The following is a 72,089-nucleotide window of genomic DNA, read 5'->3' as shown; positions in this document are numbered from 1 at the left end:
AATTTTGTTACCAGTATATTATATCTACTATAATATTTGATGAGTAAAACAAAAGAAATTTTTTGAGAATGCGTTAAAATTTTAAATTCAAACAAACGTTTTCGCACAAAAAATGTTAGACTTCCAAATATGACCGACTGGCACATACTCCCCGGACTCAAGATCGATATACTCATCGCATGTAGTCGTCCGTCAGTGAGCCTAATTGTGCGAAACGTTTTCGCACAAATTTTAATCATCAGCTTACAAAGCGGAAATTCAGGGTGCAGGTGTATGCAGATTTTGATTGCTGTTTAGCGATATGGTGACAATTTTGCATGGTTGTGAATTTTGAGGTTTAGATAAAGTTAAATCTGCTGCATATTTCTGTAAATGACTACTGGCACTGTATCTTGAGACGCACTGAACATTCTGAAGGCTCATTGACGGACGACTACATGCGATGAGTACATCGATCTTGAGTCCGGGGAGTATGTGCCAGTCGGTCATATTTGGAAGTCTGACATTGAGAAAGCGTTTAGTCCTGATTTTGAGGTGAAGAGCAATTTTTCAAAAATTCGAATTGAGCATATCATGCTCAAGTTTCTCGCGACAACTGAAAATACCAGAAAAATAAGATCAGAAGATTCGAACTACAAACGCGGAGAAGTAGTCAAAAATAGCAGCGGGAAATTGCTATTCGCATTTTCCAATACATAATTCGAACTAGAGTTGATCTGTCTTCTTGTTGGCTGAAGACGGAAAGTGATTGCGAGTGGAGAAGAAATAAATTAGAGTGAACCAGAGTGATCCTTTGGTGGAAAGGGGGACAGCTGAAGGTACCTGATGGTCCAGACCAAAAACTTGTTTCTCGAGTTAAACTTAATTACCCATCATTTCTAGAGTTGCTTTTTAAATTAGTTAATCAGTTCTAGAGGTCGTCGGAATGTGAGCTAATTAACTTTCTTGAGTGTGTTTTATATTGTTATGTTGAGTTAGGTAGAGTTTTTAGGTTGATCCATCTGAAATTGATCAAAGTTCCACTGTCTAATTAAAAGTAACTATACATAGGGTTTCGACGGCGTTTTAACGGCGTTCGTGTATTTTGGGTATTTTGAGACCTGAGTATGGGGGCGTTCTTACTTTCTAGAGTGGGGGGGGGGGTATTTTTTTGGTTGTGGCCTTTAAGCTGTAACGCGGGTTTTAGTCGCAAGTGAACCGAATTGGCTCCGACCGCTTGAGGTAGAAAAACACAAGAGATAGTGTCCCTGACTCTTGAGCCAATGGTTATAGGGCCTATATTTCTTTAACCTCATATGTTACGTAGACTTAAGTAGGCGACTGTTACAATTCAAGAATCCTGAAGGGTCTTGGAAAGAGACAAACTGGTTTTTAAACAATATTTAGCTTCTCGATATGTCTTGAACTGAATTTAATGCACATCTAATTCATTTTCCGGAATATGAGGAGCTAGGATTTGAGGGAAAGGATTGATCCATCTCGGATGTATATGATGATTTTTATCTACTGAACAAAAACAGTACTAATATGATAATGAATAGTAGCCCTGTTTTTAGAGTGACCTCGTGGTCAGGGGATACTGAGACCCAGCCATGAGCTCTTCATTCGACAGGGCGCAAAGTGGACAAAAGAGAAGCTTCCCGTGGCGGACGAATGACTAGCAGCTTTCATGAATATACTAACTTACAATGTGAGAAGTATATTTGAATACCAACGCCGAACAAATTTCTCCAATGCCGTTCAAGTGAAAAATATTTATCAAATTATCTGCCTAACAGAAACGTGGCTCACAGAGAGCATTAGGGATATAGGTCTGTTTCTACCCAACTATGCGATACATCGAAAAGACAGACTATCTGATAAAGGGTTGACAAAGCATGGCGGTGTACTGATAGCAGTAAGCAAAAACATTCCAAGCTCTCAAATTGACTCAATTTTTCAAGACTGTGTGATAATTCGTATAAGCTTAAATAAAACATTCCTAATATGTTGTCCTTACAGCGCCCCGTCAAACAGTGCGTACACATGGACTCTTCCGGACATCGTTGAGCTCCTAAAATTCATTAGGCGAAAACAGTTCGAATACAGTGCTGTTTGCTCATGTATAGCTGGCGACATCAATCTTTCATCTACACACTGGCCCTCAATGACGTCAACATCTCTCTTCGATTAAACAATCCTCAATGAACTATGTGAATCAAATTTTCAGCAACTCATAAAAACCCAGGACGGAAGGTCACTGGATGTTCTCTTATGCAATAAACCCCAGTATGTGACAAGCATAGTCATTGATAACCATCTGAGAAGTCTCTCCAATTCTGATCACAAACCTTATCAAGCTAAAGTCTCGTTTGACATCTGACCTGTACATATCTCTTCACCGTCTCCCAAACAAAAGCTAGACTTCGGTATATTTGCATACAAGAAAGCTAACTGGAAAGAAATTAATGAGTTCATTCTCCAACATCCCTTCCGACCATACTGCATGAGCAATGTGGATTTGATGGTTGAACTTTGGTATAAGTGGCTACATGAAATATTAAAGGATCTTCTTCCAATAACCACGAAACATAGGTCCGAACTGGCTCCATGGGTAAGTGGCAACTCTTCAAACCTCATCAAGAAGTTAAAAACACTTCAATTGAAACAACAACGGCAGCCCACGCCGTCAAACAAAATCAAAATCAAATGTCTACAAACTGAGCTCACCTTGTCGCTTCAAAATGACCAGCATCTACATGAGAAGACGCTCTTCAAGGAAGGCAAATTCAGCGACATACAGAGACACTTGAAGTCGATCACCAAGTCGAACACTATCCCTAACGAAATTTTTTTTGATCAAAGAACTGCCAATACAGATATTGAAAAAGTAATATTATTCAACGAATACTTTCAATCAGTGTTCACTCAAAACACCTACTATACGAAAATAGGCGAACAAAATAGCACCCTACTAAATCAGATTCACTTTACGACCGATGAAATAGAAAACGCTCTGCAACTACTGGACGTAAATAAAGCCATAGGACCGGATAAGATCGGGAACTTACTTCTGAAGAGTCTCTCCAAGTCACTGCCGAAATCACTGCACTTACTGTTTAACCTCATCGCAAATAAAACCCGATTTCCGGAAAAATGGAAAACAGTGAAATTGCACGAATACTCAAAGACGGAGATAAAAAAGATGTGAGTAATTACAGGCCTATCAGCCTGCTTTCAACAGTCTCAAAACTGCTAGAGAAACTGATTTTCGAGAAGCTGACTCCAATTGTTTACCCAACTCTGGCATCAGCCCAACATGGTTTCAGACCCAAACGTTCAACTATAACGAACCTTATAGAATATCTGCATGAAATCTATAGCTGCTTAGAGTCTGAAAACTGCTCCTATCTGAATATCTTCTATATAGACTTCGAGAAAGCGTTTGCAAAGTCACGCATGATTTTCTCATACAAAAGTTGGCTGCTCTGGGGATTGGTGGAAACTGTTTTAATCTGTTAAGAAGCTACCTCTATAAACGGAAGCAAACTGTGAGACTAAATGACACTGTTTCAGATGAATTAGAAGTATTCAGTGGCGTACCACAAGGCTCCATCCTCGGACCGCTCTTCTTCTTGGTTTTCATAAACGATCTTCCATCATGTGTCATGTCCAAATCGTTCGGTTATGCTGATGACTACAAAATTGTAGGCGACAACCCTTTAAGATTGAATATAGACGTTAGAAAACTGTGGCGGTGGTGTGACGAAAATTTCATGTCAATGAACTTAGGAAAAAGTAAAGTGCTCTGCATTAAAGGTACAGCTCCTATTGCACTGCCAAACCATGAATTTGAAACAACTGAATGTATGAAAGATCTGGGAATTCTCGTAAATGACACACTCTCGTGGACTCTGCATGCAAAGAAAAGGACCGAAAAAGCCTTGAAAGCTCTCTTCATCCTAAAACGGAATCTTTCAAAAGGGACGTTTTGGACCAGAAAGAACGCATATATCTGTTATATTGTGCCCATTTTAAACTACGGATCAGCCCTTTGGAAACCATCAAAAGGCGACTTGGGTACTCTTGAAAGTATCCAGCGAAAACCATATATTCATTTTGATAAACGAATCGGCCTCAAGACGAGAATTTTAAACACGATGTGGAAATTTGTAAACGAGAGATTTTCAGAAATGACAACGTGCACGTGGCAATTATTCTGTGATTGTATCACGTGCAGAAACAAGTGGACATTGTTTTAGAGAAGACGCCGGGACCAAGAATCCCAACAGCAGTGCTGTGAATCCCCAACAACAACAACAAAAAAGCAGTATCATGGATCTTCATCACAAACAACATATCCTATAAGGATAAGCTCGTGAAATTCGATGTCCTTCCAATCTCCTTATATCAAGAACTTCATGTTATTCTCTGGTTTGCTAAAATACTAACCGGAAAAGTTGACAGACTGGCGTAGTCAAGTAACCATCACAGACATCCGTACTCGAAGAACACAAGCAACACGAAATTTTGCCTGCCAACAAATACGTCTGAAGAAGTGTGAATCAGATTACTGATTTCGAGCTTGCCGTCTGGCCAACCTTTTTAACGATTACTTCAAATTTGACATAATCTTTGATCCAGGATGCAAAATTAAACTGCTGGAAGTTTATACGAATTTCTTCAAAACCCGCTACAACGAGTCAGATTCATGCACTTGGCGGATATTATGTGGCTGCAACAACTGTAGAGATTTGAAGAAACTTAACTTTAACTACTGAAACACGAACGTTGAACCTCCCAATTACTGGGTTTTATGCGAACCCTTGGATTAGTCCTAATCCTAAATCCTTTGTTATTATTATTATTATATATTTAAGTTAATTTGCGCGATCTGGCGGATAGTCTTAAATAGTAACGACTTTCTCGACCCGATGTTGATGGACCACACATTGAACTGGCTTTGGTTGAGATCGCTTCAAGAGGTTGTTGTTTTCAGTTGCCGCGCAGATGATAGCAAGTAATAGTCTATGTTGTAAATTGAAGCATGCAGCCAGTTGTGAACTATCGTGGCTGCATGTCCCTCATTGCACAAATTGTGAAGACCATGACAGATGAGTCATGCCTTACGATCAAACTGACCAAAAAGAGGGAAAATTTCATCTTGGAGACAACACATCACTCTGCATCGCCCTCTTCAACGAACTTAAGTGCAAAAGAAAACCAATTGTCGTCTGAAAAGAAACACAAAGAAACTTTTGCTATTTCAGAAAAAGATACTTCAGATGTGTGCAAAACGCCTTCGATAACTATCGAAGGTAGGTGGTGCAATGTTTAATACTTTCCTCCGTTTTCTAATTTTTTTGAGAGCAAGTTTCTTATAATCGTGAGCAAGACGTTTGATGAAATTAATTTCTTCGGGAAAAGCAGTCGGTCGATTTTTTTGCTTGTCTGCTTAGTTTTCTAAGTGTGTAGTTTTTTTTCTGATTTAAACAATTCTGTTATTATTTGATTCAAAATCGGATTTTGAATTCAAAAATTTTCAATTACAATGTTTTCAGCTCATGTGATATCGGGTTATGTGAATTTACTTTGTGTCATTTGAAGGGTACAACACAAATTGATTATTTGGTCAAAAATGAACCAGACAAGTTGTTGGCCAAATAAACGGAATTTTGTTGTCGGCTCAATGGGCGTTCACCAATGTATTATCGGTTTATTGGCCGATTAAATACTAAGTGCTTATGAAGAGTAATGAAAGTAGTGAAAACTCTTATATATAGGTTTTGCTGATTTTTTTGTTTTTTTTTTCAGGAAGAAGTTTTAAAATATTAATGCATTTAGGAATATATGCTTTTTTTGAGTTCAATTGAAATTCATCTGCTTGAAAGTGACGTAAATAGTCTTCTCCAAATACAAACATCCAAATGGCGCAAAAGTTCGTGAAGGATTTCTAGTTAGGAAAGTGAATTTAATTTTTAGATTTTCAGCGGAATAAAAACTTTTACCGGTTTTTTACCCGTCATAAATCGTTCCAAGAACTAGACGAACTTAAAGGGCATCTATTTTTTTCTTTGAAATTTGAAAGTTGAGATTTTTTCATTAAAGTCAGTGTTTTTTTAATGTTTACTTGTGTTCATTACTCTTTTCCAATCTTCGATTGGGTGTGTTTGAATGCTGGTGCTTCTGTTTCTGGACTGTTTTTTAGCTTGTGATTAGCAGGAATTATCAAATTGGAATAGAGTCTTTTCAGTTTAACAAAATATGTAACAAAATCTATCTCCATCTATTATTTAATAGAGCGAGACATTTTCAGCCATGTTTAAGAAGTCCCTATGTTGACATGTTTAAGCATGTCACGCTTTCTCTTTATGTTTTAGCTACATTCTGTTTTGAATAGCTATGCTGTGCAAATAGGTTTAAACGTTACTGCTAACCTGCGGATTCTCGTCAATAATCGGTTTTCTGCGTAATTGCATTGTTTTTATTTAAGCATGCATGTTTGAACTAAATGATGCTTTGCAAGGATGGTTTATTTCACTAATTTATCTCTTTTTGTAAAACCTAAATCCGGGTTATTTTGAGCATTTATTTTGATGCTTGGTGGTACTTTTTCGATTACCTGATTCTTTTCAGACTCTACGTTCTACTAATCCTTCTCTTCGTTTTGGGCTTAAGTTTCCTATTTGAAAGCTGAATCCGCCTTGAACTTGTTCATTGGATACTGCCGCATGGGCTCAGTTAGGTGTCTACTGTCTGAAAAGCCTCCGTCCTGCTCTGCAGGTGTTATGGAGGCTATAGGGACATTGCACAATTAGTAGAAGCAGTAAACGTGAAGTGAACAAGTTCTAGAAAGATAAATGAACTGGCTACGAGGGACTACGACTAGCGAGTTTCCGGGTCAAGTTTATTTCGGCAGAGAGTTTTGGCTGAAAAATAGTCCATTTTACCAGTTGAGATGTGTATGGTTGACAGCGCAGGATAACGAAAAGATGTGTATTGTCAGATTTGTTGTTGGCAGCCTTCTGTTAAACGCGTTTAATTGATTTTTCATAATTTAGTTTTTCGCTTCCAATTCATTTATTTTTCTTCAAAAAACCTATTTTTCCTAATTGAATGTTCATTTTGTCACATGCTCGATAATATAGGATTGAGAAAAAACGTTACTCAATCGATTTGTTGGTTGTTTTTATGTTTGCAAAAAAAGCTTAGCAATGATTCGTTCATTAGTGTTCAAAAGGAGTTAACAGCTGTTTGTTTTTTTTTGTTAAATTGTTTTCCCTTTTGTTATTTTTATCTAGTTAAGAAGCTGCTATGCAGTGTTTTGTTCTTTTTGATTTTGTAATTTGAATAAAGTTTTTTACTGGATACTTCTTTCTTTTCTAATGCGTTGCATTGATTTCTTATTTAATTTCAGTTTTGTGTTTCTTCAGGTTTTTCACAAAAACTCTGCAACTATTCTTTTTCTTCTTGTAAGAAGTTTTTTTTCTTTTTATAATTTAGATATAATCATTTAGAATGCAGGAGTATCTGCACTGGATCGCTAGTCAGTCGAATCCCTTGACTTCTTTCGCTTCCACACTTTTCACTCAATTTCATGAATTACCGGTCCTACTGCTTCTACATTGTAGAAATAATATCAGCATGCTGGATATTAGCAATAAATTCAAATCTCTTGGCGTCTCCCGCAAACTTAGCCTTAAGATAGCACCTATAAATGGGACTGCTAAGGTCCTGGGCTTTAATGGGGTTAGAACCCGTTTTTTTAACTGAATTTTTTGCATTCTAAAAAATTGCCGCGTATCGTTTGTCTGACTTTGTTTTGACAGCTTATTTGCAGCATCACTGAGTTTTCGTTTCTAAACAAATTCAGTTGAAATATCTTTTTAAAAATTCAGGTAAACCATTGGATACCTATTTCATTTTTTTTGGCTTTGCATGAAAACGCGATCTATTGGTAAAGATTACGGCTGGGTTGGCAAATGTGCTAGACTTATTCCAAAAGGAAAAATTCTGTTTCTAAAAAATTGTCGGCCTAATGTTTGTCTGCTCATGTTTGTTCCTGTGTTACCTCGTCATGGATGTTTCTTGTGATAACAGCATTTTTTATTGTGATTGAAAGTGTTTTGGCTTGTTCCTATAATTTCTATACTTCAAAATCTAATTTATTTGTATTTTTTTTCGCTTAAAAGTTTAAATTGGCCTCAATGTTTCGGCCTATGTTTTATAGGCTTTGTGGTCTAATTTTGCCACGTTTGAAGGCATAAATAGGTTTATATGCGTTTGTGTGTTTGTTTTTTGCCTCTGTGTCGGAAATTGAAGTTTTTATTTGAAAAAAAATCCCATTTTACGAATATTGCTTTTTTGACTTCCGTATTTCCATCTCATTTTCTATTTGCTTGCTGACAATGGCATGCTTATAAGAGACCGTGGAGCAGATTAGTTAGCATATGCAGCTGCTTTTTTTGTGACTAGTGTTTGCCGGTTGTTAAGCGTTCGTGGTCGAGAGGGAAGGACGTGATACTCCAAATCTCGAGGTCGCAGGTTCAAATCCGACTCAAGCAAAAATTTTACTAATTCGAGACTTTTTTTTAACCTTTTTTATTTCATTCCTTAGAGCTATTTTTGTTCGTTTTCTTGTCTGTGTTTGCGAAGTGCAGCTTCTCTGTGTTAATTATTATTTATCTGCATGAGTTTTGACTTGGTTACTCTCTTGAACTCCCTCTGGGTCTAAAGTTTTTTTGAATTAGGTGCAATTTTATTCTGATAAGTTTTGTTTTAAGCATCATCGCAGGAAAGTGAATACACACCTCATTTAGAAATGACTCCTAGTACATCTCGATACAACAACAAGGAAGTCATTCAAGTCGAAGATGATGACGAAGATGAAATTGTCATCTGCAGAAGTAGCGCCAAAAAAGAAACCAAAAATTCCAGGCGCTCATCGAGGATCAAAACACGAGAAGAAATAGAGGAAGAAAAAGAAAAGAAAATTGAAGAATTACAGAACAAACTGAGGAAAACGCCAAAAGAGAAAAGAAAACCAGTCATTGATGAAGATTCCGAAAGTGAGAAAGAGTCGAACAATCAGAAGGATCCGCAAGTTAATGGTAAAGATAGTGGGAGTAGTGATGATGAACAAATAGTAATATCGCGCAGTGCTTCCAAGAGAACTCCAAGTAGACGAATTTCAAAGTTAGAAAACAAGAAAGTCGAAAAACAGGAATTGATTAACACCACCCTTGGGAAAACTCCGACAAGCGCTGAAAAACGTCCTAAAAACGTCATTGATTCTGACGATAGCGATGAAGATACACATAGAAATTCGAGTAGTAAGAAAAAGAAACGACCCATTGTTGATGATGCATCACAAGATGCAAGTTTAGTTACGGTTCCTAGTTCTGCTAGCAAATCAAAATCTAAGCATGATAAAAACGACAGCAAATGTTATGAAAGTTCAGATAGTGAACTTCTGGTTTTGGAAGATAGTGACGTGGACGAACTGGGATCCGAGTCAGACGCCCCTGGTCTACCTGAAGATGATGTTGAGGATGAAAGTGAAAATGCTGATTGGAGGAAAGCACTGCACCAAGTCATGGATTCGGATATGCGAATGAAGAGAAACTCGGAGACCCAGACATCGGCATTTCTGAAGGTGATCTACCTCTACCTCAACGCGGCCTCTTTCCCGGGAAAAGGTTATCCTTTGCATGTTACAGACTCTTTCAAACTATATCCGCCGGAATCGGGACCCAATTTGCGCAAATGTCTTCAAACAGTGACGGATAGAGTGAACGCAATGTTGGGAAAGTTCTCCAGGGCTACCTCTTGGCAAACTAATTTTCAGTTTTTGGTTGACCGCTGCTCTGAGATATCCATGGGGTACACCCAAGACAGAATGACATGTGAGGCGTGCGGTCGCAGCAACACTGTGAGCAGTCAATCTATTGAGTTCAAAGGGACCGCCTATGACCGGAAGACATACACATTGCAGAAAATAAGCAGTTTGAGTTACAAGGGACCCATCTTTTTCTGTGTTGGCTCACATTGCGTTGTTAGGATTGAAATGTACCACATGTTACGGCACTACTTGTTCTGTGTGTTTCTACAGTGTAAAAGGTATGCGGAGAAAAATCTTCTGTTGGACCATAGGCGCATCAGAAGAAAGAGTACAGATATAGAGAGAGATCTGAAACGGATAGCCTCGGAAGGCAATGAGTGGGCGTTAGATTTGTGTGAAATGTTCGCAAGGGACATGAACAGAGCTGCTAATCAACGGAAAGGACTTGACTGGAGTTTCGAAAGATGAAGCATATTAATCTAAACTTGACAGGTTACTGATGATTTGTCTGACAAAAACTGATGATTATTTATTTTTGCAGTGCTAGTTTTAATTTTGCAGTATTTAAATTTCACTCAATTTCATGAATTACCGGTCCTACTGCTTCTACATTGTAGAAATAATATCAGCATGCTGGATATTAGCAATAAATTCAAATCTCTTGGCGTCTCCCGCAAACTTAGCCTTAAGATAGCACCTATAAATGGGACTGCTAAGGTCCTGGGCTTTAATGGGGTTAGAACCCGTTTTTTTAACTGAATTTTTTGCATTCTAAAAAATTGCCGCGTATCGTTTGTCTGACTTTGTTTTGACAGCTTATTTGCAGCATCACTGAGTTTTCGTTTCTAAACAAATTCAGTTGAAATATCTTTTTAAAAATTCAGGTAAACCATTGGATACCTATTTCATTTTTTTTGGCTTTGCATGAAAACGCGATCTATTGGTAAAGATTACGGCTGGGTTGGCAAATGTGCTAGACTTATTCCAAAAGGAAAAATTCTGTTTCTAAAAAATTGTCGGCCTAATGTTTGTCTGCTCATGTTTGTTCCTGTGTTACCTCGTCATGGATGTTTCTTGTGATAACAGCATTTTTTATTGTGATTGAAAGTGTTTTGGCTTGTTCCTATAATTTCTATACTTCAAAATCTAATTTATTTGTATTTTTTTTCGCTTAAAAGTTTAAATTGGCCTCAATGTTTCGGCCTATGTTTTATAGGCTTTGTGGTCTAATTTTGCCACGTTTGAAGGCATAAATAGGTTTATATGCGTTTGTGTGTTTGTTTTTTGCCTCTGTGTCGGAAATTGAAGTTTTTATTTGAAAAAAAATCCCATTTTACGAATATTGCTTTTTTGACTTCCGTATTTCCATCTCATTTTCTATTTGCTTGCTGACAATGGCATGCTTATAAGAGACCGTGGAGCAGATTAGTTAGCATATGCAGCTGCTTTTTTTGTGACTAGTGTTTGCCGGTTGTTAAGCGTTCGTGGTCGAGAGGGAAGGACGTGATACTCCAAATCTCGAGGTCGCAGGTTCAAATCCGACTCAAGCAAAAATTTTACTAATTCGAGACTTTTTTTTAACCTTTTTTTATTTCATTCCTTAGAGCTATTTTTGTTCGTTTTCTTGTCTGTGTTTGCGAAGTGCAGCTTCTCTGTGTTAATTATTATTTATCTGCATGAGTTTTGACTTGGTTACTCTCTTGAACTCCCTCTGGGTCTAAAGTTTTTTTGAATTAGGTGCAATTTTATTCTGATAAGTTTTGTTTTAAGCATCATCGCAGGAAAGTGAATACACACCTCATTTAGAAATGACTCCTAGTACATCTCGATACAACAACAAGGAAGTCATTCAAGTCGAAGATGATGACGAAGATGAAATTGTCATCTGCAGAAGTAGCGCCAAAAAAGAAACCAAAAATTCCAGGCGCTCATCGAGGATCAAAACACGAGAAGAAATAGAGGAAGAAAAAGAAAAGAAAATTGAAGAATTACAGAACAAACTGAGGAAAACGCCAAAAGAGAAAAGAAAACCAGTCATTGATGAAGATTCCGAAAGTGAGAAAGAGTCGAACAATCAGAAGGATCCGCAAGTTAATGGTAAAGATAGTGGGAGTAGTGATGATGAACAAATAGTAATATCGCGCAGTGCTTCCAAGAGAACTCCAAGTAGACGAATTTCAAAGTTAGAAAACAAGAAAGTCGAAAAACAGGAATTGATTAACACCACCCTTGGGAAAACTCCGACAAGCGCTGAAAAACGTCCTAAAAACGTCATTGATTCTGACGATAGCGATGAAGATACACATAGAAATTCGAGTAGTAAGAAAAAGAAACGACCCATTGTTGATGATGCATCACAAGATGCAAGTTTAGTTACGGTTCCTAGTTCTGCTAGCAAATCAAAATCTAAGCATGATAAAAACGACAGCAAATGTTATGAAAGTTCAGATAGTGAACTTCTGGTTTTGGAAGATAGTGACGTGGACGAACTGGGATCCGAGTCAGACGCCCCTGGTCTACCTGAAGATGATGTTGAGGATGAAAGTGAAAATGCTGATTGGAGGAAAGCACTGCACCAAGTCATGGATTCGGATATGCGAATGAAGAGAAACTCGGAGACCCAGACATCGGCATTTCTGAAGGTGATCTACCTCTACCTCAACGCGGCCTCTTTCCCGGGAAAAGGTTATCCTTTGCATGTTACAGACTCTTTCAAACTATATCCGCCGGAATCGGGACCCAATTTGCGCAAATGTCTTCAAACAGTGACGGATAGAGTGAACGCAATGTTGGGAAAGTTCTCCAGGGCTACCTCTTGGCAAACTAATTTTCAGTTTTTGGTTGACCGCTGCTCTGAGATATCCATGGGGTACACCCAAGACAGAATGACATGTGAGGCGTGCGGTCGCAGCAACACTGTGAGCAGTCAATCTATTGAGTTCAAAGGGACCGCCTATGACCGGAAGACATACACATTGCAGAAAATAAGCAGTTTGAGTTACAAGGGACCCATCTGTTTCTGTGTTGGCTCACATTGCGTTGTTAGGATTGAAATGTACCACATGTTACGGCACTACTTGTTCTGTGTGTTTCTACAGTGTAAAAGGTATGCGGAGAAAAATCTTCTGTTGGACCATAGGCGCATCAGAAGAAAGAGTACAGATATAGAGAGAGATCTGAAACGGATAGCCTCGGAAGGCAATGAGTGGGCGTTAGATTTGTGTGAAATGTTCGCAAGGGACATGAACAGAGCTGCTAATCAACGGAAAGGACTTGACTGGAGTTTCGAAAGATGAAGCATATTAATCTAAACTTGACAGGTTACTGATGATTTGTCTGACAAAAACTGATGATTATTTATTTTTGCAGTGCTAGTTTTAATTTTGCAGTATTTAAATTTCACTCAATTTCATGAATTACCGGTCCTACTGCTTCTACATTGTAGAAATAATATCAGCATGCTGGATATTAGCAATAAATTCAAATCTCTTGGCGTCTCCCGCAAACTTAGCCTTAAGATAGCACCTATAAATGGGACTGCTAAGGTCCTGGGCTTTAATGGGGTTAGAACCCGTTTTTTTAACTGAATTTTTTGCATTCTAAAAAATTGCCGCGTATCGTTTGTCTGACTTTGTTTTGACAGCTTATTTGCAGCATCACTGAGTTTTCGTTTCTAAACAAATTCAGTTGAAATATCTTTTTAAAAATTCAGGTAAACCATTGGATACCTATTTCATTTTTTTTGGCTTTGCATGAAAACGCGATCTATTGGTAAAGATTACGGCTGGGTTGGCAAATGTGCTAGACTTATTCCAAAAGGAAAAATTCTGTTTCTAAAAAATTGTCGGCCTAATGTTTGTCTGCTCATGTTTGTTCCTGTGTTACCTCGTCATGGATGTTTCTTGTGATAACAGCATTTTTTATTGTGATTGAAAGTGTTTTGGCTTGTTCCTATAATTTCTATACTTCAAAATCTAATTTATTTGTATTTTTTTTCGCTTAAAAGTTTAAATTGGCCTCAATGTTTCGGCCTATGTTTTATAGGCTTTGTGGTCTAATTTTGCCACGTTTGAAGGCATAAATAGGTTTATATGCGTTTGTGTGTTTGTTTTTTGCCTCTGTGTCGGAAATTGAAGTTTTTATTTGAAAAAAAATCCCATTTTACGAATATTGCTTTTTTGACTTCCGTATTTCCATCTCATTTTCTATTTGCTTGCTGACAATGGCATGCTTATAAGAGACCGTGGAGCAGATTAGTTAGCATATGCAGCTGCTTTTTTTGTGACTAGTGTTTGCCGGTTGTTAAGCGTTCGTGGTCGAGAGGGAAGGACGTGATACTCCAAATCTGTGTTCGTTTCAGAAAAATTGTCGGCTTATTGATTGTCTGCCTATGTTTTGTCAGCTTCAGTCTCATACGTGATTTTTCGCCGTTTGATTTATGATTTCTGTTAAAGTTCAGTTCTTTTTCTGTTTTGAAAGGAAGCCAACTCTACTATTGAACAGCAAAAGTGTAAAGTCACAAAAAACGTGATCGACTTCTAGTCAGCAGAGTGTCATTCACAAATTTTTCAAGAAATTCTAAAACCTTTAAGGCCATCTAATTTTCTTTGAAATATGAAAGTTTTTCAATAAAGAAGCCGTTAGTTTTTTGCTTGCTTGTGTTCATTGACTCTTTTCTAGCTGACTACTGGTTTTTGTTTTAATTTCTTAGCGATATAATATAATGAGCTAATGGCTATTTTGTGGGAGACATTATTACACCTGGGAAAAGAATTTTCAATTTGGAGTTAGGGCTTTTGCGTAGATAAATTGTTACTCAACGAAACTGGTACAACGCTCAGTTTCTTCATCTCATTTTCCCCACAACTTATATTGCCATTTCACTGTAAGTGCAAAAGATATCATTTTTTAAAAAAAATCCTTGCTATCAGCAAGGGTATTGCAATCGGGTACCAGAGTTTTTCCGGAACCAACTTTGTTCACAGGTGGTCAAAAATAAGAATGAGTAAATTTAGGTTCAGTTCATGACGACTTCTAATTTTCCTGAGGCACTTTTGGTCTGGAGGTATGGAATCCTGGGTTCGAATCTGACAGGACCTTAGATTTTCCGTTTCAGAAAAATTGTCGGCTTATTGATTGTCTGCCTATGTTTTGTCAGCTTCAGTCTCATACGTGATTTTTCGCCGTTTGATTTATGATTTCTGTTAAAGTTCAGTTCTTTTTCTGTTTTGAAAGGAAGCCAACTCTACTATTGAACAGCAAAAGTGTAAAGTCACAAAAAACGTGATCGACTTCTAGTCAGCAGAGTGTCATTCACAAATTTTTCAAGAAATTCTAAAACCTTTAAGGCCATCTAATTTTCTTTGAAATATGAAAGTTTTTCAATAAAGAAGCCGTTAGTTTTTTGCTTGCTTGTGTTCATTGACTCTTTTCTAGCTGACTACTGGTTTTTGTTTTAATTTCTTAGCGATATAATATAATGAGCTAATGGCTATTTTGTGGGAGACATTATTACACCTGGGAAAAGAATTTTCAATTTGGAGTTAGGGCTTTTGCGTAGATAAATTGTTACTCAACGAAACTGGTACAACGCTCAGTTTCTTCATCTCATTTTCCCCACAACTTATTTTGCACTTTCACTGTAATTTGAAAAGATATGAAAGTTTTGTTTTTATAATTTTATCGTTGCGATTAGCAAGGGTATTGCAATCGGGTACCAGTGTTTTTTCCGTAAACAACTTTGTTCACAGATGGTCAAAAATAAGAATTAGTAAGTTGATGTTCAGTTCACGATGAATTCTAATTTTCCTGAGGCACTTTTGGTCTGGAGGTATGGAATCCTGGGTTCGAATCTGACAGGACCTTAGATTTTCCGTTTCAGAAAAATTGTCGGCTTATTGATTGTCTGCCTATGTTTTGTCAGCTTCAGTCTCATACGTGATTTTTCGCCGTTTGATTTATGATTTCTGTTAAAGTTCAGTTCTTTTTCTGTTTTGAAAGGAAGCCAACTCTACTATTGAACAGCAAAAGTGTAAAGTCACAAAAAACGTGATCGACTTCTAGTCAGCAGAGTGTCATTCACAAATTTTTCAAGAAATTCTAAAACCTTTAAGGCCATCTAATTTTCTTTGAAATATGAAAGTTTTTCAATAAAGAAGCCGTTAGTTTTTTGCTTGCTTGTGTTCATTGACTCTTTTCTAGCTGACTACTGGTTTTTGTTTTAATTTCTTAGCGATATAATATAATGAGCTAATGGCTATTTTGTGGGAGACATTATTACACCTGGGAAAAGAATTTTCAATTTGGAGTTAGGGCTTTTGCGTAGATAAATTGTTACTCAACGAAACTGGTACAACGCTCAGTTTCTTCATCTCATTTTCCCCACAACTTATATTGCCATTTCACTGTAAGTGCAAAAGATATCATTTTTTAAAAAAAATCCTTGCTATCAGCAAGGGTATTGCAATCGGGTACCAGAGTTTTTCCGGAACCAACTTTGTTCACAGGTGGTCAAAAATAAGAATGAGTAAATTTAGGTTCAGTTCATGACGACTTCTAATTTTCCTGAGGCACTTTTGGTCTGGAGGTATGGAATCCTGGGTTCGAATCTGACAGGACCTTAGATTTTCCGTTTCAAAAAAGGTGTCGGCTTATTGATTGTCTGCTTAGGTTTTGTCAGCTTCAGTCTCATACTTGATTTTTCGCCGTTTGATTTATGATTTCTGTTTAAGTTCAGTTCTTTTTCTTTTTTGAAAGGAAGGCAACTCTACTATTGAACAGCAAAAGTGTAAAGTCACAAAAAACGTGATCGACTTCTAGTCAGCAGAGTGTCATTCACAACTTTTTCAAGAAATTCTAAAACCTTTAAGGCCATCTAATTTTCTTTGAAATATGAAAGTTTTTCAATAAAGAAGCCGTTAGTTTTTTGCTTGCTTGTGTTCATTGACTCTTTTCTAGCTGACTACTGGTTTTTGTTTTAATTTCTTAGCGATATAATATAATGAGCTAATGGCTATTTCGTGGGAGACATTATTACACCTGGGAAAAGAATTTTCAATTTGGAGTTAGGGCTTTTGCGTAGATAAATTGTTACTCAACGAAACTGGTACAACGCTCAGTTTCTTCATCTCATTTTCCCCACAACTTATATTGCCATTTCACTGTAAGTGCAAAAGATATCATTTTTTTAAAAAAATCCTTGCTATCAGCAAGGGTATTGCAATCGGGTACCAGAGTTTTTCCGGAACCAACTTTGTTCACAGGTGGTCAAAAATAAGAATGAGTAAATTTAGGTTCAGTTCATGACGACTTCTAATTTTCCTGAGGCACTTTTGGTCTGGAGGTATGGAATCCTGGGTTCGAATCTGACAGGACCTTAGATTTTCCGTTTCAAAAAAGTTGTCGGCTTATTGATTGTCTGCTTAGGTTTTGTCAGCTTCAGTCTCATACTTGATTTTTCGCCGTTTGATTTATGATTTCTGTTTAAGTTCAGTTCTTTTTCTTTTTTGAAAGGAAGGCAACTCTACTATTGAACAGCAAAAGTGTAAAGTCCCAAAAAACGTGATCGACTTCTAGTCAGCAGAGTGTCATTCACAACTTTTTCAAGAAATTCTAAAACCTTTAAGGCCATCTAATTTTCTTTGAAATATGAAAGTTTTTCAATGAAGAAGCCGTTAGTTTTTTGCTTGCTTGTGTTCATTGACTCTTTTCTAGCTGACTACTGGTTTTTGTTTTAATTTCTTAGCGATATAATATAATGAGCTAATGGCTATTTCGTGGGAGACATTATTACACCTGGGAAAAGAATTTTCAATTTGGAGTTCGGGCTTTTGCGTAGATAAATTGTTACTCAACGAAACTGGTACAACGCTCAGTTTCTTCATCTCATTTTCCCCACAACTTATATTGCCATTTCACTGTAAGTGCAAAAGATATCATTTTTTTTAAAAAATCCTTGCTATCAGCAAGGGTATTGCAATCGGGTACCAGAGTTTTTCCGGAACCAACTTTGTTCACAGGTGGTCAAAAATAAGAATGAGTAAATTTAGGTTCAGTTCATGACGACTTCTAATTTTCCTGAGGCACTTTTGGTCTAGAGCTATGGAATCCTGGGTTCGAATCTGACAGGACCTTAGATTTTCCGTTTCAAAAAAGTTGTCGGCTTATTGATTGTCTGCTTAGGTTTTGTCAGCTTCAGTCTCATACTTGATTTTTCGCCGTTTGATTTATGATTTCTGTTTAAGTTCAGTTCTTTTTCTTTTTTGAAAGGAAGGCAACTCTACTATTGAACAGCAAAAGTGTAAAGTCACAAAAAACGTGATCGACTTCTAGTCAGCAGAGTGTCATTCACAACTTTTTCAAGAAATTCTAAAACCTTTAAGGCCATCTAATTTTCTTCGAAATATGAAAGTGTTTCAATAAAGAAGCCGTTAGTTTTTTGCAGGCTTGCGTTCATTGACTCTTTTCTAGCTGACTACTGGTTTTGTTTTAATTTCTTAGTGATATAATATAATGAGCTAATGGCTATTTCGTGGGAGACATTATTACACCTGGGAAAAGAATTTTCAATTTGGAGTTCGGGTTTTTGCGTAGATAAATTGTCAACGAAGCTGGTACAACGCTCAATTTCTTCATCTCATTTTCCCCACAACTTATTTTGCCATTTCACTGTAATTTGAAAAGATATCAAAGTTTTGTTTTTATAATTTTATCGTTGCGATCAGCAAGGGTATTGCAATCGGGTACCAGTGTTTTTTCCGTAAACAACTTTGTTCACAGATGGTCAAAAATAAGAATTAGTAAGTTGATGTTCAGTTCACGGTGAATTCTAATTTCCCTGTGAATGAAAAATTGGAGGTATTGAATCCTGTGTTCGAATCTGACTGGACCTGAGATATTCCGTTTCAAAAAATTTGGCGGCTTATTGGTTGTCTGCGCATGTTTTGTCAGCTTAGTTGCCACACCGTAGATTGTTTTTCTTCTTGCTTTATGCGGTTTGCAATTTATACCGTAGTTTTATTTAGTGTTGTTATGTATTTTTAAAAGCCTAAAGTATTTTTTTTTGGTTTTTATAAAAAAAACTTAATGTTGCTTGAATGATTTCAGTTTATATTTCATCTGCCTTTGGACCTAATTTTGAGTTATTTCAAAGGAAACATACTTTCATGCTCCTCTCTGGATCGCACAAAATGCTAGAAATCTAGAATAGAAATTATAGTTGAAATTTTTTCATGACAAGACTTTTGCTTTCGGTTTCCAAGTTTTGTCGGCTCAGTAGCTCGACCAATATTTATGGCTTTTCTTTAGATGCCGTAGATTGTTTTTCTGGCCAAGTTTATCGCAAATAGAACATCATTACAAACAAAATCTTGAAAATTTAATTGTGTTTTTTTTATTTTTTAGACTTACTTTACATCCTTTTCTTTCCTTTTTAAGAGTAATGAACGTTGTTAATATGCACTAGAAATTCAAAGAGCTTAAAGGGTATCTTTTTTTTCCGAAAGTCGAGAGATTTTTACAACGAAGTTTGTGTGTTTTTTGTTTACTTGCGTTCATTAATCTTTTCCAATTGTCAGTTGGCTATCTTTATGTGGTATCGCAACTGGTGCGAAGCTCAGCTTCGCCTCTGTGTGTTAAATTGTTGCCTTAAATTGTTACATTACTTAATTCCGACTTTTCGCTTAATATATAGCGCTCTTCTTATCTGCGACGTTTTAAAACTCAAAATGTACTTGTTCGTCTTTTTTCTCATCTTTATTTTTATCGGCTTCGTTTCCCGACTGTTTTTTTTTCATTGTCAATTTAATACATGGTTTTCCCTTATATTTGTAAGAATCGATATTCTTTCGCTTCTTGCGACAGCTCTTACTTCCTACATGAACTGACCTGGCACGTGCCAGACAAATAGATGAGAATTTTGAGCAAGTCTGGATTTTGAAATTATATTCGATTTCAACCAGGAGTCAATTTTGTTAAACTGAAGTTTTTTTTTGACAAGTTTAATTGTCGGGCTATCATTTGTCTGCTGATTTTATGTCTGCTTAGTTGCATTTTATTGCGTCATTTGAAAGTTGAAAATAGATATTCTATGATATAGGGTGCTTTAGGAAGGGTGGAGCGTATGATTTCTTAATAGTTTTGAAAATTTTTGGCTCGAAATTTTTTTTTCACAATGTTCTCAGCTGAACGGGATTCTAGCCAAGTGTTGTAGGATTAGTTGCCCCTCGATAAACCGCTTTGAATGTTTATTTACTTTTGGGTGTTGTGTTTCTTTTCCTGTACGTGCTCCATAAACAAGCTAAACTCCATAAACTTGCTCAGTTTTAAATTAAGTGGACTTGTCCTTTTACAGCACTTAAAAAGTTCCGTGCAGTACACTAAAAAACTTTCGGCCTAATATTTGTCTGATTAAGCTTCTTTCTTCTTAGTTGCCACGTCACGCAATTTTCTTGTTTCAAAAGCATTTTGTAACTGCAAATGTTTTTGATTTCTTCCTGTGAATTCTAAATTTACTGACCCTCACTTATGTTTCTTGTTTTTTTTTCGCTTTTGTTTAGCTTACATTTTCCATTCTGCCTAAATTATTTTAGATTATCTTTAATCGTCTTAATTGCAATATTTCGTGTCGTTTGAAGGGGAAAATAGTTTAAACGCTCCCTCTCCGGAAACGACAAAAATATAAAATTCGTGAAACTTCAAAGCTTTATAGTTTGAAGTCTACGATGAAAACAATTTCTGCGCAAAGGGTCGGTTTTGTTGCAGCTCGATAAATCGCTCTGAAAGCTTTTTTGACGCTGGATGTCGTTTCTGTTCCTGAACGTGCTCCATAAACAAGCTAAACTCCATAAACTTGCTCAAATTTAATTTATACTACTAGACTAATGGACTTTTCCTTTTACAGCACACTTAGGAAGTTCCTTGCAGTACACTAAAAAATCTTCGGCCTATCGTTGGTCTGATTAGGTTTTTTTGGTCTTAGTTGCCACGTCACGCATTTTTCTTGTTTTGAAAGCATTTCTATTTGTAAATGCAATAGATTTTGCTTTCTTCCTGTAAATTCTAAATTTACTGGCCCTGACGTTGTTTCTTTTTGCTTGCTTTTGCTGAGCTTAAAATTTCTATTCTGCCTGAATTATTTCTATTTATCTTTAACCGTCTTAATTAGAATATTTCGTGTCGTTTGAAGGGGAAAATAGTTTAAACGCTCCCTCTCCGGAAACGACAAAAATAGCAAAATCTTGAAACTTCAAAGCTTTATAGTTTGAAGTCTACCATGAAAACAATTTCTACGCAGCGGGAGTTTACCCAAGTTTGCCGGTTTTGTTGCAGCTCGATAAATCACTCTGATGGCTTTTTTAACGCTAGCTGTTGTGTTTCTGTTCCTGAACGTGTTCCATAAACAAGCTAAACTCCATAAACTTGCTCAAATTTAATTTATTTGAGACAAAATTATGAAGTTTTTTTGAATGAGGTTTTTCCGTCATTTTTTTGGTATTTTTTAAAAATTGTTTTGTTTTGTTTTTGTCACCTTTTGCGTGGAATCGCAAATGTTGCGAAGATCTGCTTTGCCTCTGTGTAAAAACTTAAGTATATAATCATGGAGACCAATTATTCAAGAGTAAAACCGTTGCTAATTATAATTGCAAGGAGTGCAAACCGAAGACCATATTCACTTCCAGGCAGCACCTGTTTTCCAAAAAACCGTTGAAGTAGTATCAAAAGAAGAAATTGATTTGATTCAGTACAAGAGTACTGAAGTAGAAGAGTGTCGAAAATTAACATGTGCTATTTGTTTTGAAAACAAGGTTTTACAAATGTACGATTTGAAAAAGCTGTAGAAACTAAAATTAGTCACAAGCAAAAAATAGTTTAACAATCGGTATTGTAGTTACTGAATTAATTTCAAAATGCAACAAACAATGCAACGACGCAGGCAAGGAATGCCAATCGTGGTGGGCCTCAGACCACTGATCTGTCGTTTCTCACCTTTACGTAACTTCTCCTCCCTAAAATTAAAGCCGTTGAAATGCTAATAAAAGTTGTGAGTTAATTCATGGTGTAAATTTTTCCGTAAAATTTTTGTTGAAAAGGAGAGTATCTAAGTTCATTTTTAATATGGGAACAAAGACAAGGGGTAAAGCTCTAAAATCGAAGTCGCAGGCATAAAAACTACTCTACTAATTTGACGTGATAGGTTTCTGCAAACAAGCATTTACTACAGCATCAAATAAAATTGAATTTCTATTTTGGCTCTAGAAGTATCCAAAAAGGCATCATTTGGTAAGGGTAAATGAAGCTTAACAGGAGTGCGAAACAAATTTTTGCTCACGTTGCAATAGAAAAGCGAATGCAGAAGTTCTGAAACACAATTCTGTGAAGTAATTTGAAATAAAGGACATATTGTGAAAAATTAATTCAACTGAAGCGAGTTAATTACGATATGGAGAAACTGTTGCATTAAAAAGTTTATATCTGAGACTCATTTGGTGTATTTGAACCAAAAGCTCCCTGCATGGCTTTTTATAAGAAAAATGAAAAAAGCATTAAATCAAATTCTTATGGAGTACCATAAGTTTCAACATTTGGAACTACACGAACTATCATGAAACCACGAAAAAATGCATGACTAAGGATGAAAAACCAAGAAAGGAAATGGTAAGACATGTTAAATGTTCGGTAAGTCGTAGCTCAAAAACTACCAAACCACAAGGCGAATTTGCAAAAATTATTAGAAACAAAAAAACTACGAACATCAAGAACTTCCTGAATTCATTTTTTCCATGTACCTATTAGAAACTTACCATAAAAATTGTACAAACTCCGGAGAGTTATGAAATCAATCGAATCATAGCACTCATAATTTTTTCGAAGTTTCTATACAAAGGTAGGATAAATAGATTGCAATCATTGAAGAATATAAAAAGATTCCTGATGAAAAAAAAAACAATTTTGTCATATAGTTTAAGCCAGAGAAATAACACTATCGAATCGCGGTCCGGTGACTCCCTTAAATCATTTTGTAAATAGAAAATGGCCTGGTCAAAATTGAAAAAAAAAAATTTTAAATCCAATTCATTTTTTAAAACACTTAGAAATACCATTACTTAGAATCGATTTGCTATGAAAACGCTTAATTTTAACTACAAATGAGGCGTTTAGTTAGCAAACGAAAAAATTAAACCGGAATGTTTTCAGCAGAAAGCAAATTCAGACGAAATCCAAACGATCAACAAAATATTACTTTGAAACAGTTATATAAAGAAACCGCTGCAATCTACAGTACAATTAATTGTTAAAAGAATATCATAAGTTGAAGATGACTTCAATTATCCTATGAACAAAGTTCTTTATGGGAGAAATCGAGTCCTCCTTTTGAGTCCCTTACTTTTTGCAAGATTAATAATTCAAAAAAAAACATTTTCGTGTTTGGTAGTGTTGTTGGTTTTTTCCAAAACATGAAGCTTCTGCTACTTGCACATCAAGCTCCTGTTTCTACTTTTACCTTTTGGCGATGAGGTAACGCATATGCTTGGAACGACAACGATCTTTTAAGCTTCTGAAAATTTTCTGCTTTCAAATCTGAGTTTTCGGGCTTTCGTTTATATGCTGATTTTTTTTCGGCAAAATGCGTGACATTTATTTAGGTGTTCAGGTGGTGATTTTGTGTGATTTGGCAGATGTTTTCCTTTTCGATTCAAATAATGCCCTTAAAAAAACTGGTAAAGGCGAAAAAAGCTGTGTTTGTTAAAAAAATTATTATTTTAACGTATGCAATTTCATGTTTTGGAAAAAAAAAGTTTTCTTATTGCAAAAGTTTTCCTTTTTCTCAAAAATCGAAGTTCCAATTTTCATCAAAGTGGTACCAATGAGAAGACCAACTGCTCTCACTTTCAGCTAGTATCTTTTTCACTTTGCCCCACTCTCTACAGCCATGAAAAATTTCAAAGAAGGAGGGAATTTAGCTTTTCATTTTCTGAAAAACTACACAACCAAATCTAAGTTTAAGAGTTCAGCCGAAAAACAGGCGCAAAGAAAGGGAGCGTTTCTCTGCGCCCTGTTTCTCGGCTGAACTCTTAAACTCAGATTTGGTTGTGTAGTTTTTCAGAAAATGAAAGGCAGAAGCGGCTACGCCCAATTTTCGGTCCAAAAAAGGTTATGGATTTGAGGAAAAACCAGTTTTGAACATTTTTCCACTTTCTGAAAAACAAGCCATGATGATATTGAGATTTGTCGAAATTGCCAAATCTGAGACGAAGTCGCAGGAATTTTAAGTACAGAGAAATGGCTAGAACCTAAACTTTCTAGAAAAACCGTAATGGTCTTTAGAAAATATCCAATTTTTAAAACAGTCCTTTTTCTTGAATTTTTTCAATTTTCTCGAAGTTTACCTGCGAATTTCAATCCTAAAGCCGGCTCAGGATCAAAGTGGTTTTTCGAGAAGTGATGTTTTTCTGATACGCGTTTTCTCAATTTTAGTGACCTAGTTTAACGGCTGGTCGCTGTGAGCATCATCTCTGGTATAGTTTTTCAAAATGGGCTCTGGAAAAATTTATTTCGAAAACAACGATTGTCTCCTCTAAGTAAGCAGTTTTACAAATCTGAGTGGTTGATTTGAGAAATTTTGATCTGTTTTAATTGAATTGATAATTTAGTCTTCTAAGTAGAATAGAAATCTCCGTTAGTAGAAACGCGCATCCAGTTCGATCTGATTTAATTAACACTCCTTCAGTTGTCATTCATTGGGATTGAGGGGATTTGTAGGAAAAGGAGAGGCGGGGGATAAGGCTGATGTGAGTTTTCGGGCAAAGTTGATGATAGCGGAGGCTGGCTGGTCTTCCTCGTACTCAGCGAACAGCCAGCACTGGTTCGTCTTGGCTGACATCTGGCCATCTTTCCGAGTGACCAGTCCAAAAACCCTGCAGTATATAGATACAATAAACCCAATAGAAATGAGAATATCATATTGCATTGCAAATTTTACAGAATGTTTCAACAATGGTCATCAATTTTTTGGGTGGAAAGGCGAAAGCAACAATTCCGAGTGCGTTTTGTAAATCAATTCAAATGCTGCGAATAAGATTTTGACAGAGCATGATTATCTCGAATGAAAGTAGCTGAGAACTTATGTATGATTCAATAGCAAACAAACATGCTTTTCCGAAATTTAGAGCCTTTAAGTCATTTGTTTTCAAAAAAAACATTAGGTGAAAATGTTCTGAAATAGTGCTGCTCACTTTTTGACCTGTCCCTTGCCCTGCTCGTTGTTGACCTTGACCGATCCCCAGTTGGAGGAGGCAGGGATGCCGCAGTAGAGCAGGGCCTGCAGGGAGATGCACTTGCGGAAGAACACCCTGAGAACAAACAACGCCAATCAAGCACAACGACAATCTGACCAGCCATTTGCATACGCGGTCGTGGCAATGAGATAAACAGTGGTACGCCCCAGTGAGCGGAACATCTCGCTTTTTGTTCTTTTCCTTGGGGAAAAATGTGCTGGTAAAAAGAAAAGGCATATTGTTTGCAGAGAAATGATATATTGCGGCATGCACTACAAAAGAACAAAGTGAAGGAGTCTTGTTTTGCTCAAATATCTTATTGTTATCGATCGATCACAACATTTTATTAAGTTTCGTGGGACAGAAGTTCAACGTCAACTAGTTACAAGCGGGTAGAAAACTTGCTAACTTATTATTAACTTATTAACCATATCGCAGGCAAATGAATCAATTAGTCGCGCGAAGTTGAATGGTGAAGATCACATTTTAAATCCTCTTACTTTCTGGACATGTCGGTGACTGTGACTGACTTCTGGTCCATTCTGAAGTGCACAGGTGAAGGCTCTGACGTCATCACCACCTGTCTGCTGTTCAGCTGCTGCTGCTGTTGCTGCACAGTAGTAGGAGTGTAAGGAGAGTTGGGCTGGGGCTGGTGTTCGCTCTGTTCTCTCATGTCTCGTTCCAGCTGGCGTTCGTCTTCTGCTAGACAGAACATGGCTCTGTTCACAGCCGAGGCACCAGACAGAGACTCAACATCGTAACAGCCCAGATAGAGCACCATGCAAGCTGAAATTGAGTTCAATTAGACCCGTATTGGAACATGGAGTACTTTTGAGTATACATAAAGGAAGCGTTTGTTTATTTCATTCAACAGATTTGTTTCCGAAGCAAGTTAATGAGGCGGAAAGATAGTGCACTGATTTAGCCATTTAATTAAAATACAGGGTGAGCTTAAAATAGCCTGAAATAGAAAAAGGGTAAACTCTGAAGGAGGTATCAGGTTTGAATAGGGAAGACTCTGACCTGATTGGTTGACAGATGCTACAAAATTATTCGAAAAGCTTGCGACATTACTTGGCATGATGTAATCCAAGGTTCAGAACGTCAGTAATACCGCTGATCAACTGTTAACTGCTTCAAATTTTCTTATCGGCATAGAACTATATACATTTTTTCAGATTCATTTTTTTCAGATCCGCAACTAAAAACTAAATATTTCATTAAAAAACTTAATATAAGTTAAGTATGAGCTTTTCGCGTCACTTACTCACTTTACTCGCTCCAATTAGATTAAAAAGCTGAAAAGTCTGTAATATTCATATAGCTCGACTCATTAGGATGAATTTTTTTGGTACCTGATTGATTTTGCGTGGGAACAACTTTTGTTTTTTTTAAAAAAAGGTCGGAACATAAACTAAAAATTGCTGACTGGAAAATAGATTTTGGAATTTACCTGCTGATATCTGTGCAGACCCATTGAACGATGCATTCGTATTGGTTAAACTTGTGTTCACACTGCTCGTCGTATGCTGACTGTTCAGCGAGGTGTTCGAGTTGGCTCTGTCTGGTTTGAAGTTCGCACTCAACTGATGAAGTGCCATCGAGTCTCCTCTGTTCGGCGATTTCATCCGTCGGCTGACTGAACTGATGATGCTGCCGTCTTTCATATCGTCATCGAAGGGTAATTGAACTGTGGGTATTGTTACTGCTACATGATTTGGTGATTTTGGTCCCATTGAAAAACCCCCCATATGTTGCCTGTTGTTATTATTATTGTTGCTACCGCTGCGACCAATAGTGCTTGAGTTGAAGTTAAGCGACTCCATCGATTGCTGTGATTGGTTGTATTGTTGTTGTTTGTTGTTGGTGTTGTGATTGTTTTGGGACTGACTTTGAGATGGTATATGGGGTAAGACTAGTTTGCAAGGGAGTGATATTGCTGTTCGCGCGTGCTGTTCCACTAAATCGGCCAGCGATTCTGAAATTGAATGGCATAAACAGTGTGATCGTTTTAGGAAAATAATTTTTTTTTCAAAGCAGTATCATAAAATTGCTAGTAAAAGATAAGTTTTACTTACTGGTTTATCTGCTATTATGAAATTAATCGAGGAACATTTTTTACGAACAAACATTACAACTTATTTGAATTAGAAAGCAAGTGACTTGAAACCGGGAATTATACTTTTTCCCGTAAACAACTTTTCTTACCTCTGAAGATGAACTTGAAGTTGCTTTATTAGTGAACCTTAGCAACGGCGAGACTGCTTCGCATTTGGCTTAGGATTTTTGCGGTTGTCTCTGTACCCTTAAGTCTGGGGTTGGAGTCCCGGGCGGATCTTGCTTTTTTTTCAGTATGTATGAAAATATGAAAAAATAATTCCGGGAAAAGTTGAATTGTCGGAATTTTGTTTGTCTGCTTATGTTTTGTCGGCTTTATTGTAGAGTTTTCTTGTGTGTTCAGCAATTTTTGTCGTAGATGCAATTGCTTTTGATGTATTTTAGTAAATTTAATAGCCCTGACTTAGTGTATTTTCTTTTTTGTTGTTGTTTTTGTTTCGTTTAGAAGCTTCATTTTGCCTTAACGTTTTCGGCTTATGTTTTTTTGGCTTAGTTGCCTCGATTTATATCGCTTCAAGGGCAAAAATTTATAATAATAAAAAATCCGGTAATTTGTCTTGCAACAGTTCAAAGTTTTAAAACCTAAGTTTTTTAACGTCAACAATTTTTATGGCATTTTTATTAGTTTTTAGGTCAATAAACGGCTTAGAGTAGCCGTTTTTGGCCTAGTGTACGCATAACTAGCTTAGCTTTCGCTTGTTAAAAGTTAAAAGATTTGCAAATGCTGTTAGTTCTGTTTCTTGACTATATTTTTTTAAGTTTTTTATTTTATTATTTCCGTCCTAATTTCTATTCCTTAGCTTGCAATGCTGCGCTTGCGTTGTATTGCAAGTGATGCGAAGTTCTTCTTTGCCTTTGATTTAAATGTGTGTTTTTTAGTTTTATCTCTCCACTCATACTTTGACATATTTTGCACCTGATAAAGTATCAACAAGATTGTTTGTATACTCGGGCAAGCCCTGAATGTTCAGGCTGCCCTTTGCTAGGTCTTAAATATGTTTTCCTTTGCAAGTTTTGATCAGCTATATTTTTTGGACTGTCAATGTCAAATTTTATGTGTTAAAACCTGAGCTTGATTTCAATTAGGAACAATTTTGTGTTTGGGCTAATATTTCGTGAAATGTATCAGTTCCTACTGGAATGATTCTAATTTGCCGCTTTTGCTTTGATAGGAAAAAAATATTGCGCGTTACTTATTTCAAAAGGAAATTTAGGCTATATATCAATCCCCATGAGTTTACAAAAAAATAGCGAAACAAAAGTTAATTTTTTTTTCAATTTTGAGCTTAAGGCGGTAATATTTTTCAGGCTGTTAAAAAAGTTGTCGAAAACTCTCAAAGCCGAAACTTGTCGGGAAGAATAAACTACATCCAGCACACACATACTGTCACTTTCTTCGAAAGTCGGAACAATTAGACTGCTCGTATGAAGGCGAGGCTTTTAGTTTTATAACCGCTCTTTATAACATTTGAAGAAATTTTTTCAGTTTTTTAAATACCTCTTTTCGTTATGAAAAGTACAAAAAGCTGTATATGGCTTCTAGTAATGTATTTTTAGACCGAATAGATAACATCGTTTCAATTTGGAATGATTTCTCAGCCGGATCAATTAGCGTTGATAGCATGAAAATATCGTGCGTTTAATCTCAAAGTGGCAATTTTAAAACCATTACAGCTGTACAAAACATATTTTGTTCAGCAGTATTAAGAAAAAAATGTAATTTATGTTTTTGACATTAATTTATATTTTTGATCTGATTTTCAAAAAAAGTGACGGAATAGTTGTGGAATTCCGTCAAGAGTTAGTCTTTTTATAGACACTTTTTTATCATCGGAAAATTATCAATCTCTTGAGCTCAAAGCTTTAACGGTATTTATCCTGCGAAAGTTTTCCGCAAAGTAATCGGGGCGTGAAAATAGCAAATTTGACAAGTTTGGAATAATTAAGGGGCAATGTATTTCGTGCTATCAAAGAGTGAGCCTCGAACTAAATCATTCTTCATTGATTTTAAGCAGGTTATTCGACTTTTCAATACGTTACTAGACACAGAATTTATCACTTTGTGTTTTAGTTAGCGTGTGGGGAGACAAAATGGACAAAACAACTTTTTAACTTCAAATGTGCAAGATTCAGAGTTTCGCCCTGATACGAGAAATCTTGATAGATTTTATCTTTCAAGAGAAAAAAACACCGAGCATAAATATTTCAGCCTTTCTTTGAATTTCTAAACAATGATAGAGAATCTTGTAAGTACGCCCTTCATGTCATTGGATAAAAAAATTGTACAAAACTGAAAGCCGGCCTTACTGTAATGTGGTTCAGCAGGGCTCCCTTTGATCCTGGCTCCTCTGACCGAGGTCTCAATTAAAAAATGTCGGATCGAATCGCTGGAACTAGAGATCGCTGTCCCATTGACCCCAGACATGTCTGTCTTAATGGCAAGTCCATAGTAGCCGGGGTAAGAGGTGCTGTCCCGGATGATGAAGCTGCCAACCGGTTGACGACAGAGTGCGGCCATGATGTCGTCTCGGGACATCTTGGGTCGATACCATAGCTTCGAAGTTTTCTCACACGTGGCAGCCAGATTGTACGAAGTCTCTGCCACAAAAAAAAGATAATTTTTAATCAGTTCTTGCTATAATTACATAACTAGCCATCATTAAATTAATGTTTTGCAAAAATAGCATTATCATTCATCCTTATATAGTCGGTACAGTGCTGATTTAAATTATCCGGAAAAAAAACGAACAAAACTTTAACTTCTAAGGCGTTTTTCTCAAATTGGGTTAGGATTAGACAAAAAGGGAGATTAAAAGTTGCTTAGAATTTCACCAAAATTAATATAGTGCAATTTTTCTCCAAAATTCTCATCCAAAGTTTTCCCCAAAAATGGTTCTTCTTGACTGTTTTTGTTAAAATTTAATTACGCTAAAACTATCAAGTTAATTGATAGAATAAGTTATATCAAAAGAAGCCTCTTACACGGCCCAACAAATTTCTAGCAAGGTTAAATCTCCAAAAACCTGTATAACAGCAAAAAATTTTGCTTGATAGTCAATAAATGTGGTTTTTACTATATAAAACTCAAAATCTTTGCTTGAAAACATTTTAAAATAATTTGCTCAATTTTAACCCTGCTAGAAATTTGTTGGGCCGTGTAAGAAGCTTCTTTTGATATAACTTATTCTATCAATTAAATTAATTTTGGTTAAATTCTAAGTAACTTATGTTCTCACTTTTTGTCTAATCTTAACCCGATTTGAGATAAATGCGTTTGAAAATTCAACTATTGTTCGTTTTGTCAGTTTAATTTAAATCAGCACTATTCAGCGCGTGCAAACCTCTATTGGGTCTCGAAAGCTCTCAATTTTTCAGAATTGTTTTCAAAACTTTCATCAAATTGCATTGATGAATTTGATTCTATTAGATAGCACACCGTTATCTCTTGCGTGTCTAGCAGAACTTCAAAAAAATTTTAGTAAAAAATTGAAAATATCCTGGATTTACCTGGTGAAGAAGGCACGCAGTAAAGATTTTCCGTGTGAACAGGTGAAGTTGGTCTGAAACATACAATATCCTTTCAGGTTTCGAGGCAATTTTTGGTGAAATTAGAGCGTCTCAACTCACATGAAATGAGTCGGAGGTGATTTTGCATCGCCAGAGTTTCCTCCAACATTGTGATAATTGATGTTCACTGTTCGCATTGATGAGTTCTGAACATATGCAACTTTTTACTTTTTGTCATGATTCCTCCAATAATAATATTTTAAGCTTTAATTTTATAATTATTTTTTAAATTTAAAAAATTCTTTGAAAATTGATCGAATATCTTTCAAACAAATGTTAAAATTGTCCAACATAGTTATTACTAAACTAACATTTGAATTCTGAGAAAGCGTACCAAAAATATTGATTAGTTTTGTACAAACTGACTTATTCGTGAGCAGACTTGAATAATGGTAGCTTACTTTGTGTGGCAGCGTATCGTTGATGTAATCGGCGTCACTTTTCACCGAAGCTGTACTTCGAAATCTGAAGCTACTGTCCATTGAAGCCAAACTCTGGTTGTCAGGGTGGTGCCCAAAATGATGCATGACGTCATTACTAGTAATGATTGACAGTTCGTTCAGATTGCCGCCCATTTTACTGGGACTTCCGGGCCAAGCAGAATCATTAGCATCAGCCGGAAATGTAAACTGATTTGGGAACGGCAAGTTATCGAATCTAGCGGGGTTTGAAAGGGGAGAAATTACAGTCGGTTCCTCTGATCCCGATCTCTTGAAAGGCATGTTTCCAAAATTTTCTGGCCTCGTGCTACGTAGGAAGCTACGACTTCGAGCAGGGATGGAGCCGTTGTTTGTCACTTCATTTTGTCGAGGTATTTGTGACCTTTTAGAAGATGCAAACTCGTTGAAAGCATTTGCTAAGCTCCCATTTTTTGCGTAGGAAGAACCCGTGCGACTGGAGTCAGGGGTCCCGGGGTCTCTCTCGGGTGAAAATGCTCTCCGCCCGTCGCCCCAGTGAGATGGGAACTGTGGGTAGTTGGTCGAGATTCGAGCAGATGGTACGAATGATGACAGGCCAGTGCGTGTTGTGGTCGGAAAAGCGGGCTCCTGACTCTTGCCGAAGGACTTCATGCTTGGCGGAGGCCCTAAACCCGAACGTGTAGTGTGTTTCTGTTTCATTTCCGACTTCTCTACAAAGTAGTTGATAAAAAAACTAAGAAATAGCAGCCCATATAAAAATCACAGGAAAGTTTGACCGAAAACTCATAGAAATAAAATAGGAAACAATAAGCAAGTTTGACAACCTGAAGCTTAAGGACAATAGATTTATGAGTTTTAAGTAAGAAACGCTAATAAGGTTAATTTTAAGAATTCTAGTGAAGTTCGAAATTAATTAAAATAACTACTGGCCTTAATCATTTAGCGGTTTTTTGATTGAGATCTTATAAAAGTGTTCCAGAAATAGTTTTTATAGGAGTCTGTTATACATGGTACACAAGGGAGCAAAAGCTTACTTGAACGCAGTCAAGAGATCAATTTATAAAAGAAAAGTTTTGCAGAAAATTTGAGTAAAATTAAAACACTTCACGCAAGAAAGCAAGAATCACAAAATGCCATCTGCTTTACAGACCGGAAAAGTAGTATGTAATCAATCATATATTTTGGTGATTTAAAAAAGTTTTGTAAACCCTAAAAATTATGTTCTTGGATTGTAATGAAACTTTTGTTTGAAGGCCTTCCTAAGCTTTTGCAGGTGTAAGTTAGTAAAATTTAATGGCATGTTTAGAATTAAGTCTTTTGTTGTTCATAAATACAGATAAATTTCTCGGTTTTATATCGAGTTATTACTTGAGGTAAAACCGAATGCAGCTGGGTGAATTCCAAAAATTCAGTCGCACCCCAACCGGCAAAAGCCTTGTTTTGGGGGAACTCGGAACAAAACAGGGCGCTTACCAACAGTGCTGTTTGTAAACAACCCCAATTCAATGAAGAAAAGGTAGCCAAAGCGTGAAACGACGCCAGCCCAAATTTTGCCCGAATAAAACTATTTGAGACCTATTTACCAATCGGACAAATTCAGAATTAAACTAAACACTTACACCTATTAGTGGATTGCGGATTAGAATTAGATACGGTTAAACTGTATAATAAGTCAAACGGAGGCTTCAAGTATTTGAGGGGTTTTGTTGAAAGCCGAGCTAGTTTGGGTCATGTTAAGAACTGGCAATAAGCTCTTTGGAGAAGTCTTGTTTCAGTTTGAGAGAAGATAAAAAATCTATTCAATTTCCAAATCCGGTTGAGTAAAAGACGGACTAGATACACTTATTGGCAGCTCCATGTAAGCTTGGCGCGCAATTAAGCAAAGGTATAAATCAAAGTGGGTAATTTGACTTGTTATTTCCACAAAAGTTGATCTTTTCCTCGGCCTAAATAAACGCAGCTTTCAATCTTTTGTCGTCCGAAGCTTAGTATAAACACTTGTAACTGGCGGAGGAAAATATTGAAATTTTTGGGTTGCCGGGTAGTCTTGAGGGCATGCGGGTTCAGCAAAACGCCAAAGTTATCAGCCCTACTCATGTAGATTACACTTACACAGTCTTCTGAAGTATGGCTAATTCAGTCTAGTTCATTTTGTAGTGCTAAAGCAATTAGTTGGAGCTGTGAAACTCAGAGAAAGGTTAAGTAGCTCCAATTCAGATCAGCTCCTCGGGCTTCGCCCCCCTCCCCCCACCACCCAAGGGGTCTCTCTTTGGTACTATTGTACGACATGCTTTTTTTAAGCTCGCCCATAATTTTGAGAGGAGCGCGCGTTAACAAACGCATTTTTTTGGTCAAAACCTTTCAAAATTGTTGTTAGTCTGTTTTTTTTCTAATCTGTTTTTTTATTCGCTTGCCACGCAGAGTTTTTTTCAGAATAGGATCATTATAGTGTTTTGGGAGAGCTGAGAAAATCAACAAAGGTCAAAAAATAATTCAATAAAATTTTGCCCCCTCTCTTTCCCTCAACCAATGAAATAAGACACTGAACAACTTTTTTTGGAGTATCTGGCTCATCTGTTTCTTTTTAAATTATCTTACTTTCAAAAAAATTTTCATCGAGCTTCATTAAAACATAGATGCACAATTTCAGTTGACGTTTTAATAGGTTAGAGAGGCTGAAGGTTGAATCTGAGAAAAGTGAGAGGTAATGAGTGGGAGGTCCAAAGCGAATTGTTTGAGCGATTCTAAACTGCTTTCGATACAAAGATAACATTTGTGAAATGCATTTGTTTTCAGAAATTGGTCTAAAAATCTGTTGGAGATGTATCGATTTTCTATCTAAACCACCCGATTGTAGAAATGACCCCGAATTGTGAGTCATTCGTCACTTTTGCTCTGTTTTCTTCTGACATATCTTTTTCTGGATAGACGAGAGACTTATGCATAGGTTCCACGCAACAATTGGGCATCCAAGTGGTTGATTTCAGTGTGCTCTGCTCTTTGACATGGAAGAGCATTTGTATCAGCTGAATGAATATAATGAGCACAAAAATTGTGGATAATATTTTGAAGTATTCTAGGGCAAAACTCCGATCTTTTTTATTATTCACGACAGATTCCATTTTCAGTTTTTTTGACGTGTTTTATTAGCTCATTTTTTCCCTACGTTTTTCACTTTATAGTGAAAATTGTCAGTTTAGTTAATCGCTTATATGAATTGGTCGTCTTGTCACAGTCATTTCGAGGCCAAGCTGTGCAAATTTTAGAAGCACTAAATTGTGTGTGTGTTGGTTGAATTGAATACGGAGACAAATTGGCGTTCACTAGCAATTACGTCGTAAGTTAAAATTTGTAGGCACGTTAGAAAAACCTTTAAAAAACAAGCTTTGTCCCGAATTACCGTTTTGTTTTCTGCGGATTCCACCATGAGCCGATTCCAATGACACATTGTTTTCTTGCAACGCAATCCAGGAATTTTCAATGTCACTCAATCTCCAAATTGTACTTAGATTTCTAGTAATGCATACAAAAACCCTGCACGGGATTGCAAGATATTTTTTTCATTGTCTAATTTTGTGTAGTTTTAACAAAAATGTTTATAAGCTAGTTGACAATAACTACATTTATAAAATATAAGAATTTGTATAATTATGAAGAAAAGAATATAAATTCAACAAAACTGCTTGTACCAGGGCAAAGCCATGAATGATCTGACCATCTTTAAAGGTCTATGGATTAGTTTTTGTCTTTAAAAGCATTGATAGAATTTTCAAAAAATATATATATATAAATTTTGAGATTTTTTGAAAATCATTCCCCACACACTATCTAAAGAATAAAATAATATATTTCGCATGTAATAAAGTCTAAAATAGACCAAATAGCATGCCTCAATTCAATTTGGAACAATCTCTAAGACGGATTGAATGTCTGCTTACGCGTTGATTGTACGTTAATTGTTCAGCACGTTAACTGTTCAGGAAAATAAACGTCGCAGGGGAAATATGTATATTTTAAAACTGAGCTCAAAGCAGCAGTATTTTTTTGATGATGTAATCTAAAAGATTCTATCAAATATTGTTATCGTTCCGACCATTGAAAATGGGGAGGAACTGTGTATTCGGGTGCGTTTTAGTTTTTTGTTTTCCACGCAAGATCGTACCACAAATAATTATCGGACTGGGTTAAGTGATATATCATATAAAAGCCCTTACAGTCGTGATTCGAACCATTTTTTATACAAAATTAAAAAAGTTTCCCAGTGTCGAGAAAAACCGGTTTGAAATTTCTGATTTTTGCATTATTTTGAGCGAATCAAGCAAGCTAGCAGCCTTATTTTAATTTCTTAAAAGCTAAATAACTTGACTTTAGCGTAAAAATTTAATTTTACTTGAGAAACATTAATTAACTTTGAGTATTTTAGCGCCTTTTTCGAACCGAAGTTTTCAACAATTCAAAAAACTGCTAAAAAGCTGCTAAATTTTTTTTTTCTGAAGTAATTTTTCTACAAAAATTGTTTTTCAATTTGTTTTTTTTATCATGACTGTCGAATAGTTTCATATAGAGTTCAATACCGGCTAAGCCATGATCGCTTGGTTGCTAAAAATGAGAGGTGAATGCAAGCAATTGGCTGCTTCAAATTGACTAATGTAAGTTTTGTGTTTGAAGCACTGTTGTGAATTCGTTTCCTTATGACCAATCAGGCTCATGTTTTTTCTGCTATTAGGTTTTTTGTGCTCTTGGACAATGTTGTTTCTCAACCCGGGTTCCCCAAAAAAGAAATCATTATGTGGAGCCTTAGTTGCTCTTTTTTGTCAAATATATCCTACTTGTTACTTTCCATGTTGCCCAATTACAATGAAGTTCGGCATTTAGATTAAAAAGCAACTTGTGCATTCCGTAGATTGTGTTATGAATCCAATTGTTATTGTGTAAAATTGATGTCTCTGGCGCGAAAAAAAAACCATATTGAAGTATATTGTAGTTTCGAAAAAAAACGCAATAATTATGCCTGGGGTAGTTTTTGCAGTCAATTGTCGGCGATCGAATAAATAATTTTTTGATAAACTTTTTCATACCCCATTGAAAACATTGATTCGCTAAAATCATATATAAAAAATGCTCTACCTCCATTTTTTTACAGTGAGTTTGCCAGCAATCATTAGTTCTGGGAGTTTGAAAATTGCCATGCTCTGGACTAACATATGCGCATTTTGAAGATTTTATTCATAACAAAACTGTTCCAAATTGAATTGAGGCTAGCTAATCGGCCGTGTCAATTTCGTACGGCTCAAGTTTTTGCTTATGATTTTTGATTTTGTCCAAAACAAATAGTTTTTTAAATATGTTTTGCCCGGAAACTATTCGATATGGATTAAGGGGCAATCAGAACCTTCAGGGCTTTGCCCTAATATACGAGCAGTCTTGCATGTTTTTTATAATGATTGCAAACTATTTATCACTAGCCAAACATATTCTATAACTATAACTAATATTTATTTTTATTACTGTAAAGTCTGACTGTATGCAATCCGACCACCTTTTGATAGAACGAAATAAAGTTGATCTCCAGCTAATCGCCTTAACAAGTATTTATTATGATTTATTGAGACCTACGAATTAAGAGTAATAACAGGATCAGTATAAGACTAAGAAGTTGCACGAACTTATTCGGCCGAAAATAGATAGCTTGACAATCAGACGGTGTACTCCATTTGAAATTATTCTGTGAAATAATGACCAATTCAATTGGGAACAACTCAATATAGTTCTACAATGTTGTTCTTAAACAGGGGCACAACAGCGGTTCGCCGTGATGAGCTTTACAGCTCTTGTATTGGTCCTTTCCTCCGTGGATAAATGGTCTTAATTCAAACTCCACTTACCGAGAGCCAAGTCTTGCAGACTATTGACAGCCGCATCCAACTCCGCCAGAGCGTTGCCCATATCTAGCTGTTGGTGGGCGTCCTCTGTGACCTCACGCGAGGGCTTACTCTTGTTCCTATTGGCCAATTTCATCATCACGTCATCGTCGGGAGGGACCTTCTTGTTCCAGTGGAGACTAGTGGGTGATTTGGGCTTGGGGGCGATGGGGGGAGGGGTGGATGAGGCGGTGGGTTTGAGAGATAGTGATCTGTTCAGGTTCAATTTCAAAGATGATGTTCTTTCGAGTTTAGACGACGGAAGCAGCGTCTCCGCCGGTGTCAGAATACCTTGGAAAGATTATCTCATTTCATTCATTGGCTTCAAAACTTTTTTTTCGGAGCAACAAGATAATGTAACACTGCACAGGCGCAAAAAAGCCGAAATGGTAAACAGAGAAACTCTTTTCTTCTGAAATCAAGATATCAGCCGAATACAATGACAAATTAACTTGCGAAAAGATCTTGAAGCAGTCGTTAAGAACGTGCAACTGTTCAGAGTTGCACAAAAAGGATTAAGGCAACAGTAAAAACGTTTGAACTTTAGTACGTTTGATATGTTCGAGCTAATAATAATTTGCAGCTTTTATTTATCTGCAGATAAAAAGTACTCGTTGGTTTTGGCTGAGAACTTCGGACGTACGGTTGATTGGAAAAGTAAATAACGAGGAGTGATTTTAAAATAAACTCTGGATTAACTAAATACTCTGGCAGAGAATTCTCAACGCAAAACAAAATCTCGCGAGACATGGAAAAAACGAACAAGCCCCGTTTCTGTCATAAACACTGTTTGAATTGCTCATATATCCCACGTATCATTTGTTTAGTTATTTATCTGGCGTTCGTGTGCTTGGTATGCCTGGGGTTGAGCCAACTTGAAACTACACCAATTATAAAGTAAACAAATTAATCTAGCAGTTCTACTAACCGGAGGACAATTGAGAAGTTCTGCTGGGTTCGAAACTGGAAGTGTAGTAGTTTCTGGTGGAGTGGAACTGGTCGTTCGGCTGGCTCAAGGGTGACAGGTCCTTGAGAGTGTTTCTTAGTCCCCCTGAGGGTCGACTGTTTAGCCTTTGTTCTTTACGATCCACCACCGGTGAGTTAGAGGTCGTTCTTGACTGTTGTTGCTGCTGGGAAGTTGAGGGTCGCGATAGTACAGGGGACTGGAGCGGCAGAATGAAAGATCCACTCTGGTTGTTGAAGATGGTCTCTCTCCACAGCTCCTCCTTGTCCAGAATGTTGTTCACTGCTGCACTCGTAGACAGGCTTCTCTGTCGTGTGCCCTTAGTTTTCTAAACAGTTTCATATATCAACTCATCAAGCTATCACTTTGAAAAACAGTGAGAGGCGCTTAGGATATCGAGAATAATTAATTTTATTATAACTTTCTTTTAAAAAAAAGACGGAAACAGGAAAAATTAACATATCTTTGAAAAAATTATGACTGTTTGATCAACGTTGTTGCATAATGGCTATTTAAACAGTGAATGACTCCATTTAAAAGCATATAACCGTTTTTGATTTAAAAAACAACGCCAATCAGTTGATGCTTTTCAAAAAAAATTCCGGTTCAATTTAAAATAGAGAAATTATCTGCTCACTGAAAAGCTTCCAAAAAAATAGGACAAAAATGTTGCAACCGACTAGCTGGACCAAACTTTGTTTCGATTTTGTTACTTTTTCTTCAATCGGTTAAAACACTGATGCCAGTCTTTGTTAGTTTCCTGATTTTGATTCTTGCATTTGCAGTGTATTGGAACCGCGTACTAGACTGTTTTAACAAAATAAAACGAGTCTTCGCCATCGAAATGAAAACAAAATTCTGTTTTTGGATAAAATAGAAGTTCCAATTCCTAATTGTTTCGTTTGTATGTTTTGAACGATTCCCGAGTCGAGATTTTTCACCAAATTTGAAGCAAGATTTGAGCGGTTTGAGCTGTTTTTTAGACAATTACGCTCAAAATCTTGCTTCAAAATGAGCGGTTTGAGCGGTTTTTGAACGGTTTATCTTAAAAAAACCCGCTCAAAAACCGCGCAAGATTTGAACGGTTTTGAGCGGTTTATCTAAAAAAAAAACCGCTCAAAAACCGCGCAAGATTTAATAATAAAAAGTCGACCACAGAGGGATTCGAAACCCAATCTTCTGATTCGAAGTCAGACGCCTTATCCGTTAGCGCATGCGGCCCTGAAAATAGTGTCGCGCAGCGAAGCCAATATAAATTACGCACCACAATGAATACTGAATACTATGCATTCTAATTCATGCTTTTGAAATTCCTGTGACAGTGATACGTACCTCAGACCACAGGTATCCATAGTACTGTGCATCGTATCCGTCTATATAATCTTGGTCGCACCGTCTCCGCTTTGGTCTGCAAAGACGCGCCGTCTCCACCTCGGTCGCGAAAGTCTTGAAAGTGCACATTTTGGTCGCGCTGGCCAAACGGTCGCGCCGTTGTCTTTGGAGTCGCGCCGTTTCCGCCTAGGTCGCGAAAGTCGCGCCTTAGTTTTTCGGTCGCGAAAGTATGGACATGAGTCTGGGACCTCGACCCGGGAAGACCGCTCAAAAACCGCTCAAATCTTGCTCGAAAAACCGTTCAATAATCACCGCAAGAAATGAGCGGTTTTTGAGCGGTTTTTTTTAGCAAGATTTGAGCGGTTTGAGCGGTTTTTCTAAAAAAAACCGCCCAAACCGCTCAAATCTTGCTGGAAAACCGCTCAAACCGCTCAAATCTTGAGCGGTTTTTGAGCGGGATCTCGACCCGGGTTACAATCAAAATCTTGAGTGTTTCAACTAAAATGCAACCCCATTGTTGTTCAATAGGATGTTTGATTACCATGCAGTGATTGAAAAAATTAAAATTGAAATTTAAATTAAAATTGTTCAGCAAAATCATAAAAGTTGTTGGTATCATCAATTTAACATTTTCTGAAACTAACTAAAATTTTCTTTAGCAATTATATTTTTCTTAAGCCTGTTTTTAGTATTTTTCTGCAATTTTTGGTACTCTTTGGCATTTTTTTTGAGCATAACTATTTGCACCGAAATCTTATCAATTTTGTCGTGAAAACTTAGATTGTTTGCTTTTTCTACGGAACTGTGAAAAGTAAAATCAAACTCCAGCAAACAGTCGCTCTCTTTCCATGACCTTCTAAAAAAACTTTGTCTCCAAATAAAGCCCAAAATTTCAAAGTTCTTTGCCGTTTATCGTGTGATTGTTACTTAAGTTACATACAAGCCTTTTTTGGTGCATTACTGTGAATATGAGCGTGGATATTGTAGATCTAATGGAATGTTTGGACACTTTCAAAGATCAACCAGGGATGATAAGCATAATCAAAGGATTGCAAAGTGAGTTCGATTTTTTAAAATTCAAATTAATTGGAAAAGAAAAAAGACTTGCGTATCTAGAAAATTACGTTTCGCAAATAGATAAAGCTCAAAGTCAGGACTTGGTCTACATTGTAATGAAATGGAAGATTTAAAATTTTTTTTGTTAAAAACAGAAATGTACAATAGCAAGGATACAATCATTGAAAGTAATCCTCCGGAAAAGAAATGTGAAAACCTTACTGAGTGTATTTGTGCCTTTTTTCGAGATAAACTTCAGTCGGATGTCACCCCTACTGAAAATAAAACTTGTTATTATCTGGATAAAGATAACGATTCTGCAAAAGTCATCAAATCTGTTTATTTCCACCAGAAAATTTTTTTGTGGAGATCCAAGAGACAATTATTCAACCTGAAAAACAAGAAAAAAAAACCAGCTTACTTCACTGAATGTCTCCCTCCCCAAAACCGTAATCTACTCAATCTAGCTAGAGATAAGGGTATCAAAGCTGTGACTCACAATTGCAAAGTGCAGCTTTTTGTAGCAAATGAAAATGGTAAGGTTACATTTCGGCCTGTTTATTCATCAAAAGACATTGAGCAGCTTGAAAAGGCTGCTGTTAAAATGCAAAACCGGCAATCAAGATTACCTGATGTCGGTTCGGCAACTAACGGAGCACGTGTATCCAGTAGTAATGGTGAAGTTACTCAGCGCTATAACACTGATAGAAAACGTGGTCATGGTAATTCGTCAACGGGCTACACGCCTGAAGGAAAATCAGTTGTGTAAAGAAAAGGTTAACATGTACAATGAGAGGGCTTGTCATTGTAATATTAGTGTTTTTTGCAGACAGTTTAATTTCTTGGTATAAAAATGGAGAAAATTTTGTTCAACATTAGGAAGAAGTTTGAAATTCTCTCTCTTGAAATCAGATCTCTTTCGAAAAATATTGACGCTCTTTCGTGCTATTTGCAATCAAATAATCCTAACCCGACTGTTATTGCTTTGAATGAAACTTAGCAAACAAATGAAACAGAATTTTAAAACATTGATAGCTATCAGTCTATCTTTGAATCAGCTTTTAAAAACAAAGCATGCGGCGTAGCAATTGATACCAAAAATTACGTAGATGTGATTGAGGTCAACTTAGACTTTAATGTGTGTTTTGACCTTATCTTTATCTTACTGAACATTAAATAAAAAGATATAAATGTCTCGGCAGCTGCCATTTATAATTCTCTGAGTATCAGAACAATTTATGGATGATTATGAGGATACCATTACATTGTGGGAAATTTTAATATCGGCACAAAATTATACAACAAACCATTTTAAAATTATGAGAAAACCATTACATTGTGGGAAATTTTAATATCGGCACAAAATTATACAACAAATTAACGCACAGTTTCTTCCTTTTGAACCAATTGTATGGGTTTTTTTCAGCTAACACAAAAGCTCCGACAAGAATAGGAGAAACTCGAGAGAGTTGCATTGACCTTGTTATAACTTATCATGATTTGACCAATTTAAGCACTTATGTTCTACCTTGTGATATAACTTATCGTTATATGCTTTGACATGTCACCAGCTTAATTCTAAAGCCTGACAAAAAACACTCCTTCTGACTGGCGTAGGAATCTTGGGAAAATTTTGGATGATGAGACATTCTGCAAATTTCTGGAAAAATTGAAGTATTTTTGGATAAAATTGATTGGAATATTAACGATATAGTTTATCTAGTTGATTCAACAACAAAGCAATCCAACGTAAACAGGTTTTTCCCTACCAAAAAATAAACTGCAAAACCAAAATTTTTCCAAAATCCCCGGTTTAAAAGCGCGATATAAAACCTTGTTCGCAAAAAGCAAAAGTGCAGAGATTTTCCATGCTTACTAAACTCAGGGCTGACATTGAAAGCTACAAAAGTGTTCAAAATCAGACAAACAAAATGATAGCTGATAAAGAAAAAGCGTATCAGCCTGGTAAAATTGATAGATTACTTGAAGACAAAAACAAGGAGTTCCTCAAATATGTTAAGCGACTGCGTGAACCTAACATAAAAGTTAATGACCGTCAGCTAGATGCATAACAAACTAATGAATAATTTTCAAGCATAGGAAAATACATGAACGAAAAATTAGAAATTGTTTGTTTTCAACCAATTTATCAGAATTAACAAACTCCAAGTTTCTTTTCCCTGTAAAAACTTCAGAACTTTTTGAAAATTTAATTCATTGAATAACTCAACCGCTAAAAGTGTTAACGGCATCAACAACTTGTTTTTGAAACTATCATCTCCCGTTCTATCTGAATATTTATCTGTTTGTTTGAAAATGCTATAGTCAAGGTTGTTTCCTTGCTTCTTTCTAAATTGCAAAAATTGTTCCGAATCATAAGTGTGGTGAAAGGTCAAAGACATCTAATTACCGCCCAGCATCTCTTCTGACTGCCCTCAGTAAAATACTAAAGAAATCAATATGCCTCAAAATTACATCTCTTAATGATAAGAACAAACTTATGCGATTGCCATTTGGGTTTAGACAAAGCTATTCATTTGTCCAATCAGTTCAAAAATTCCCAGAGTCCATCAAGAAGAAAATTGACGAAGTTTATAAAGTTTGCAGCGTTTTTTTAAAGATTTATCTAAAGGTTTTGATACAGTCAGTCAGAAGATACGGATGTATAAGCTTAACTAAATGGGCATCAGGTGAGTTGTTGGCGACTTTATTAACTCTTATCTCAGTAAACGTCAGCAATTTATTGCTATTGGGAAGAAATTTTCTTAGACTTCACATATATCAATGGAGGTTCGGCAGGATTCAGTTTTGAGTTCTCTACGTTTCTTATTATACCTTAATGATATGTGATATGGCGAGTTGCTTTTCGACACCATATGCCTCTGTGGGTTTGTATGCAGAGGATAGCTGTGTAACTGTTTGTTGAAAACAGGACCCGAAATTTTTATTGATCGCAGTGCTTTCAAAAGTTTTCACTTGGTTTAAAAGTTAATCTTCTGAGCCTAAATATTTCGAAAATTTATTTTGTGAAATTCAAATGCAAATCACTCGAAAAACAAAGTTGCAAATGATGGATACACAGTAATGGAAAGGGAATGGGTAAAATATTTAGGATTACTGATAGATAATCGATTGAATTTTCACTACCACGTCTCAACCGTGTGCAACAGAATTTCGAAATTTGCGATTTTCCGAACAATATTTAAATGAATATCACAGGCTTAGATACTATAATTGCTACATTAAACCAATTATAGAGTATGGTATAATTGCTTACGTTGAGTTACTAAAAATGTTCTAGAACCTATTTTTTTCTCCAAAAACGCGCGCTACGCATAATTTACAATAAACCTTCTTTTTACTGTACAACTGAAATAGGAAAAAAAAAACAAAATGCAAATAGAGCTCTTAAAGTTTTCAAAAATTTCCACGGACTAGAAATTTTGCCGTTGGCTAGCTCATCCCAATATATCTAAAATCGGACAGCGTAAAAAATTTCAGACACCTATATACAAGGTGCAAGTGATGTGTTCGAAGTTTTGACGATACTTCTCGTTTTTAATACGCAACTAAGCTGATTATTTCTAGTAGTTGCAAGGGTAACAATGATGTAGCTTTTAACAATGGTTTTAGTTTGAACTTTGCTCTGTGCAAGTATTAGAACAATGATGTAACTTTTAACAATGGTCTTATTTTGAACTTTATTTTGCGCAATTAGTATACCAGTAAAACGAAATTATGTTGCCATGAATTTTTTACTTTGTAAATTAACTTATTTGTAAACTCAAGCATTTATTTGCCGCCTGGTTATTTGATTTATTCAATTACCTTCCTTTTTTTTTAATAAAAAAATGAATTGACATAAACGTCGGATCGAATACCGCCCGAGCAATTTAAATTATTTTCAATTTAAATTGTTGGATTTAAATTAATATTTTTCATTTAAATTGAGAGTGCTCATAATTCTAAATGGACATCACTGTTACCATGATATCCTTGTCGCGAGATTTAATTTAAGATGAACGCGTTTTTAAAGTAACTAACTTTTCTTTAAAATATTTTGAACCACGATAGAGTTCGTGCTACTAAAAAGGTGATAGATTTGATCCTATTTTGATAAACTAGAAGATTTCAGCATGGAGTGCCCATGCGGAAACCGCGCACATTGGCAGGCCACTGGGAGAGAGTTTTGTGATCATAATAATTGTTTCAATGAGGAACTCATTACACAGAGGCGAAGCGGAGCTTCACACCATTTGCTTGCGATACCACATAAACACCATTCTGAGCTAGCGGATAAATTAATGAGAATGATGAGACAGAGTCATTGTATCAATTAATCTTTTTAAGTCTTAAGCAGGGGCACAACAGCGGTTCTCCGTGATGAGCTGTACAGCTCGTATGTTGGTCCTTTCCCTCGGGGATAAATGGTCTTACCATTTAATGTCAAAAACGACATAAAATAAGTGAAACATTTATCGCGAATTATGCTCAACTTGAGAAAAATAGCGAGAAAAACAATAGCCAACTTCAAATAATTATTCAGCAAAACTATTGCGCGACAACTAAACCGACTATACTTGCGTCGAATCCAGTTGATCCGAAAACAAAACTATCGTGAAATTTTGAGCCTTAAAATTTTGAAACCCCCTTGAGAAGCTCAAAACGATAAAAGTCCATTTATTAATTAACGCAATATAAGTGATTAAGCCGAATAAATTTTTTAAGCGAAAAAAGTAATTTATACAAATCAGGGCTGTGCTGGTAAATAAACAAACTACAAAAATAAATCAACGTGTCTTTTAATTATAGTGAACATTCCATTAATCACAAGAAAAAATGCGCTGCAGCAATTCAGCCAACAACAAATAATTTATCAAACGATAGGCCAACCATTTTTTTCCGATAGAATTTTTTTCAAGTTAGCATAAAAAACAGGTCCTGGCCGGATTCGAGCTCAGAGCCTTTGTCGTCCCATGGTAACATTTGTGTCCCAAAGTAAAATAACACCGCTGAGCTTACAAGTTAGAACGAATAATTCATAAATCTGAGTGTCCTAAAGTTTCAACCTTGTGGTCTTTACAGTTCCAATTCATTTCTATTGCTCTGAAAACCTTTTTAAAACTTGGTTTCAAAAAAGTGTGCTTTGTTGTCGCATTTGAGAATATAAAAAACTCATACTTCTAAACAGTAATTGATTTAACCACTCACGGTGCGAGAAGGAGCTATAGTCTTTGGATAACCATTTTCTAGACGACTCGGGGACATCAAAACCTCAGATTTAACCGAAAAACTTTTCATGTTAGTGTTTGTCAGTTGGATTTCAAAAGAATCTTTCAGGAGCGTTCTCAAACATAAATTTTCTGACAATTTCTTTTGAACACTTTTTGCAGCCTGAATATATTTTTTGCCTGTTACTCAATATTTTTTGCCTGTTACTTTACCATTTTCTAGCAGCTTTTTTGTCTGATTGTCGGATCTCAAGTTTAATCTCATTCAGCTATCAATCAAACAACGTATAAAAGTTTCATTAATAAGAAAAATCTGTCTTGAGTGTTTTTAAATTTTTCATTGACTTTTGTAGTCCAATAATTCTGCGCTACTTGAAATCAAGCGGCTACTCTCGTGGATCTTATAAACTAATGACCACTTTTCTTTATAATTTGACTGATTTAAGTATTCAAAAGTTCAATTCTTCAACCGTACGTAAATTTGTTTCTGTTGTGTCCAAGTTGTTGCGAGTTTTTTCGAAGTATTCTGATTTCTTTCATGGTTGCATCAACGATGTGTACATCATCTTAAACTTCTTTCCAAGTTTCATTTTGATCGCAATATGTTTTAAATTAAAATTGCGTGCAAATAAATTTTCTTCTGAATGCACCCTTGAAACTAATTTAGCTGCATTGTATTAATTGAATGCTATTGATTTCTCAGTATTACCCAATTTAACTATGCTCGCTTCGTGTACAAATGTTTTTTAAAGCATATAAAAAACATAAAGAATTTTGAAAAAGTGGCAGGAAATAAAGTTTCGGGAAAAATTACAACACTTAAAACTCTTTGCATTTCAGAAAACTTTTTTTCGTTGATAATTTTTTAAAACACAAGCCAAATTAGAAAAAAAGTTTAAAAAGTGTTTTTTATTCCGCCGGAAAATATTTTTAAAAAGTTTAATTTCAAAAGACAACTCTTTTGCATCTTTTTCCGACACTAGCTTTTCTGTTATTATAAAGCATAAAATGCGCTTGAAATTACCATAAAAAACTAAAAGTCAAAGTTCAAATTAAAAACAAAGTTGAGCTTGAACAATTTCTAGCATTTTTGCCTGAAAACAAATCAAACTAAAACCTCACGCCTAATTATTTAATTGCTCTTGTGTTAAGCAAAGGTAATGCAACCGGGTACTAGATGTTTTTCCCGTAAATAACTTCAGGCATAGGACGGTCAAATTTGTAGGAATGGAAAACTTCATACATGCTCAATTTCTTGAAAGTTGAAACAAAAATACCTCAATTTAGGTAGTAAGCAGGCGTTATATCCGTTTCTTTTGTTACTTTTTTCAAAGATTGTCTTGATAAAACGTTGATTTTTTTCGGATTCGTGGTTTTTCGGCCTAGTTTCCGTTGTTTCATTTCCCTTTTCATAAAGGAAATTTATTTTATTTGGCACTGTTTTTTTTTTCAGTTGTTTAGTTAGGCATGAATTTTAGTTTGAAATTTAAATTTTATAACTCTCGTTAAAATTTTGTAACTTTTTATTTAACCTTGTCTGATTTTTATTAATTTTATCAAGTCTGATTTTTAGTAACTTTATTATTTATACAGTTTTTATTCAACTAAACGGTTTCGGCTTATGTTTTAAGGCATTATGAATTTTTGGCGTAGTTTTGAGGGCAAAACTTTCGGTTTGAAAAATTTTGGTTTTATTACACTTTCGAGAGCTATTTGGTTTTATTACTTTTGATAAGTAAACAATGTACACTTTTTCTTACACGTCTTAACTTTTCTTCAACTTGCTTTTTTATTGAACCTTCACAAACTCCAGGTTCCCTCCAACTTGGCCCAGAATTATCAAACGCCTTCGCCTTTTTATCTTAAGGTCTGGGGTTTGATTCTCGGCCTGACCTTGTTTTTTTTTCAGTATATATGCAATTGAAATAAAAAATTTCCGTAAAAATGATTCGTTGGACTTCCGTTCTTCTGCTACAATTTTTTTAAACTTTGTTGCCATATCGCACATCTTGTTTGTCCTAAAAGCAACTTTTACTACAAGTGAAAACGTTGTTCCTTGTAGGTTCAGGTAGGTGGACTTTAAACTAAAAAAAAAATTTAAATCATTTTTTTTGGCTCAACAGGTGTCTCCTCAAATATTGTCGGCTAAATTGCCATATCACTAATTTTTCTTTTCTTGTGCTGTAGACGTTTTCCCTTGTAGCTGCAATCATTGTTCATTCTAGTCTCAGGTGGGACTTAAAACTGTAAGGATTTTTCCTGGAATCTTATTTTTAATTTTTTCTGCCCAAATTGTCTCTGCTCAAAGATTGTCGGCTGGCTTTGTTTCTTCTTCGTAAGTTTTGTTCCCTTGCTATTTTATTAATTGAATTTCTAAAATGTTAGCCTGACCTTCTATTGACACATTCGAACGTTTAATTTTTGTTACAATTAGATTTTTCCACGTTTTCGATTTTCTCGAAAAAAAAATTGTGCTTATGAATAATCGCAAGAGGTGCGAAACTCCACTTAGCCTCTGTGTTGTTAAATTGTCGATGAACTGAGAGAAACCAAGAAAATCTGATCCACTGGCATTAAAAATTTTTCATTTTCGAACTTGTTTTTCATTTTCACTGGTTTTTTATGATTGAGAGTTTTATCATAAAAATGACCGAAATCACAAAAAATTGTGTTTTGTTTTGTTTGCTAAGTCTCAAAATGAAAGTCTGCTTCCTAAGTTGAAGAGCACAATGTAACTTTCAATTAGCGAGTAAATTAAAACTTCCCTTAAAAAGCAATCAACGTCCATCAACTTCGACTAAGAAATCCAAAGTAATTTTGTTTCTTAAACAAACACAAAACCCTACTTTATTAAAGAGGTTACAAAAAACGATCTGAAAACTATCTGGAGTTACCTGAGAAAATCGCTTACTGTGTATTTGAATCTAATCAGGAATACAAACTTTTCAGGCTATTTTGTTGTTTTGATTTTTCTCATGAGCTCAACTTTTCCAGTTTTTCCGATTGATTTTAAATTAAACCTTTTAAAACAGAAAATTTTGTTCTGATACAAAAAAAATAAAAGTTAGGGGGAAATTTTTCAAAAGAAAAAATTCAAATTTTGAAATTGGATTTAGATTGGATAGCAAACAAATTGAATCACAAAAGCAACACTAATCGGACAGCATTCCAATTACAACAAAGCTCGGGTTTTAAGTACTCCGGCCCTCGGTTTCAATAAAATTTTTGAGTTTGAAATATTCTGTTTCCAATTCATCAACAGATATTATTCAAAGACGAGCGCTATTTATTGATGCAACTCAGGTTACGTGATTGGTCTATTGGAAATTGTCAATTACAACATTGTCAAAACAGCTATTAAACACAAGCATCAGTGTTTTTTCGGCATTAACAGCATTATTGAAAATTACAGACAAAATTATGCCAAAAAGGTTGAATAAAATAACAACAATTTTTGAGTTAAATTAAATTCAGTTTGACGGTCAGCTGAACAAATTCGTAATTCAAAAAGATTTCTTGAGTTGCATGATAAATTCTTTCTGCGTTGAAGAAAAAGCAAAAAACAAATCTTATTATGTATATTTTGTAGAAAAAAAGTTTTTGCAAAAACAATTGCTCTTTTTTTTCGTCAATTTTTTTTAAGATCATTGTCAAAGTTATTTGCAGGAGATTTTCTTAAAACACATTTGTGAATTAGTGCCCATATACTCTATTTACTTTAAAATGAAAAAAAGAATGAAAAAAACACATTACACTGAAAGGCAGCCAATCATTGCACAAGCATTTAAGATTAACAAGTCGACAAAAAGTCTCAAAAAATACCATGACTTTCATAAGTTTTCGCTATTCGGCTTCCATGGAGACAGATTTAAGTAAAACAACTGAGACCGTTTCTAGCGTTGAATTAATAGCGAAAAAAAATTACAAAGGAGTAAATAAGCTGATAAAACTTGGGCAGGCTGCCGTTGTACTTAAAAAAAATGCGTGCCGTTGTACCCAAAAAAAAGTTTTTGAACCATCCCCTTTTAAACACACTCATGATCAGAAATAGTATTTTTGTTGCCAATAAAACGACTCATGTGAGGCTCTTTAGCCAATAAAGCATTGACAGAAACAATTTAGGCCGAATAAAGCAAAAATGTGAAAAAAAAAATGAAAGAACATACAAATCAGATTGGGTAAATTTATTATATAAAAAGATAGCCGGTTTGTGTGCTAGTAGCACAGAAAATTCCGAAAACAAAAAACGTATAGATTTTTTTTGCAAATTGCGGTTTTTTCGTCATTTAGTTTGAACATTCAAAAGCTTCAAAAACTAATATTACTGGAGTAAAACCAAATTTGTAAGTCCTATTTTTGTATTATAGATCTGCTCGCTCGCTTCATTTTCCAGAAAAAGTTAATAAATTGAACTAATTTTAAGAAATTGCAAACATCCATCATCATTAATTTTGTCCCTGCTTAAACTAGTAGTATACCGGGTGTTTCGGATGCGCTTTTCCCCAATAATTCTTTTCGGAGTTTCAAGCAGAAAGACAGAACTCAATTCAAGTTGATGTGCCACTTGTATGTATTTGTTTGAATTTTTTCAAGCTGTCGGACGACGTGAAACTTCAAAAGACGCGTTTGGGTTAGAAACCACGTTTTTTTTACACTGGTTTTGGCAAAAAATAACTATTGAAAAACAAGAATTTGAACGGTTTTAAGAAAACAAAAAAATAGAATTAACCCAAATAGATTTTCTCAAGAATTTGTATACATATTTTATTATAGATGACGAATCCCGATTCAAAAATGCCTTTGAGTCTGAAATCACGAGTTAAGACTTTTAAGACTGAAAAGACTTCAATACGAACGTATAGTGGAATTTAAAAAGACACAGAACATAATAAATTTGAAGACTGTGACATCAATAACTTCTTTGATAATTAAATTTGAGTTTTCTTTTTGATTTTTATCTAATGAACTTCTTACGTGTATTGCTTTCGTTAAAGAATGTTTCAAAAAAGTTCTCAAAAGAGTGCTTCCATTTTTTGAGCAGTTATAATTTAATAATTTGACCACAAAGATTTTTGTTGCAGTATGAGCAAAAGTTTACTTCTGCGGAACATGGATGGATATATGATTTGTGCGAGGTGGAGGAGGGCTTTTTCAAATTTTTGTCAATAGTTTTCAGAATGACATAATTGATGTTCTCGGACTGAAACTCAACAAAGACCCTGGCACCCTTACAAAGCTTGTGCTGCAGGCAAAATTTTGACAAAAAAGTTGTTTTTGGACAGTTGAATCAAATAAAATTTGCCATTTTTGACGCACCCACCATCAACGACGAATTGTCCGAAATTTAATATCACAAAAAGTACATACAGGAACCATTTAACTGGCGAAGGGTTTGAATTACTTGGTTTTCTCATTTTTCGATCGAAAACTGAGTATATATTTTTTAGTAGACATGATTGAAGGATGCGGAAATCAAACTAAGTCACCTGTCGTCACCTTTGTTCATAGTTGACGAGATGGAATAGTTTACTCACTGATTTTGGGTGTGCTCCTGGATTTGTGAGCCAGATGGGAGCCAGATTCTTCAGGGTCTCCACATACTGCGAGTGGCTTTCCGGGTCAAATATGACGTCATCAGCTAGGGACAAGAAAGGCTGCTTAATGTCATCACCTCTCAGTTGATCTGCCAGGTAGTTTGTTCTCATGTTTCCGGACTTCACACTCTTATCGTCACCAGCCACAGACCGCACATTTTCCATTGAGCTTCCTGGATAACAGCGGGACGTATTTTTGTTCACATATTTACTACTGCTTTTGAAATTAGCGCCGATTAGACTGATATTAGACACATCTCGTGTGGTAGCTAAAGATCCTAATGATTTGTGAATCGGTTTAATTACTAATCCGTTTTTAGGTGGTAATTTTTCCTCATTTTTCCGCTTCACCGTTGACGAATAATGGTAGTATTTAGGTAACGCGTCTAGTTCATGTTGCAATTCAGCATTTCGTTTGTAATTTTTCAAAATTGGGCTCGAATAATTGATACTCGGAAGCCTTCGCTGCGAGCTATCACACTCGCTGAAAAGATCTAGGGCATCATATAGTAATTGAGTTCCTGCTTCTTGCGACTTATTGTTCTGCATTTCAGACAAAAAGGGTCAATTTTTTTTGGTGAATGTCGAAGTTTCTTAGCCGTTGCAAGTGTGTTGGCGGTAAAAAAATAGGTAAAGGGTCGCAAATAGGGCAGTGGGCTATTTTGTAGCGGGGAAAAAGTGCAAAGCTCTGTCTTTTATGGACAAGCGTCCAAACGGTCCGGAATGAAAGTTGACAGGGTGAATTTAAAATTACACCAAAGCTACGTTGGAGAGGATTAAAAGTAAATTCCACTTAATGAGGACAAAGTAGTGAATGTGCCGCTTTGCAGTTTCTGCGTACGTCACAGTAAATATTATTTCAAAGCCAAGTTGACCCGAGGCCCAAAAAACTCTTTCTCAAAATTTCAATGAGTAGAGTTAGATCACGGACCTTCAAAGTGTGAAAACATTTTGTCCTTAGCCCGCAATGAAGTTGGAATTTTTGGCCGTGGAGTGAAATAGGCTTGACTGATTTCATAGTTTATGGTAACAAAACTGCAAAATCTGCATTCGTAAAAACTTGCAGTTCTAAAAACTGCTTTAATGACCGGGTTTCTGTTTACGTAGAAATTGATTTACCTTCACACGTATATTATAAAGCTTTTGCCAATTTAACAGAACTAGATTTGTTAAAAGTAGAAACTTACTCCCATCGTCTAAAAATAGCTGGTAGCTCAAAGCGCCGCCGTAAGGTTAACATATGAAGCACAGTTCTTCAAATGTTGTTTGTTTGTTTATTTCCACAAAGAGAGGTCATGAAAGAAAATGAAACAAACTACTACTTACCTAGAATGTCCGTTTCTTGCAGTCCTTCCATGAAAACTTGTGAAGGTTCAAATTCGAAAACAAACGACCCATTATGGTTTTGGGATGGATTTTTGGTCTGCTCGAAAGATTTGAAGTTAGCGCCATTGTTCCGCTTCGCTTCCGGCTTCCGCGGCATAATTTTTGGCTCCATTTTCTGGAACTTCCAGTTGGTCTCGGACGTTTGACGTTGACCAGCAAAACCGCTACTTTTGGAATTAATATCACTCGCCGCGTATTTGTTATTGGAATGTAACAAAGATCTTGAAGGTTCAAAGCCGTCTGAATTTGATTTTAATTTTGTACCAGTTTTACCAGATTTATACGCAGGGTCTTTCTGTCTCCGCAAAGCATTTGGAATATTAGTCTGCAGAAAATCGAATTTATTTGTAAGCCAATCCATTGATTGAGGACTCCCGTCATAAAAAGAATGGATTCTAGATTCTAATAAATCCCGCTCCCCTCTTGAACTGTGAAAATTATTCGAATTCACCTGATGATTTGAGGATCTGTGGGAGGAAGAATGAGCACTGAAGTTACTGTTAGGACTCGTGAGCAGTGAAGTTGAACTGATTCCCGACAGCGACGAATGAGGTGAACTTCGGTACTCGACTTCAAGGTCTGAATCTTGATGTCGGCTACCAAGAGTCGCAGTTTTTGTTTTCGGGCTCACATTACCTTCAAACTCATTTAAAGCATCTTTTAATGAAGCTGAAAGTATTCCGAGTCCTTGGTTTAATGAAGGTTCAGACAAGTTTCGAGACCTATATGATGATGTTGGGTTGTATCCTTTAGGAAGAGGAGGTCTTTTGATGAAGCTTTTGTTGATTTTATGATTTTCTTCACTCCCATTATCTGAACTGTTTCTAAACACGTCATTTTCAGACTGAAAACTGAAGTCGAGAAGTCTTTTTTCACTTTGGGTTGAGCCCGCCCTATGTAGCTTTGCGAGCCTGTGAATGGCTTCTTTGCTACTACTTCTAGGCAACAGTCTCGGAGGAGTTTCTCCTTTGCTGTTTAAATACTCGTGCTCAATAGTCCCAAAGCTTCTGCTTCGGGTGATGACAGCTCCTGGTTTCTTTTTACCCCATTTGCTCACACAAGTAAGATCAGATTCATGCTCTTTCTGTTTTTCTCGATGCCGGTTCAACTTTTCCACATCTTCGCGTAATGCCTGAATCAAATCTTCAACTGGTCTTTTAGAAACACTCAAGTTACTTGATAGCTCTGATTTACCTTTATGTCTGGGCGACAGTTTTTCTTGGTTTGAGTTCGCCGCGAAATTTTGAACAAAATCAGGTAAAGATTGATGACGCTCTCTCAAAGGTCTGCTCAGAATAGTGTCATTCTCTGGCGGCTTACGAAGCATTTCCATTTCTTTGATGGGATTTTTAGATTTATCCAACCTCTCCGAATATTTTCGATCCAAGTGGCTGCTAGACTTAGCATGGTTTGGTTTCGATAACTCAACTAATCTTTTTATTGGTTTGTCAGCTTCGTCTATTTCTCTCGTTATAATGATGGTAGGCTTTCTAATATCTGTAACAGAAGGTTCCCGAATACTACTCCATACTCCAAAGGAATGGCTTCTTTGGAGCTTTCCCAGTAAATCGGATTGACTTTTAGAGTGAGATTGGCTCAATTTTTGGCTGCCAGATCCAACATTTTTGTTTGTCTTCAGCTCTTTCTTGATATCTCCACTGTTTAAAGAAGCATTCCACTTTTTTCGTTCAAGCTGATGTATGCTTTCGTAGCCTTTTAGTTTTCCGTTGCTGGATTCTTTTTGTGATCGGAGCGTTTTTCTGGTCCAAGAACTTTCAAGCCTGCGCTCCATCGCAGCCAGATCGCGATCCATGTTTTTGAAAAAATCAGAATCCTTGCTAGTCGGTGAATTTTTTACCGTATCGCACCCGGTTTCGGTTGGGGTGGGGGTCGAAGTTCCTGAATTACTAAGCTTTTCATGGTCATGTTTTGTGTCTGCTTTGGTTTTATGTCCGTTGATGGTTGGACTTAAACTGAGCAGCTCGCGACTTTTGGATTTGATCGAGAGACCGTTTAGTGGTTTGACTTTCGGTTGTCGCACAAATTGCGCAAAAGGATCCGACGTCAAACTGCCGATTTTAGTAACAGGGTCAGTTTTGGAAGTGAGCTGTAAGTTGCTCTTTTCTAAAACGAACAAAACGAGTCAACTAATTTTGAGACCAAGAAAATCTTTTCAATAATGTTAATTCTGCAGCTGCAAAGATAACTAGGGAGCAAGGAAATATTATATATTAAAAACCAAAGATACAAATCAAAGAGCGCAATCAAATCATAAAACCTGTTCCAGCTTACAAGATTCAATTAAAATTCGATCTGTAATCTCAATATCGAGAACATAGGCCAAAGTTCTACCAAAATGCAATGACAAAGCCGTTTAAGGTCCGGCAGCCAACATTTGCATACAATTTGGTGGCTCTAAATGCAACCGCTGGCTTAGACAGTGGCGCTTGATTAAGGAGTTGGTTTGATCATAACAGAAGGCTGACACATGGGCACGAACAAAGATAGAAACAATTCCTAATTTAAGGTAAGGTATAATACTCTTTAACTCGTTTTATTGGTTTTGTTCTAAATCGACCAGGAGGTAACTACTCCTATCAGTTATGGCTAGTCCAATAATTTATATCTGCTTCTTCCAACAGATCTGATTCAAGCTTCCTATGGCACTCGGAGCAAGATTATCATTCAAGGGTGCTTACTTAAGAAAATTGTTGAAAGTTTTCTATCGCACCAATAACGCTAATTTGTACCAACAGTTCGGAACAATGTTTTGGTAAAAGACCTTTCAACATAAACAACCATTCTTAATTTGCTCGGTCAACTCTCAATATTGTCAAATATCTGTCTTTTTTAACATATTCTTCAGGCTTATATCTGATAGGTCCATAGACCAACTAGTAGGAAATTGAAAAAAAATCAGTCGCACCAACAGAGTGTTAAGCATTTTTTAATTGACATTCAACTAGCTGCTGCTACTCGATTTTTATTGTTCCAACCATTTGGGAGATTGTTAAGTAGATCCTAAAATTATTTTCAAAGTATCGAGAATATGACACATCTTTCAATCAAGATCAATTGTTTTAGTCGAAGAACAGTTTTGAAGAAAAGAAAAATTTATGATGTCGCTTATGAAAAATGCACAAAAAATTTTCAAACTTTTTCCCAAAATTTTTGCAGAAATTTTTCGAATTTAAAAAAAAAATTCGATTACCAAAATGGCGCAAAAACTCCAAAAACTAATTTTGGATCTACTTAACAATCTCCCCCCTTTCAAGAAAGGGAGAGATTCTTTAGTAGATAAAATAGAGGGGAAATTGTTAAGTAGATGATTTTAATTGACTGAAATTTTTCATGTTAAGTCAGTTTAATTGCGGTTTGCAGAGAATCTATCGAAAGCTATCCAGTGTGTCTACGGATAGTCTTTTTATCTCATTTTCTAGATTACGTTTTTTGTTGAGCGACGTTCTTTTTTTGCTATTCATGGCCGTTTTTTGGGTCTAGAGTTTTCACGTGGTACCAGTTCTGCAGCTTAAACTGGTTGTAGTAGATCTGAAGCTGAGGTCAAGTGAGAGCTCGTGCACACACACTATTTTTGGTGCCACAGCTGTGAAACAGTTAGAAAATCTGACGCTATAGCAGTGAACGCCTGGTGGAATCCATCATACGCGAAGGATCGAATGCGCGAAAATAAAAATCAGCCATTCAGATATCAGTAATCTAAAAATTGGAAAGAAAGTAAACATATCCAGGGACTGAATATTGATCTTGGCCGAATACAAAAACGGCAGAAAAATGCAAAAGTTCAAATTGTTGCTGACTGCCGCCGAATTGCAACAATTTTTATATTTCAAGGGTTTCGTTATGAAAAAAGCAAAAAAAAAATTGCTTCATTTAACTGAAAGGCAATTGCTTCTTTTTAAAAATTGACTCTCGGCTTATTTTGTTTTTGGTCCTTTGCCCACGAATTTTTTCGCCCATTCGGTCCTTCGCGCATGAGAATAGCCCCCGAACGCCTCACCTCTATGCTAAGTGATGTTACGGTGGCGCCACTCATGCTTGAGAGACCGAATGCTTGAAATTAATTTTAGTAAATCTGAAAGTAAGAAAATAAATCCAGGCCATTAGTGTTAATATTGACCAATTAGATAATAAGCAGATGAGTTTTCAAGACTGAAAAATTTATATGAACTTGAACTCATATTACTTGATGTTTATCTGAATAGTATTGCGGTTGTAACTTGCAATTTGTAATATTTTTGATTATTTTTCCACTGATTTAATACATTTTCTGTTAAAATTTACTTCGATTTTGTGAGAAAGGCATTTAGCCAATAGAAACGCTTAGCGATTTTGATTGGTTGAAACTTTTCAAGCAATCAGTCCCTCAAGCATGAGAACCCTCCCGTATGTTTCTAATCACTCCAGCGCAAACCACAGTGACAACGGATAAAATGATCACCACAAAACAATCAAATTTATTTCAGTCCAGATGATCCAGTTCATTAGCTCTCCATACCTAGCTTTCAAGCTTTATATACCAAGCTTGCATACGCAAATAAACTCATGCGCATGCTCACATGTGAAGCGGCAATTTGAATTTGTATTAATTGACTATTCATAACAAACATCAATTTCTAATCAACGACAACTCGTTTTTTTTGTATACAAGAAACATTTTGTAACAGGCGATGTTTTGAAAGGTTTAATTGGTTTTATGATTTTTAAAAATCTGTTTTTGAACCGTAAATTAGGTGGCGCACAGACAATTCGGCCAATTTGAAATTCAGGTAATTCAGCTAGAAATATACAGACAATTCAGCCTGAGACAATTCAGCCAGTTTTACAAAACGCTATATTCGAAAGAAAAAAAATCGGAATTGGAGTTATTTCTCCGTTTAAGGTCGCTGGTGGGCGCGCTACGCGCGCGTCGACGCTTCGCGACAATAACCGGATCTAAAAATTGTATAGAGTCTTACCCTTTGTTGGCTGTAATAGGCTATAAAGTACCAAGTAGGTCAATAGTTTTCATGTTAATAAATGAAAACCTAAACTTACTGCGTAAAGTATTCTGTATACAAATACTTGTTGCGGTTTTCATCGTACTATCATGTAATAGATCGGTCCTACGTTTGATTGTTGTTCGCGCCGTGATCTCGGTGTTTGTGTAATATCTGGTATTTCTTGTATTGTTTGAAAATTTGCGTAGATTCTTTGAGACGTAGAGACATTTCTATTAAATTATCTATTCCATCTAACATTTTGCAATTTGGCAATTGTCTATTTTTGATTCTAATTATCTAAATCTAGGTTAGTTAAGGTCTTGTCCGAGTCTTTTGGTCGCACCAGATGAGTTATATTCAACGTACTATACTCATAGAGTAATTTCGGATAAATTACACCGTCTGTTCGTCACGCTATCTTATTTCCGGCCGGATAGATTCGTGCAACTTCTTAGTCTAATACCAATCCTAATCTTACTCTTATATCTCCTAGTCTCAATAGATCTAGTGTACACTGGTATTTACGAGTTAGTTCTTGGAGTTTATCCAGAAGGAGAACAACTGTAGTCTAAGATTTATTCAAATTGTTCTGGTGCTGAAACTACATGTAGTTTCAGCACTTACAAATAAGTGTCAATGTTATTTATGGAATATGATTTGTTAGTTACTAAAATTTTATAGAGATTATTTTACCAGTAATATAATTGCTTTATAATTACTAATTTAAAACTGGTTCCAAAATTGCCTGTGATAATTTTTAGTAGAGCTATTGTAAGCAGTAGGAATCAGCATGGCCAGAAAAACACTCTCCGAAAACCAATTCAATGTTTATTTTTAAAAAATGAAGTGCCTGTAATATGTTTTTTTCATTTATGATTTCAAGTTTGTTTTTCGAACGAAAGTAAATAAGCATGAGCAAAAAAAAATTTATTTTTTTTGAAACCAGAGTACATTCATTTTCTGGGCTAAGCGAAATTAACGGTAGGCTTTTTTGCCAGGAGATTCATTTTTTTACCAAATTACTAAGCAACCGCTTTTCAGATTTAAGACCCAATTTTGCCGAGAAAGACTGCTATGGAACCCCCGAGAGCATTTCATGCGAAGGCTACAGCAGAAACTTCCAATGAGACAGTCATAAACAATCAACAAGCTTTTTATGAGCTGAAACAGTTATAACCCTTGCCTGGAAATTCTGTCATTTTTATTAAAGCGTTTTTTTTACTTTAGTCATGCTAATTTGAGAAGGGATTTTCAGGAGATCAATTTAGCTCCTTTTGAAGATACTACGAAGAACTCCGGCGAAGAACTCTGACTTTCGATGACATATTTTATGACGTTGGGACTTGTTCCTCAATATGATTCAAAGCTAGAAATCAACTAGCCGATCAATTAATTGTCTGAAGATTCCCCTATTATTCAACATGTGGAGATTTTCAAAGAAAATGGATTGATTCAATGTCATGTGCAAAAGACTAAACAGTTTTTTTTTATGTAACTGTGGAATCCACTTAAGTGCTCACGAGATCAAAAACAAAAATAACTATTTCAGTGAAAGGCAGGCATTATGCTTTGTAGATGGGAATGGGTTTCACACACCCTAGCATCCACAGACTTTTTGAATTTATCTTGTGAGAACAAAGGCTGGCCAAAAATAAGTTCAAGCTAATAAGATCCGAAGAGCAGCCATCAGAAAAGATGACTCTTGAGAACGTTTAGCTAAAATTGTCTGATATTCTAAAAACTATCAAAGCAACCGAAAGGCAACGTTTTGCAAAGAATGGTTTTCAGCTTTGACTTTTTCGTTGATACTTTTATGTTAACATTTTAACTAAGCTATCATAAGCCACACCGAAAACTTTGATACGAAATGTCGTTTGTTACGAACTGTTACTTGCTACGAATTGTCGCCTTTACAAAGTTACGAACAGCTGATTGATACGAATTGTCACCTAATACTAATTCACACACGTTGTAGGTGTGAGTGAGTAAATGTGATTGAAAAAACAGAGTGTATATTAATATTCGATAATATAGTATTTCCGAGTTATAAAAAAGTATTTAAATTTGAATGCCATAAACTGGTGTTTTTTGTTTAGCTAGCGCACAAGGCTCATAAAAGATAAAACGTTGAAAAGATGGTACAAAAAACAGAAAAATTTCATTTAGTTATCATAAACTTGAAAAATATCTAGAAAAAAATGAAATAAAATCCTGGATCTAAATTAATCAAAATATATGCATAAAGATATACTGTGCTGATTTAAATTAACCGGACAAAACGCGTTAAAATTTAAGTTTAAAACGCGTTTTTCTCAAATTGGGTTGAATTTAGCTGAAAACTTATGAAGACAAAACTTGCTTAAAATTTTAGCAGAATAAATATGGACTGATTTGTGTTTGCAAAATTGGGGCCCAAAATTTTACCCCAAAAATGGGTCATTTTGGCTTTTCTTAGTTAATCAAAAATTACGCCAAAAATACCCAGTCAATCACAGACACAATTATATCAAAGTGAGCCCCTTACGTAGCCCAACAAACTTTAAAAAGGGTATTTTCTCCAAAACATTGTATAAGTTAATTTATTTTTGTTTGATAGACAAAAAAAATTGTTTTTACTATATAAAATACCAACTTTCTTTTAAAAACAATTTTTAAACGGTTTGCAACTTTTTTTGGAGAATATACCCTTTTAAAGTTTGTTGGGCTACGTAAGGGGCTCACTTTGATATAATTATGTCTGTGATTGACTGGATATTTTCGGCGTAATTTTTGATTAACTAAGAAAAGCCAAAATGACCTATTTTTGGGGTAAATTTTGGGCCCGAATTTTGCAAAACAAATTACACCACATTAATTCTGCTAAAATTTTAAGCAATTTTTGTCGTAATAAGCTTTCACCTAAACTCAACCCAATTTGAGAAAAACGCGTTTTAAATTTCAAGCTTAGCTCGTTTTGTCCGGTTAATTTCAATCAGCACTGTATAAGCTGCGTTGTTTGTAAAGAAAACAGTAGTTTAATTTTGTCACAACCAATTTTTTTGAAAATAATCGAAGAACAAGAACTAGTTTGACCTTTGATCTATCGATTTTTGAGATCTTAAATTTTTTGATAAGATTTTTTTCCTTGCTCAAGTACCAGGGGTGGTTTTTTCTAGGTTTTTTCGAAATATTTTCGTTAAAAACTTGTGTTTTTTTCGGCGCCATCTCTCCCTCTCAAAATTATTTTATAGTGTCACCAAAGGATCTTTTACAAAAATTACAAAAAAGACTGAGTCAGTCGGCCGAATTTGCATGTCTTAAAATAGTACAAAGGACACTTTGGGTGGTCAGGGGTCAAATGCTTGAGGAAAAAAAGCCTCCAAAAATTAAATTGATTTGGTACAAACCTGATGTGCTTTCAGAAACCATCATGACATTGATAGATTTGTCAAATTTTATCACTCTTGAGTAAACTGAAGTCAAACACAAACTTAATATCAAACATAAAACGTGAATCGGTTAAAAATGCTGTCTCAACACGGATTAAAAATCGAGTAATTTTATCAGCGTCCAATCATCAATTAAAAACAAAGCCATATAATAACGAAAACTGAAAAAAATATAAACGCTTTACTGAACAAAAAAAAAGAATTTCAAATTTGAAAATGCAAGCAAACAACCGTTCATCTTGTCTTTAGCTGTAAAAATTCTTTGCTAGAATAATTCTCTCTGTATGTACATGTTTGAAGCTTGAGCTTTCGAAACGGTAAAAGTAGTTTCTTGATGTTAGAAAGTTTACTTTGCTAAAACTCGTAACTTCTGGTCCCTTTTTACTCTGCTGACTTAAACAGTGCAGAAGAAAGAAATTTTGTTAAGAGATCAATAAGCTCAAGTTAAATTAACCGAGTGAAAATTGTTGAGTACATGGCGTGCTCATTCTCATTTACAATTAAATCTTTCAAACCCTCACAATGAAGTCATAGAGAGTCATTTTGAATTTAGATGAAAAACAATCGAAGAGAATTCAAAAAACGTATAGTAAAAAAAATTCGCACTAATACGTGAGCTTGTCATTAAAAATTAGTTTTTCCAAGCTGTTATTGAAATTGCTTTCAAGAACAATCCTTAGTTTTGGGCTAAAATACAACATTACAATAAATAATCTGCTCAAATATTAATAATTGCATTTCTTGAAAGCATTGTAGAAAAATAATATATCAGCCAACGGAAGTCAGAAAGCAAAATGTAGACTTTTTTCGGGTTAACAAGTAGTTTAACAAAATCACTTGAATCATTTGATAGCTTGCTTTGTTAATGAAGCTAATTTTCATGAAAATGTTGGTCCAGTAGTGTGGTGATATAGAGTGGGGTTACGCCGCAAGGGATCAAACGTTCGAATGCAAGACCAAGACAGTTTTTTTTAATTGTCGATGAGCGTAGTTCAAACTCTTTGTATAGGTCGCAATAATTTTTTTTGCAGGAAGAGTCTTAAATATTATTCAGGCTCAAACTTGTTTTTTCGCAGATTGACTTCTGACTTTTTTAACCCTGCGATAAGCAAGGGTATTGCAATCAGGTACTAGACTTTTCTCAAAAATACCTTTGTTCACAGACTCATCTGGACTCTTAGTGGTACCTTGGTTCATAATGAATTCAAATTTTGTAGTGTCTCCTGGATGTATCAAATACGCCTGGGATGGCAGTGGTCCTGGATTCAAATCTGACTATGACGTATTTTTTTTTTCAATCGGTAAATATTCCTATGCAAAAAATGTCGACCAATTATTTGTCTGCTTATGTTTTTTCGGCTTAGTTGCCACATCTAAAATCGTTTTTTTTACTGCAAAAATTGTTCATTGCAGTTGTTTTTAACGTTTTAGCAATTTAAAAGTCCAGCCGAATCGAAAATTGTTTTTTACCCTAGTTGTAATTTTACCAGCTCAATTTGTGAAAATTTCATTTTTTATTTTAGTTTTTGTCTTTTTATGGGCTTGATGACTTTCAGTTTAAATTATATCGACCTAGTGGCCTCCAATTGCCTCGTCTAGAGATCAGAAAAGCTTTGTGTGCGTGTGTTCTGAGGGGAAACGGGAGATAAATCTTTTTGTTAATTTAGAATTTTTTCAAAGTGTAACGATTCTGCTTAGATATTTTCGGCTTTGTTACCGCTTGGTTATTTTAAGTTCAAATTCAATTGCTGTCCGGTGCATCTAGAGTAGAGGTAACCCAACTGCCCGAGACCGCAAAAGGCTGCGGTTCGAATCCAGCCGGAAGTTTTTTCTTGCAAACTAGAGTTTTGGCGCTTTTTTGGGCTATCAGTTTATTTTTGTCGGCTTAGTTCCTGTAGCCTAACTGTTTTTCTAATGTATAGCTTTCTTTTAAGTTGTTTTAACACCCCTGTTAGAGAACACAAAACCAGAGAGCTCGATTCCATTGAAGACATGTTTTTTTTTTACAAATATAAATATTTCGGCTAATTTAGATTATTGTCGGTCTGCCTGTTTTTGTCAGCCTTAATCCGCAGAAACAACTTTTTTTTTAAATTTTTTTTCTAGCATTCCGAAATGTTTTGTAAAATTTCTAATGATGCAGGCAAGGTTTTTTGTTTTTTTTTGGGGCTTTGGTTCCAAATTTAATTGACAAGCACAATTTTTGGCAGTTTTTTCCCCATTTTTTTCCGTTAAGTTTTAATCAAAGTCATTCAAATTGGTATCAAAAAAGAGTCGAAGCTCAGCTTCGCCTCTGTGTAAAAATTAATCAAAAACCTGGACAAGCCCTCTTAGTTGCCAAAGTTTGACCAATGAAATTTCTAATCCATTTTTTAAATTGCAAAAATATTTCTAAGCACTGGCAAACAAAAATTCTTTGTTCGAAAAAATGTTTCTAGGCACAAACAAAGAAAATATTTTTGAATGCAAAATTGAAGTTTTTGTCTATAACGCACTCCAGATACAGTCTTTTTGCATACAGGTTAAAAAAAATTGGAAATTGTGTTTTGCGTGAAGCCAGAATTGTTTTTTTTAATGTTTTATGTAGTAAAATAAATCTTTTGTTTGTCGAAAAAACAAACCGCGATTAGAAATTACTCAAACTTTGAAAAACAGAAGCTTTTTAGCCGTGCACAAAAATTTAATATTAAAGTTTTTATATAATTAAGTGTAAAAAAAGAATTTAAGAGTTAACGTGAACTCTGACCTCGTGAAAATAGTAAGACTAGCGTTTTTGTCGACCTGGCTAAGCACTAGTACCTTATAAGCCAGTTACTGTCTAAAAACGAGCAACAGCTAAATTTTAATCTGTCTAAAAGCGCGCAGAGTTTAATCAGAAATTCAGTTTAATAGCAAAAATTTCGTCCACAATTACTCAGCTCAGCCAAGTTTGGAAATATTTAAACTGGATAATATAAGCAACTGCAGAACAATTTTCTCAATTTTACGTCAAATTGCGCGAACTATGTACAATTACTAATGGCCACTCAAACGTTCGCGAATAAAAAAAACGAAAACAAACGAATTTCTGATTCCCTGGAAACAAATGCTCCAAATCTTCTTTAATTAGTTTTGTGACGCTATTGCGTATCTGATTTTTTTCAATAGCGAAGCTTGCTTTCTTTTTAGTGCATGCTTTGAACTAATTAAAAAAAATAATTGTATGCACTAGGTCCAAGGTAATTTATGAAACAGCCAACAGACTTTCGGAAAATTGTTAAGGAACGCAAAAAAACATTGCTGTCTTGAAATTGAAAAACTTCATTTTTCAAATTTCAAAATAGAAATGCTCTTAAAGCTCTTTTACTATCAAAAAAAATCATGGTTGCCAATTTTTGAAAAAAAAAACGAACACAAACTGAGCAAAAAATCTCCAGATTTGCCCCTTTTTTAGTTAGGTTCGAAAATAGTAGCCATTTTAATACACAGCACTTGTGTAAGAAAATAAGCTTACGAAAGGAACTTGCCTACTCCAATGCAGAATGTAAGTAGTTGCTAATTAAATCTGGCAGCTTCACTAGAGTTTAATAAAATATGCTACTCGGTCGGTCTTAACCTCCATGTCAATGCTTGAAAATTAGTCAGTAGATTTCCTACTAAAAAGTCAAATTAAGACTTTTTCTCCTCGATTTTAAATTCTACTGCTAAAATTTCTAGCAATGATGACAATGACTCCAGGTGCATTTTGCGTTTAAAAACGACTACAGGCCATAGGTCTTTCCTATTCTGCGTGTGGAGCAATGAGGAGTTGCTGTAGTGAATTATATGATTAAGCGCTAAAACTTTCAATTCCATCAAGTTCGTGATTGAAAACTATCTCAGTGCCAGATAGTTAAACTAGTTGCTCTGTCATCTATATCAAAAAAACTCCAGAAATTTGCTTGATAATAATTTGAATTCATTGATAAAGGACACTCTGATTAAACTAAGTTAACATGAAACATGTACACGCAAAAAGCACTTGCAAAATCCACAAGAAAAATTCACATCTCCCTTATTGGCAATCCCAATAATGCTATCTATATTAACTATTATAGAAAAACAATCATCTAGCATTAAAACATCAAGAAAATTTCAAATATTGCTAAAAATGAACTTCACTGGCTTGAAACGTTAGCCCAGCCAAATCCCTTCTCAAAAATCAATTTTCAATTGTACTACAAACGAAAAACGCCATATAGATTAGGGCATGCCCGGGCAGTTTAGATTGATAACTATTTGATAGATTTTAATTTGTGCATGGAAAATAGATAAAATACTTTCAGCTCAATTGCAAAGCAAAATAAAAATTGTTTCTTTCATAACTTGCAGAAAAATTCATGCCGTAGAACAGTTCATGCCGTAAATTCTGAGCTGATGCTGAGCTTTGTTGGCAAAAGAATGAGTTTTCTGCAATTTGATCTTTTTAAGATTGTCAAGTCTTTTCGAATCTGGGAAAATATAATTCATTCAAAATGACAAGTACTATAATGCCTATGGTTAATGAATATCAAAATAATTGGGATGCAAAAGCAACATATTGGACTTTAAGCAAACATCAGGAGGGGAGTTTGGAACCTCTGAGGAAGGCAGCAGATGATTTGATGTGACGATATCTTTGACCAGATTAGATCGGACCAATACATACAACACTCGGTATAAAATTTAGATGATTTCACTAACAGTACAAAGTTTAGAGGTAAAGTTGTTTATGATAGAAAACAGTTTTCAATCAGTTTCACTCTGACTTCTGTATAATGTTTCAAGCATCATTTGAGCGATGACCAATCCTGACATGCAAACTCCAGTTTTTGTTCAACAGTTACTCCCGTTAAACGTTTTCCTGAAACATGTCACTCATTTAAATTATTTAAAAAATAGCCTACAATTTAACAATGAAGCTGCGCATCCGATTTCAAATCAAGAAAAGCCGAAAAGCTTCAGCTCAAACACTGCTTTGTAAATATTGAAACCCTCTGTAACGCTATATTGCATTGTAACACATCACATTCCAGAAGCAAAAATTGTGAACAAAGCAACAATTGTTTGTTTCGCAACTGGACAATTGCCTACTAGAATAAACTTGGAGTAAAATCGAAAACTCACATCTGCATTTTCCGCCCCTCCTCCTCCGCCACCCTGTTTCTCGCCCTCTCCCTGCAGTTCCACATTGTAGCTCTTCGGTTCTTTCTTCTTTCTGCTCTTCACTGTGTCGTATTGGTCTCCGGCGTCTTTCAGGTCCCGCATGAACTCCGGCTTGGCCTTGAGTGTCTTGCACTCGTGAGGAGCATCCACTGCGTCATTCTCATGAGAATCCTCACTCACACACACCAACAGAGTGTCCAGAACAAGCTAAAACACAGCCAACAGACAAATGGAAAAGCATCATCTTTTTATGTCAACACTTTTTTTTCAAAAAATTGAAAAATAGATTTTTTTATTTCACAGATATTCTTGAATTTTGAAATCCACTTTTGAACCTAAAACGTTTTTAAACTTTTAAAATCGTTCACGTTTTTAAACTTTTAAGAACACTTTCAATGATATTTTATTGAGTTCTGTTCATCTGAGTTGTTTTAGTGCCCCACATGCACACGCAGAACTTGACATTGTCTCATTCTGACAATGATCGAAACAAGAGAAACAGAGTTAAGACCCCAGAAGATTTCACAGAAGATTTTACACAGAAAGTGACTGGAAGGAACTCGCAATTGTGTTTTCCTCAAACCTCGTATGGTGTCAAATGTGCTATATTATACTGAAGCCATATTGGCCGCCATTCGGATTCAAAAAAAAAACATAAAAAGGGGTCTCAACGTCGAGAAAAATTGGTCATTTACGTTTTTCAGATAAAATGACACAAAATTACAAATGACACTATGAAAGGCATGTCTCACAATTTGATTTCACTACAGCATAAATTTTGTTTTAGCTATTATAGCCTCTCCTTCTTGCAGTGTTTCGCCTAATTCAGCCACCCTGACTAAACAAAAATAGCACGAAAATGGAAACAAATGAAATTGAACAAAAATTTAAAACGATGTTTCCGGAAAACTTTCTGATTTTTAAACGTTCCTTTACTTCAAGTATTGTGGTCGGAACAATCTGTGCTACTTGCACAGTAACCGCACTAGCCGACCATTCTTGTTCAATGTTTTCCAAACCGCGAAACTTTTCCACTCCAGCAGAAAAAACGAACCGAGCACAGTTCATGATAGGCCTCGAAATGTGAACGATTCGTCAAAATCAGTTGAAAAAGAATTGTTTGTGCAAGGAAATGTTGATATGAGGAACAACTTACGTCGAAAACTCCGAAGAAACAGGATGCGGCAAAGTATGCGAAGATGGCTGCACAAACTGCAGGCACGAAGTAGTAGTTGAGCTCCTCGTCTTCCTGAAACAACACTCGAGATACTTCAGATACACTAAGCAGTTAGGCAAAAATGAATTTGGACTGGGTTAGTTACATGGACAGTTAAATGAAACAACTAAACTAAACAGACAGACACCATTTGGTTAACAGTTATTGTATAAAAGTGCTATCACAATTACTCAACTTTAGCATTTCATAATTGCTATAGCAGACTTCCCTCCTCATTACAACATGTAACAAGGCGAAAGTTCAATGTGAAATAATGAACTAGATCCTTTAACCCATTGATTTCTAGATGGAACTCGTTGATAAGAAAACTGGCACATCGGATGAACACATTACACGTATAGTTCCAGGTGTAATTTAGTAAAAGCACAGATAGACAGGGAAAACTACTAACAAGTTATTCAAATTACAATAAAACATTAACAGGTGAGTGATGATGGAGCATTTTAATTCAACGCAATTCACGATACAAGAGGAGATAGAAGAATGAGAAGAAGACAGACGTACACAGAAAAAGCCGGTGGTGGAGGGTGCGTTGGATTGGGCGAACGAGCAAATAGCTTCGCTATTCTGAAACGAACAACACACTAAACTATTCATACAAAGTTAGAAAAGGCAACTCTCCGACCATCCTATATAACAAGAAGCATTTTTCATGCCTATCTAAAACTTGCGTCAGGCAATGTGAGCGTTTATTTGAGCTTTAGGTATTATACTTTTAGGCGCTATATCTACTAAGGCCTTCGAGATGCGCCACAACCTTTTAACATTTCAAGCAAATTAACACCGATTGCAGGCACTAAGTATAAAAATAAAAAAATGTACATATGTTTACAAAACCCTTGTCTGCCAAGGGGTTTTAAAATCTTAATATCAAGTATAAAGCTGTCATTTATGGGTAACGTGCTGTATCTGAAACTGAATTGATATTTCGATGAACGATGACAAATTTTTTTGAAAATCAAGAAGAGGTGAGCGGTGAACACAGAAAAACTAAAAACATTCTTGAAAAAAGGAAAAACTATCTTGAAAAGCGATGCAAATATTGAGTTTTGAACAAAAAGTTTGGAAAAATAGAGATAACGCTACATTTCGAACGATGACTTTTCAGCCAATCTGAAATTGAGATGGGACATTTCGGCCTAAAAAAATTGAGACAATTCAGTCGGAGATACTCAAACGAATTAACGGTTAAAGCAGAAATTGTAGAAAATAAAATACACACGGCATTGTCAAGAAACGAACGCTTGCTTTGCTGCGCTTATATTCGTCACGAATAGACCAGTATTTGCCGGTGGAATCCCTCATGCGCGAAGGACAGAATGCGCGAAAATAAAAATCAGCCAATCAGATTTCAGTAATCTAAATTTGGAAAGAAAGTAAACATTTCCAGGGACTGGAGTATTGATGTTGGCCGAATATAAAAACGGCAGAAATATACAAAATCTTCAAATTGTCATTGACCGCCGCAAAATTGGGACAAATTTTACATTTCAAGGGTTTCTTGATGAAAGAAGCAAAATATTGCTTCATTTAATTCATTTCAACTGAATGGCAATTGTTTTTTTTTTAAATTGACTTTCGGCTAATTTTGTCTTCGGTCCGTGGCCTACAATTTTTTTTCGCACATTCGGTCCTTCGCGCATAAGAAAAGCCCCCGTATTTGCGCTACTCTAGATTGAAGGTGGCGTCCCTCATGCATGAAGGACCGAATGCTTGAAATTTATTTTAGCTTACTTTCAGCCAATCAGAATTGAGTATTCAAATTCTCAAAGTAAATCGTGAAAATCTCCAAGTAAGAGAATAAATCGAGGCCATTAGCGTTAATACTGACCGATTAGATAATAAGCAGGTGAGTTTTCAAGACTCAAAAAATTCTTATGAACCCGAACTCATAAATTATGATGTTTATCTGAATAGTATTGCGGTTGTAACTCGCAATTTGTAATATTTTTGATTATTTTCCATTGATTTGAAACATTTTCTGTTAATATTGACTTCGATTTTCTGAGAAAGGCATTTAGCCAATAGGAACGCTTAGCGATTTTGATTGGTTGAAACTTTTCAAGCATTCGGTCCTTCAAGCATGAGAACCCTCCCCTAGATTGAACTCACTTCTCAAACTGAAATTGTCTCAATAAATCATACAGTGCTGATTTAAATTAACCGGACAAAACGAGCTAAGCTTAAAATTTTCTCAAATTGGGTTGAGTTTAGGTGAACGCATTTTCTCAAATTGGGTTGAGTTTAGGTGAAAGCTTATGAAGACAAAAATTGCTTAAAATTTTAGCAGAATTAATATGGTGTAATTGTTTTTCGAAATTCGGGCCCAAAATTTTACCCCAAAAATGGGTCATTTTGGCTTTTCTTAGTTGATAGAAAATTACGCCAAAAGAACCCAGTCGATCACAGACATAATAATATCAAAGTGAGCACAATACGTAGCCCAACAAACTGTAAGAAGGGTATCTTGTCCAAACCATTGTATAAGTTTATTTATTTTTGTTTGATAGACAAAAAAGGTCGTTATTACTATATAAAATACCAACTTTTTATTTAAAAACAATTTTTAAACGGTTTGCGATTTTTTTTTGGAGAATATAGCCTTCTGAAAGTTTGTTGGACTACGTAAGGGGCTCACTTTGATATAATTATGTCTGTGATCGACTGGGTACTTTTGACGTAATTTTCTATTAACTAAAAAAGCCAAAATGACCCATTTTTGGAGTAAAATTTTGGGCCCGAATTTCGCAAAACAAATTACGCCATATTAATTCTGCTAAAATTTTAAGCAAGTTTTGTCTTCATAAGCTTTCACCTAAACTCAACCCAATTTGAGAAAAACGCGTTTTAAATTCAAGTTTAACGCTTTTGTCCGGTTAATTTAAATCAGCACTGTAGCGTGAATACAAATTTGTCCAAATGTCTGAGGACGTAATTAAAGCTACTTGCTTTCAATTAGAAGTTAGCATTATTGATTTTAAACATCGATTCTAAACATCCTAAGCTCACATCTGCTTCACTAGTCACGATAGAATTAGTGACTGACCTTGAACCAGATGAGTCCTATGGCGGCCACGATGGCAGACACTCCTGCCTTGCACAGGAAGATGACGAAGGTGCCGATAGTATTCAGGGCAGCCACCCGCAACGCATTGCTAACCAGAATCACCACTGCCTAAAACAATATTCATTAGAAATTAGTCAACATACTTCCAGCCAGGGATAAGACCAACATTCGAGCGGTTCAACTCCACTAATTGACGTTTGTAATAGCCGACAATCGTTACTTTGGCTTTACCTTTTGAAGTTTTGATATAGGGGTTTGGGAGTTATGTGGGGGGGGGGGGGGTGATGCTGATGGAGAACAAGAGCCGTTATTTTCTGAGATCGAAAATTCACAAGCGACAACAAAAGTAACTACTCGTAATTAAAAACTTGCTAATTTCATTTTAATTAGATTGGCTTTTTGCAAAGATTGGTAGCTGAAATCAAGTGAGATTATGAGTCAACTCTTTCCTTCTCTTTGAGTCGCATATATCATCTTTTTTGTTCGGTACTAGTTTACTTGTTTGGTCCCGTGACAAAACTAGTTTAGATGACTGGTCTCGCCCATTTTCTACAAAGGACAGCCAGCACGGAATTTAAACCTACACCTTGGGGTTGGAAACCAAATTCGTACCCGCCAGGCTAACGAAGCCCGTTGTGACATTAATATAGAGAAATAAAAATGCTTACTGTTAGAATTAGCCGCATACTGTACCTCGTTTTTTTTAGGGACCACCGTTTTTTTGAGGGACCAAACAATTAAACTAGTACTTTCCTTTCTGCTGAATTTTTTGAATTCTGAAACTCTGAAAATTTCAGGAAAATTATAGTAATTTGACGGTATTGAAAAATATCCTCGCGTGAGACTGTTTTGGTCGAAGGAAAATGTTTCGAAACTATCTATACACACAGAGGCGAAGCTGAGCTTAGCGCCACTTGCGATACAACTAGGTCTATTAAAATGAATGAAGATAGTTGTGAAAGAACATGGCGAAAAAATAGAACGCAAAATCAGCATCGGAACAAAATTAACCAGGCGGCGACAAAGTTGAAAACACTACAGCGAAAACTCTTCCAGCCAAATTTTTAAATAAATTCAAAACTAATTGAAAATGTTTACAATCCCCTTTCCCTCGAAGCACATACAGGCAGACAAAATTTTTTTTGAGCATCTAATGAAGCAAAAAAGCCGCTATAAACAAGCCGAAACCTATCAAGCCGAAAAAAAATTCAACAAACCGAGCGGTAAAAATACAACCAATATAAAAGGTGCTCAAGGGAGCGTTAAATATGTTTTTCCTTTGAAACGACGCTAAATTCGGTCACTAAATCGTTAAACAATAGATCGAAATAATTTAAACTGAAAAAAAATTTTAAGCAAAAAAAGGAAATTCGAAGTCAAGGCAAGTAAAGTTTCAAATAGCAGGAAAAAATCAAGCAGTAAAAGCAACATTAAAAATACGCGCAGCAAAAAAAAGATTTCAAGATGTGGAAACTAAGCCGACAAAACATAAGCAGACAAACAATTGGACT

The 72,089-nt window shown here is 35.7% G+C and overlaps 4 protein-coding genes across 5 annotated transcripts in view; 2 read left to right on the top strand and 2 right to left on the bottom strand.

The window, feature by feature from the left end:
- LOC134845887 (protein IWS1 homolog A-like) overlaps positions 1–10,652 on the top strand; it is a 576,794-nt gene extending 566,142 nt beyond the window's left edge. The window contains exons 2-3 of the mRNA XM_063863012.1: positions 4,981–5,297; positions 8,763–10,652. Coding sequence (XP_063719082.1) covers positions 5,027–5,297; positions 8,763–10,288 — 1,797 coding nt within the window. The 5' untranslated portion in view covers positions 4,981–5,026 and the 3' untranslated portion in view covers positions 10,289–10,652. The remainder of the gene's footprint in view (positions 1–4,980; positions 5,298–8,762) is intronic.
- A 976-nt stretch (positions 10,653–11,628) lies between these two features.
- LOC134838858 (protein IWS1 homolog A-like) lies at positions 11,629–13,116 on the top strand. Its single transcript, XM_063854150.1, has one exon. The coding sequence runs from the start codon at positions 11,629–11,631 to the stop codon at positions 13,114–13,116; it is 1,488 nt and encodes a 495-aa protein (XP_063710220.1).
- An 11,236-nt stretch (positions 13,117–24,352) lies between these two features.
- Positions 24,353–61,249, bottom strand: LOC134845877 (uncharacterized). Its single transcript, XM_063862985.1, has 13 exons — positions 61,070–61,249; positions 52,624–54,807; positions 51,238–51,470; positions 38,049–38,412; positions 37,085–37,411; positions 31,182–31,864; positions 30,841–30,926; positions 30,721–30,773; positions 29,521–29,811; positions 26,549–27,073; positions 25,596–25,881; positions 25,054–25,170; positions 24,353–24,735 (listed from the first exon to the last, which is right to left on the bottom strand). The coding sequence occupies exons 1-13, from the start codon at positions 61,092–61,094 to the stop codon at positions 24,552–24,554; spliced, it is 5,358 nt and encodes a 1,785-aa protein (XP_063719055.1). The 5' UTR covers positions 61,095–61,249; the 3' UTR covers positions 24,353–24,551.
- Positions 61,250–65,026: 3,777 nt separating this feature from the next.
- The window catches only part of LOC134845780 (choline transporter-like protein 1), a 25,306-nt gene continuing 18,243 nt past the window's right edge, over positions 65,027–72,089 (bottom strand). The window contains exons 11-15 of one of the 2 annotated variants that reach the window (XM_063862864.1): positions 70,558–70,682; positions 68,016–68,078; positions 67,431–67,523; positions 66,236–66,481; positions 65,027–65,972 (exon numbers count right to left, since the gene is read on the bottom strand). In XM_063862864.1, coding sequence (XP_063718934.1) covers positions 65,961–65,972; positions 66,236–66,481; positions 67,431–67,523; positions 68,016–68,078; positions 70,558–70,682 — 539 coding nt within the window. In that variant the 3' untranslated portion in view covers positions 65,027–65,960. The remainder of the gene's footprint in view (positions 65,973–66,235; positions 66,482–67,430; positions 67,524–68,015; positions 68,079–70,557; positions 70,683–72,089) is intronic. The other variant, XM_063862872.1, reaches the window with a different exon arrangement.

The sequence above is a fragment of the Symsagittifera roscoffensis genome, chromosome 1, assembly GCF_963678635.1.
Source record: "Symsagittifera roscoffensis chromosome 1, txSymRosc1.1, whole genome shotgun sequence".
NCBI lineage: Eukaryota > Metazoa > Xenacoelomorpha > Acoela > Convolutidae > Symsagittifera > Symsagittifera roscoffensis.
Note: the sequence above shows the minus strand (reverse complement) of the source record. Positions and strands in the feature narration are given on the sequence as shown.

Coding starts and splice junctions, on each gene's coding strand:
- LOC134845877 (XM_063862985.1), bottom strand. CDS start 61,094: ATGATGGTTTCTGAAAGCACATCAG. Junction 54,808..61,069: donor GGTTTCTGAAAGCACATCAG/GTTTGTACCAAA, acceptor TGTTCGTTTTAG/AAAAGAGCAACTTACAGCTC. Junction 30,774..30,840: donor TCACCTCCGACTCATTTCAT/GTGAGTTGAGAC, acceptor TGTATGTTTCAG/ACCAACTTCACCTGTTCACA.
- LOC134838858 (XM_063854150.1), top strand. CDS start 11,629: ATGACTCCTAGTACATCTCGATACAACAACAAGGAAGTCATTCAAGTC.